Source organism: Pimephales promelas, chromosome 16 (assembly GCF_988280905.1).
Source record: "Pimephales promelas chromosome 16, fPimPro1.hap1.1, whole genome shotgun sequence".
Lineage (NCBI taxonomy): Eukaryota > Metazoa > Chordata > Actinopteri > Cypriniformes > Leuciscidae > Pimephales > Pimephales promelas.
Genome location: NC_142784.1, coordinates 28289746 through 28350693, shown reverse-complemented (window position 1 = coordinate 28350693; position 60948 = coordinate 28289746). Strand labels below are relative to the sequence as shown.

At 37.7% G+C, this 60948-nt stretch overlaps 3 protein-coding genes across 7 annotated transcripts in view; 2 read left to right on the top strand and 1 right to left on the bottom strand.

Annotated features, from left to right (window-relative positions):
• Positions 1-1188: 1188 nt before the first annotated feature.
• Positions 1189-4619, bottom strand: fkrp (fukutin related protein). 3 transcript variants are annotated; one of them, XM_039671297.2, is made up of 3 exons: positions 4305-4619; positions 3738-4011; positions 1189-3615 (listed from the first exon to the last, which is right to left on the bottom strand). In XM_039671297.2, exons 2-3 carry the CDS (start codon positions 3876-3878, stop codon positions 2101-2103), a joined length of 1656 nt encoding a protein of 551 aa, XP_039527231.1. In that variant the 5' UTR covers positions 3879-4011; positions 4305-4619; the 3' UTR covers positions 1189-2100. The 3 variants fall into 3 exon arrangements, with proteins under 3 accessions (XP_039527231.1, XP_039527230.1, XP_039527232.2); XM_039671296.2 differs by having other exon boundaries at positions 4405-4619; XM_039671298.2 differs by having other exon boundaries at positions 1189-4011; positions 4405-4619.
• A 595-nt stretch (positions 4620-5214) lies between these two features.
• Positions 5215-29099, top strand: strn4 (striatin, calmodulin binding protein 4). Its single transcript, XM_039670664.2, has 18 exons — positions 5215-5712; positions 12813-12916; positions 13284-13360; positions 13859-13937; positions 14032-14217; positions 15200-15374; positions 15453-15609; positions 15943-16044; positions 17021-17139; positions 17379-17554; positions 17747-17794; positions 19513-19634; positions 19789-19956; positions 20032-20172; positions 21429-21527; positions 22918-23004; positions 23186-23366; positions 26368-29099. Exons 1-17 carry the CDS (start codon positions 5230-5232, stop codon positions 23353-23355), a joined length of 2493 nt encoding a protein of 830 aa, XP_039526598.2. The 5' UTR covers positions 5215-5229; the 3' UTR covers positions 23356-23366; positions 26368-29099.
• Positions 29100-30647: 1548 nt separating this feature from the next.
• prkd2 (protein kinase D2) overlaps positions 30648-60948 on the top strand; it is a 39959-nt gene continuing 9658 nt past the window's right edge. The window contains exons 1-8 of one of the 3 annotated variants that reach the window (XM_089121402.1): positions 30648-31110; positions 31197-31524; positions 56053-56191; positions 57485-57616; positions 57794-57990; positions 59333-59516; positions 60105-60182; positions 60323-60485. In XM_089121402.1, coding sequence (XP_088977528.1) covers positions 31198-31524; positions 56053-56191; positions 57485-57616; positions 57794-57990; positions 59333-59516; positions 60105-60182; positions 60323-60485 — 1220 coding nt within the window. In that variant the 5' untranslated portion in view covers positions 30648-31110; position 31197. Of the gene's footprint in view, positions 31525-56052; positions 56192-57484; positions 57617-57793; positions 57991-59332; positions 59517-60104; positions 60183-60322; positions 60486-60948 lie in introns of all 3 variants that reach the window. The other 2 variants (XM_089121401.1, XM_039670788.2) reach the window with 2 other exon arrangements.

The window sequence follows — 60948 nt, the reverse complement described above, 5'->3', positions numbered from 1 at the left end:
AGGCCTGTAGTATGTGCAGTACTGTAAAGGCTTCTCATTCCAGGTGGCTGTAGTGTAGCTGCCCTGTTGATGCTGATATGTGTGGGTTTAACAGGTGGTTGTGTGATTGTGATGTCATCAGCGGAGCCAAAGAGTACTGTTAAGAGAACCAGTGAATGTACTCCACACTCGGTGAAGAATAAAGACTTACTTTTTAAAAAAATAATTCCATGTAGTCTTTCTTATGAGTTTCAAGCCAACATTTCATGGTGTGGCTAATGTAGGTATGGTAAGGGTTTGAGATATGGGCCCCAATGTGTTTGGGGGGCTAATTCAGATAGGACCAACCTGGAAAGTTGAACAGGCTATATAATAAAGCTATTCTGACTGGCTCTGAAATCCATGTAGGGCCCAAACTGGGGCTAATTCAGACCGGGCAGACATGAAACGCATAGATAAACCTCTTTGTGACCCAAACTGGGGCTTATTCAGACTGGACTGACATGAAACGCATAGCTAAACCCCCTTGTGGCCCAAACTGGGGCTTATTCAGACCGGGCCGACATAAAACGCATAGATAAACCCCTTTGGGGCCCAAACTGGGGCTAATTCAGCCAAGGTGAAAAACATTGATAAATAATCATGAAAAACAGATATTTGTGGCCCAAATACTCACCATGAAATGTTGTCTGGGAAAATCACTAAAATTAGGTACATGTTGGCTGCCAGATGATTTTGCAACTAAAGGATAACCACGTGTTTGTTTGGTTATCATATCTCTTATTGTCTATATTATGTTTATCATACAGCTATCTGGAATACTAGCTACTGATTTCCATTGTATTGGTGCTTCATATCATTCCAGTCGTTCTTCTCACATAATTTCAACTCGCATTGAAATTTACTGACTCATGTCTGTGCATTTATTTATTTGGCAAGAAGCCGTTTATTTGGAAAGATTATGTACAGTCAGCTGATCATTATTGCAAAATTAACGCCTTTAGGGAATACAAGACTCCTTTGCTTCTGACAATATTTTAGGTTGATTTAGAATTTACCCAAATTAACATTGTAATGCAGAAAGTTCAGCATGTTTGAAGACTTCATGGCCTACTGCGCCACCTTGTGGTTTATTTACTGTTTTGCAGTAACTATATTTCCACGTCCTGCAACATCTGACACCATGAACACCAAATTAAAAACTCAAAAGTAATTCCATGTGATTTATTGAAATTTCCAGACATTTGAAATGCATTTACATGTTAAGACACAGCAAGTGGTAAAGTTATGTTATTGTTTGTTATTACCTAATCATTTACATTTCAATATTTCATTGTCATTATGCAAGTAATGTACTATACAGAACATTTGTGAAACAAAAGGTGCCAAAACAAATCAACATCAAAATACGAACGAATAGAAAACAGTCCAATTCGTTAAAAAAAAAAAAAAATCAGTAAAACAGTCTCACAATCAAAGCTAAAATTTAAATACGTAAATGGAAAAAGAAACAAAACAAATCATACACATGAAAAACAAGACCAATATCAGTCTAAACTACCTAGTGCAAGTATCAATAAAGTGAATAGGTGCATGAAACAGTATAGCTTCTTTTCAGATTTACCAAAAAGTCATGGATTCCAGTCTTTTTCAACATGTATGTCAATGAAAACATCCTACACTCTACATAGTGGTATAATAGTGACCATAACATCTGAAAACCAGTGGTGTTATTATTTCAAGGTTTGAGCTGACTGGGTTATTAAATGGTTTGCTCGTGGACCTACAAAACATAAATCAGTTTTTCAAGAAACATGCAGGCTTTTTAAAACTTTTCACAATCAGTTAAAAAATATTAACTTTTGTTATGTGTTTAATATCATGTATTATGAAAAAAAGAAGCTATGACCTTTATGCCAGTGTAAAAACCTTTATTACCATCGTTACACAGTATATTTAGACTATTTAGACTTTAACACACACATATAATAAATAAAATTGGCAAGAAACACTAACATTCAAGTGTTCAGACAAAGACCAAAACATTTAGTCTGGTAGTTATACGCTACAAAGATTTTCAAATGTCAGAAACGCAGTATTGCGCAAATGCGTTACTGCTTGCTATGACCCTAACGCGCGACTCCTGTCCAGCCTTTTCTTGGCAGGGTTGGGATACTGGGGGTTCTCAATAACCCCTTCCCCAAACTTGAGTTCCAAGAAGGCACGGTGGTTGTTTGGACCATAAGCGGTGATGCCAGCAAATGGCATTGGCACCAGAGGTTGCAGGAAATGTTCTGGGAACTCCACGTCTTGTTTGTGCTCAGTCCAAGTGTCCCTGGTCATAACTCCATTACGGGGGTAGAAGGGCCACAAGTCTACATGCAAATGGTTTGCTTCACTATACTGGACGCGGTAGAAGTCACCCTCGACAGCTCGCTCCCACACATAGCCGTTAGCGTCCACCAGTGAGCCGGAGTCCAGGTTCTTTAGGTAGTCGCAATTCGGCACGTCCTCCATGTAGATGCCCAAGTCCACGTCATAGTCCCATGGGATTACGTCCTTGTGTCGGGCAGCTCCCAACAAAGAACCCCCTTCCAGCCAGTAACGCACACCAGAACTCTCCAAGATATTGACAACATATTTGGTGGTCTCTCGGAGGGCGCGCAAGCAGCAGGGTGGAGTCCAGCGCTCCACGTAAAGGTATTCCGGTGTGTCGTCACGCACTGTGCCGAAACATCGCGGAGTCTCTTTACTGCAGCCAAACCACTGATCTCGTCCATCAGGCAAGATCACGCGCTTCAGGCCAAAGCTGCGCAAGAGGTGGTTGGTTGCATCTTTCAGGCGACTATCCGCCTTCCACTGGTTGTGCGCAGAGGTAAACAGCGGCCGATGACTGGCGGAGAATGAAGGTCCCTCCAGGAGCTTGACCTTCCATCCCCGCAGAGATGTTTGGACAAACAGGGAAGACATCAGGGGACGACCCAAAGGAACAGAGAGATTGAAGAGGTCCTCGGTACGGATGAGAACCACGGCGTCTCCCTGGAGGGCTGTGCAGACGCTACCGCTGCTCCCCGAGGCAGCAGGGGTGTAGGTGGCGGTCCATTCCCGTAAATTCACCCGAAGGTGCAGGCATTGCACTGCCGAGCGGGTCAGCACCGGCGCAGCAACCAGTCGGACCGGCCCGCCACCTTCTCCTTCCAGCTCCCGAATGAGACGCTCAATTTGTCGGCCGTGGTCCAGCTCCACACCGTCTGGAACTAATAAAGCAAATTCCGTCTGCACGTTGAACTCGGGACGGTGAGTTTGTGGAGGCTGGTCAGGGCTCGGCGACAACACCAGGAGCCGGGCTCCTTCGGGAAGAGCCAACGGAGGGTAGGGCGGACTTTCGGCTACAGCGAGGAAGGGCAACTCTGGTCTCTGGCGCAAAAAAGAGCGAGCAACATCACCAACATAGTTCTCAAAGTCTTCAAATTCACGGACAAGGATTGTGATGCGAGGGCCACGCGTGTTGCTCTCAAGGCCTCCCAATTTGACGCCTCCAACTATACTTCCACCGACCAGATTACCCAGTCCTGGCACAGGAAGAGAGGCTTTCTTTAAGCCCTTACCTTGTTCCCGACGTTTCTCCATCATCTGCTGCTGGGCCCGGGAGACATAATATAGGATGAGCAAGTTTAAAATTATTGCTCCAGTTAACAGAGCATGGAAAAAACTGACACGCATAATGGCTCTTATTGTTATGCTTTTATGATACATACAGTAAGTGAAATCTCAGGTAGAGAGAGGACTGACAAACTTGACCAACATAACTCATCCAAATTCCTGAAATCTTGACCATCTGGTTTGGTCAAAAAGCAAGCCAAGTGGAAAGTGTTTGAGGTAAATATTTGATGAAGCATCTTCAGTGACCAGATCAGTTTCGGCTGATTCCTTTGTGTTCAGCTTGTTTCAGCTGAAAAACAAAAAGACTGATGGATAGATTCCATATTCGACTCCATTGCCTTTAGTTCTCCGCAGATCATTAAATAAATGCTATAAGAGGAGAGAAAAAAGAGAACATTTTAATAAACAATTTCACTTTGTACAAAGTTATTGTTTGAGACATCCATATCAAGTTTGTATAACAAAAAGCCCATTAGTCATCATTACAAAGTCTAACCAACAAAGATGACCTAGAAATAGAGATGTTCAAATCTGCTGTCCCAATTAGAGAAGCACTCTAGATAACCTACATTCATGTATTTGAGAAACTCTTATTTGATCACTCGAGACAGGTCTATACAAATATAGAACACGCACGCGAAATTAAACCTAATCAAGCTTACAATCATCGATTCATGTAGATCTATGCAACCTCTGATCTTAAAAGCATACACATATCCCCGTTGGCATGCAAAAGTATAAATCGCGATTGTGAGAACTAACATTTTACGGTTTGATTCAACATTTTCCTCATCAGCAGATTGTCTGCACGGTATTCTTGCTATTCTTCCCCATACTAATTCGGAAATGAGCAAAGGAAGTCTGAGGGAAGACCACAATGTAGCAGGAAGCTCATACTACTGGGTCGCCCCGATCAATCCCGTAGAAAGGAAACGAGCGGGTAGAATGACAAATAACATGGAACTTTAGTTCTCAAATGGGCGGGGCTTAGCGGTGATATAGGTTTTAAAAATAGGCTATGTTTAAGTTTTCAGTGTATTTTGTGTTGATTTGTGTTATCTGCAAACAAGATTTTTTTTTGTTAATTACAATTGTGTTTTTTCTCTTCAAATTTGGCATACGATTTAATAAAACAGATTAAATTAATTCAAATTTAGAAAATTAAAATGATAAGTTATAATATGCAGTTTCGTAATTGAAAATGTACAACATACAATATCTTGAAGAAAAACTAAATATCTTTAGAACAGGTAACATTAAAAATATGGAGTCGACATTACCACGTGATAGCTTTTACTTTTCTCACCGCTCGTCAGGATGGGCCAATCACAGTCTGGTGATGACTGGCCTTTTGTCTTATGGATTGCTGAGGTGATTTTACTTGTTGGGTCAGCTATAAATATTTCTACTCAATAGATTTAAACGAGTATAGCGGCTTATACAAAACTCCTGGAAATTCACAGACTGTGATGACGCGTTTTAACCTTTAACGGTCATCATCAGTATCGTAAATCCTGCAGTTGTGTAAATTTTAATTTATTTTTTGAGCCGTAAAACGCCCCCTTGCGGAAGCCTATTTAATGACCCATGGGGAGGAGCGTTTGCAGCCATTCAGTGGTTGGAGTGGATCACTATTTGGCATTTTTCCGTGTGTATGAGTACTCGCTCGTCTATCTGTATCGGGCAGGAAAACGGGAGAGGGCTTCGGTGGAGACTTCAAACAACGGGGTGGCATTTTCGTCTGTATTTCCACCTCCTGGCTCCGGTGACAGCTCGAACGCTCTGATGGAGGCGGAAAGATCCGGCGGGGTGGCTGGAGGAACGAACCAGAGCCCCGCAGGAAGCGGAGCGGGGCGCAATCCGAACGGGCCGAAGGCTGTGCTCGGTCCGGCTCCCACCGCAGCAGCCGCCGCCGTGTCCGGGCCGATGGCTGGATCTTCCCAACCGCGAGATCCGCAGGACGGGGAAGCGGGCCTCTCGTTGCCCGGGATCTTACATTTCATCCAGTTCGAATGGGGCCGCTTTCAAGCCGAGAAATATCGCTGGGAGGCCGAACGAGACGAGCTGAGGGTAAAACAGCGTTTCATTAATCGCTTGTTTTGGTCTCTTGCAGGCGGATATTCCTTGAGGAAGAGCACACGTTACAGATAAAACGCAGGAGAAGTCACGATCGTCTGCTTATTGTTGATCAGGCGTAGTTTTGGGATTGAAGTATTCCCCTGATGTTATTCATTGAAACAGTGGCAAATTTAACTGTGAAATGTTGTCCTTTTGTTGAATAGCCATACCCACCTAAGGAAAGGAGAGTCGATTCTGGTTCTGATTCATCTAAACGATTCTAGTTCCTTAGTGCTGTTGTTGTGATAAGTTACTTTTTAAAAAATGAGGAAAGAAGTTTTCTTAATGTATACTGCTGCCACAGTCTGTTGTCCAATTGTGAGATTTGACCTATTTTCTTAATATAAAACTATGCAATATAATACTGTGTAATGTAATATCATAAAAAATAGCTCAAATAAATTAACGTTTGTGCATATTTAGTACACTTTGTCCTAGGGTGACCAACCAATTAAGTTACTATGCTCATTTAAATCTTACGTTATGATATAACACAGTAACAGTTTTGACCAACGTGTGGTTTAGTAAGTGAGTTCAAAGATTTCAAGAACTGAAACCATCTTCGTTGGTATGTGTTTTGATTCTTTTAAAAGAACCGGCACAAAAGAGTCATCCGATACTCGAACGAACGCTGAATGGTTTGCTTGAATGTATGCTTTTGATTCAGTAAAAAAAAGGTTGACATTCGTGCGGCAATTGGACTAGATTGGTCGTGCAATTAGTTGAATTTACTAAAAAAAAAAAATAATAAAAAAAAAAGCCTATTTGGTCCATTTCACAGATTTTTTGTGATTTTTTTCTCACAATTCTGACATTTTCTCACAATCCGAATTTATAACTAACTACCAACCAACTACCAATGAGTTTATATCTCATTATTTAGACTTTCGGCCTCAGAATTCTGAGTTAATATCTCATAATTCTGACTTTTTTTCACAATCTCAAGTTTATAACTACAATTCAGATTTTTTTTCTTAAACCTGTGAGCTTAGCCTATATCTCCTAATTCAGACTTTTTTTTTTACTCAGAATTCCTAGTTTATCTTATTTCACAATTCTGGCTTTATTTCACCCAAATCTGAGTTTATAACTTGCAATTCTTCTGACTTATCCCCATATACATTTCAAGGAATAAGTCAATATTGTAAGATAAAAAGTCCCAATTACCTTTTTTATTTTTTATTATTCCATAGTGGGAAAAGCTTTATAGAAATTGGAATATACTCATCATGATATTAGTTTGATTACCTAAAAGAAATGGAGCCAGTTGCACCAGCTACAACTTGCCATAGTTTTGACTTAAAATAGTGCTAAGTTTCAACTAGGCTACTAAATATTTTTGCATCGCAAAAACTTAGTTGAAGCGTAACTCTTCGTATTAACTAAATATTTATGGAAGCCTCCAAGCAGAATTAACGGTTGGAATAAAATAGCATACTGATGCACATTTTATTCTCGATAAAATAGGCTATATATGCTGTACAATAGCTACGATACACTTTAATATCCTGCACTATTAACATTATTTTTATTTTTTTTATTGTCGTACATCTTTCTTCTCTGTGCCATTAAGTGCAAGGTAATAGAATAAAGGCAGTTCTGGAGCTCCGGCTGGCATTTATTTGAAATTTAAATTCCAAATAAATGTTCTATTAATTGACATTGATGTCACATGACCTATTGACTGCTACTTCTTTTGTAAATTGTGTAGCTTCTGTCCAAGACATGACGTAATGCTGCCCGCCTGGAGAATTAAAGCAAGTGCTTTTTTTCAGTCCCAAGAGAGCCGATCTGTGTGTCTAGCACAGAAGATGTCAAAGTAATTTTGTAATTTAATCAATTTTGTAATTTAATGCTGTTACTTACATGATGTATTGCATTACAATATGTGAAAGATGTATGGCTCTAGTTATTTTATATGGAACCGGAAACAAAGCTTGTACTCACATCAAGAACATATTAGAGAGGAGGAAAAAGAACATAGGATTCAACCTAGGATTAGGGATTAGCTTCCAATAAAATTTTTTAGAATCGGACTTCCCTGGCCTAGTTTGCTGCAGATCTTGGCCTGAGAAAAAGCTTAGCGATTAAGTGACCCCATTCAAACAGTGCCTGTAGTAGATTACATAAGGAGTTGCGAGTGTGTGCTATAATAGGACAGGCCCTGTGGCTCTCATGGAAGACTAGTGTGTGTTCTTCCGCCAGGCCTCTTCTGGACATGCCCATGGAAATGTGCACAGGCTTCAGGGACCAACTGCTAGGTTTTCCATCTCCCACACACATTGTTTTTGACTTGGCCTATAAAAAGTGTAAGGGACAGTTGTAGTGTGACAGTAGCTGGTTTGCCCTGCTGTGGGACATCGTGCTCCCTGATGTTTTTAATGTGGGACACCTGTTCTTTTGTGTTTCCTTTGTGACAGGCAGGACATAATCGTTCAGGTATGGTGTCCTATGTAGCAGCCAGGGTTATCATTGTTAACTAAAACTGTAAAATATAAATATTAGATACATTTTAAACCAAATGAAAATGAGAAATGTTAGAAAAATTAGAAATCAGTTACTGAAATGAAATAAAAACAAATACAAAAAATGAATTAAACCTAAGTAGTAATATTAAAGAGGACATATTATGCTTTTTTACATTTTTTTTTGTTTATTGTTGCAGTATGGGCATGAAAAAGGTTTGCAGAATTACTTACAAAGCACAAAGTCACTCAAAAAGGAGGAAATCTCTATATCAGTGCGTACTGTTTCTGAACTCCCTGAAACGCTTCCTTTGTAGTCTTGAGTTTTCTTCCAGGAACAAACACGTCACTCACAATGTTCTTCATTTAAATAATTCCCGCCCTAGGCATATACACAAAATAAAGGGGACGAGGCCTGGTTGAGTTTAGAGCCAGACCGATATATCGGCCGGCCGATATTAGGCATTTTCCATAATATCGGTATCGGCAGTTATAATGGCCGATAAATGAATATTTAAAAAATAAAATAAAAACAGACGAAACACGCTTCTTCAATCATCTCTCCTTGGCCTGTTATATTGAAAATGTATGTTTTACAACTTGCAGTATGATGTTATCTATTGCTAAATTATGGCTCATCATAGACTAGCTAACCACAAAGCAAGCTAATGCCACTATCATCAGTGGAAGACCGTTAACGTTAACATTAATGAGCTTGGAAACCACAATGAACTTTTTTCTGCCTAAATAAAGTAATGATTACTGTATTTATAGCTAGCATATCTCTAGTTACAGTCCTTGCATTGTAAAATGTAAGTTATACTTGCGAGAATTGAACATTTAGACATAGAGAAAAAGTATCAAACGTATCTTGTGCAGAAACGTTAGCTTTTCTTTTACACGTGACGTGTTATGAAATCCAACAATATTTAATAAAAAAAAAATATCGGCCGATATATCGGAATATCGGATTTTAAAACCCAAAAAATATTTGTATCGGTATCGGCCTTCAAAATCCTTTATCGGTCAGGCTCTAGTTGAACTTGAGTTGTTATTATGTTTTGAAACTCATAGTTGTAAGTGTTTTGAAATTTCTGAAACGTCTTCGAAGTAGTTGGCCAATCACAACACACTAGTCTAGTCAACCAATCAGAGCACATTGGAAGGAAGTAAGAGCTTCATAGAGACTGAAAATAAACAGCAATACTGACAGACTGGGAAGAGAGGTGCTGCAACAATGTCAAATGTATCTATACAAAATACTGTAAACACCTGGGGGAAAAGGCCATATCTCTTTATTAAAGGAGAACAATTTTAACATTTTTTTTTTCTCATTTTTTTTTTTTTTGTACATTTGGTCTCTCAAAAGTGTGTCTCTTTCATTGGTGTGGGCTTTGTTGGCTTCTGTGGTCTGTTTTGTGGAAACGTGGCCTTCAGGATGAATGATGATGTTTGCTGTCACTTTGCTGCAGTTGTTCGGACACAATCCTTCTTAGGGTTTGAGTCAATCATCAATGTAAATGTTCTCAATACGATATTGTTTATTGCCCAACCTTAACAGTCTTACTTTTATGATTCACTTTTGGATTTTGTCCTCTATTCATCTTTGTTTTTTTCACTGTAGCCAACACAAAATGATATTAACCCCTTTAATAATGGCAGTCAGCTCAAGTTTTATCCATGTAGCAAGAAAACAAACAAAACAATTGCAATGTCATGCAGGTCTATGGCATGATGGCATGACGGCTATTTTATAATTAGCCTACCGGTAATACTTCAATAAATATTTGTCAAGCAATATGGCTGTCACAATCACAATATTTGTGATGTGATTCTTTACAGCAGGTATCTTCACCTCTGTCAACTCCCTTAATGTCAATATAATATTGCATTGTCAATAGAACCGTTTTTGCATTTACCTGAAGGCCAAAGGTTCGCCCACAGAAGTGGTAAAAACTCTTAATAAAAGAGTTCAAATGGGTTCATATACTCTTAAAAAGACTCGTCCCAGAAAAAGTCTGCTGCTCTATTTGTTGGAGTGAGTCTCAAAGGGATACTAATGTGGAGAGAGAGTGTGTTTGTGCCCTTGACCTGTTCCCACCCACAGGAAGTCACAAGAGGGGCGGTCCGCCACATAAATGTGTCTGTGTGGTAGTACCAGCCCCTTCCTAAACCTTCAGTGACCAAAAACATTGTGTTTTTTTATTTTTTTTATTTTTTTGCAGCACAACACCACAGAACTGCACTTGGCAGCTGGAAGTGTCTCTGACTTTTCCAAGCGATCATCTTATGTATGCTATTTCCTTTGATGAGACTAATTATGTTTTGATAGGTAGACTGCGATGTGTAATTCCCAAAGCAGTCTTGCAGTTCCTTGATTGACTATTGTGTCAGATGCACATCCATTGTGTAACATGTATCCCAGTTTCAAAGGCCGAAAACATGGGCAATTATTTGCCTTTGTGGAAATGTCCAAAGTGCTCCAAAGACCTGCCATAACTGGTTTCCTCACGCTCACCCACACCATGGCAACTGCAGTGAGTCGGTCTCCATGAAGACCTGTGCCAACTTGTCATGCTTCACTTTTCCTGCAAGTCAGCCTTGGAGACAGGGAGTGATTTTGAATTTGAACAAATGTTATATATGGCTTGACATGGCCTACATAAAGATATTTAAAAAAGCTCTTAATAGAGATCAGGCTGGAAAGGAATTGTCCCTGTTTTGGACAAAAATTCACGATTTTAGAAGTATTTTGTATTGCATTTGTGAAGCCACGACACGCACCACCTTGAGGCGGATGGGCTACAACAGCAGAAGACCCCACCGGGTACCACTCATCTCTAATACAAATCGGAAAGAGAGGCTACAATTCGCAAGAGCTCACCAAAACTGGACGGTTGAAGACTGGACTGGACGTCTTCAACTGTTTAGTCAGAATTTGGCGTAAACAGAATGAGAACATGGATCCATCATGGCTTGTTCCCACTGTGCAGGCTGGTGGTGGTGGTGTAATGGTGTGGGGGATGTTTTTTTGGCACACTTTAGACCCCGTAGTGCCAATTGGGCATGGTTTAAATGCGACGGCCTACCTGAGCATTGTTTCTGACCATGTCCATCCCTTTATTGCCACCATGTACTTGGTCACCAGATCTCAACCCTATAGAGCATCTTTGGGATGTGGTGGAACGGGAGCTTCGTGCCCTGGATGTGCGTCCCACAAATCTCCATCAACTGCAAGATGCTATCCTATCAATATGGGCCAACATTTCTAAAGAATGCTTTCAGCACCTTGTTGAATCAATGCCACGTAGAATTAAGGCAGTTCTGAAGGCGAAAGGGGGTCGAACACAGTATTAGTATCCCTTAGGTGAGTGTATACTGTATATTGTAATGTGTAATATTTTTAATCACCAGATACTCAAATGTATAATATGTTGTACATTATCAGTATGATTTTAACAATGATAAATATAGTTATTTATATTTTATTTATAATTAAGTCATAAGTAAACTTGAAAATTCAGTCATTAATTACTCAGCCTCATGTTGTTCTAAACCCATAAGTCGTCAGATCATCTTCAAATCTGAGAGCTTTCTCTCCCTCCATATTTACAGCTGAGAAAGTACCACTTCAAGCCCCAGAAAGGTAATAAAGACAATGCTCATTTGAGATTAAAATTTTGTAAATGAAGTTGTTTTTTAAAAACAAAGCACTCGCTTCATAAAATTGAGGTTATACCACTGGATTCACATGGATTAGTTTAATTTTGTCTTTACTTTCTGTCTGGTGCTTGAAAGTGGTAGTTGAGTAGCTGTCAGTGTTTCTGTTCCGAAGATAAACGAAAGACTTACAGGTTTGGAAGAACTTAAGAGTGAGTAATTAATGACAGACTTTTCATTTTTGGGTGAACTAGGCCTTTAAAGGTAAATATTATTAAATAATTTAGTTCTGTAGTGTGTGTGTGAGGTGCACTGATGGTGTGACTGATTTCTGTGAACACAAGAATATGACTGTGCAAACCTGTGCGCCTCTGACCAACACATCACTATTAGACATTTATTTATTTACCTGAAAGCATAGATTCACTTGGGCCATAACTAGCACGTTTTGTCATTTTTAATAGAGACGCATGCACAACTGGTTAAAGGATGCTCCATTTAAAAAAAACCTAAATTCTCTGGCCTGAACACAGCTGACTTTGTTGGTAACTTGGCATCTCTAATTGATGTGGGTTTTACGGTGGACTCTAGGGGGCGATTGAGGCCTCGTTCTCTCTCTTCTAAACCACAGCTGACTGGGAAATGAATGGTTTTTGGTTTCTCCCCATTTATAGTCGCTTTTCCGTCAACATATTTGTCTTTCATGACTGGTCGGTGCTCGGACAGCAGCCAACTAAAATAAAGCTTGTGGAATTGCAGGCCTTTAGTTAACCGTTGCCCTCAGAATGTCATTGGTGGTGGTACAAACATGGTGCTTTAGCATATAACCTTTCATTTTCTCTCTGATGTATCTGGTTTGAATCTGCACCATATTTATATCTTTGTCTTTCTGTCTGTCTGTCTGTCTGTCTTCCTATGCTGTCTCAGGCTCAGGTGGCGTTTCTGCAGGGTGAGAGGAAAGGTCAGGAGAACATGAAGCAGGATCTGGTGAGGCGAATCAAGATGCTGGAATACGCTTTGAAACAGGAGAGGTACACACACACACACACACACAGACGAGCTTCTTCAGCTCCCGGTATAATGTGAAACCGCTCTTCTTTTGTGTGTTTTTTTTTTTTAAGTTCTCTTTATGTTATGCTCTGTAGTGTTTTTGTTTTGTTCAGTTTTTTGTTCTTGTTGTGTTTTTGTTCTGTTTTTGTTGTTTTGTGTTTTTGTTTAGTTCTTATGTTTTTGGTTCTGTTTTGTTCAAATTTGTTTTGTTTTTATTCTCTTTTTGTGTTATGTTCTGTTGTTTTTGTTTTGTATTTCAATCTGTTTTTGTTTGTTCCATTTTTTTTTCTTCTTTTTTTACATTCTATTGTATTTTGTTCATTTATATTCTCATTATTTTGATCCCAGGTCCAAATTTCAGAAGCTGAAAAGTGGCACTGATCAGAGCCCTGGAGAGAAGAAACCAGAGACCGAAGCTGAACCAAGTAACAACCTAGAAACAAACCTATCAAACACATACACATGCTAGGAAACATGGTCTAATTCATATTTTCCTAAACAATATTAATCATACCCAGAATCATTAGACTACTGTATGCTAGGGATGGGCAACGATTAATAAAATAAAAGTTTGTATTTACATAATACATGTTTGTGTAGTGTGTATAATTAATTTGTATGTATAAATACCCACACATGCATGTATATATTTAGGAAATATGTGCATGTATATATTTTATATATATTTATTCACAATTAATATTATATATAAATATAAATATTTGATATATTAACACATTTTCTTAAATATATACATGCATGTGTGGGTATTTATATATACAAATTAATTATACACACTACACACAAATATATTATGTAAACACAAACTTTTATTTTGGATGCGATTAATCGTTGTCCATCCCTACTGTATGCTGTTGGTTATGTTTTCCGTGTGTTTAGTGACATCATTCTGTTTCTCACAGTACCCAATGGGCCTGCAGATTCCGACTCTGAGCCAACCAATCAGATGCCTTGGAAGGAGGGCCGGCAGTTATTGCGCAAGTCAGTGTGTTTTGTTTGCATTAATTCTCAAAGGTGTTTGTCAAAATGTTGTGCTGACGCTGTGCTTGTGGTGTTTTTGTGTGTTAACGAGCAGGTACCTGGAGGAGGTGGGATACTCCGACACCATCTTGGACATGCGCTCCAAACGGGTTCGTTCCCTGTTGGGTCGCAATAGTCCAGAGGCGAACGGGCCTCCTCCCAACGAACCGCCTGCAGATCCAGAACCTCACGGAGGAGGAGAATCACTACTAGTACGCCAGATAGAAGAGCAGATCAAACGGTTAGAACGGCATGCATTTTCCACATCTCATATTTAAGTCAGTGTAAAAATAAGGTCCAGTTAGTGTTTGCGTACAGGTGAAGTAGTCCTTAAAGGAGTTGTTCACTTTAAAAAAACTTTTGCTGATAATTTACTCACCCCCATGTCATCCAAGATGTCCATCTTTTTTTCTTTCTTCAGTCGAAAAGAATAATGGACTTCTCCATATAATGGACTTCAGTGGGAACCAAACGGTTCAAGGTCCAAATGAGAGTTTCAGTGCAAACTGTTCAAAGGGCTTTAAACGATTCCAAATGATGAATAAGGGTCTTATCAAGCGAAACGATCGCTCTTTAAAAAAATAAACAACAAAGTTTAAGTTTTATAAGCTCAAATGGTCGCCTTGCTCTGTTCTGTGATGCGCGTTCGTGACTCTCCTGTTCGAACTCGTTCATCAAAATGAACAAATCTTTTCCCGAGTCAATTTGTTCATTTTGTTCGTTGAATTATCCAAATGACAGGAAAAAGATTTGTTAATTTTGATGAACGAGTTCGAACAGGAGAGTCACGAACGCGCTTCACAGAACAGACCACAGGAACGTTTTGGTGCCCATTGAAGTGCATTATATGGAGAAAATCCTGGAATGTTTTCATCAAAAACCTTAATTTTGATTAAACCTTAATCAAAAACATGGACATCTTGGATGACATGGGGTGAGTAAATTTTCCGCAAAAGTTTTTTTAAAAGTGAACTACTCCTTTAACTGCACTTTGTCGTGTGTTGCTTGGCAGCCAGTACGTGTCTTGTTACCTGTCCATAATAAATATATCTCCTAACTGAGCATTGTATATTGTTGTTTGCTGGCTTTGTATAAAAGTGATAAGCCACAAGACACTTATAAGGGGTGTTCTAATATGGTATGGTGTTTGTGAAGCCAGTTTTGAAACTAGTTTCTGCAATCGTGTTTGTTGTGGTAATAGTATAGAAATCTCTCTCTTACAGGCGTGCTGGGAAAGAGAGTTCGAAAGAACGGATGGACAGCTCTGTTCTGGATAAAATCCCTTTCCTTCGTGGCTGTGAGGACGACGATGAGGATGACAGTGATGAAGAAGAAGACTTCCAGGGCATGACTACAGACTGCATTGATGGACGCAAAAACAAGAAGTCCAGGAGCAAGGTCAGAGTGTTTACATGAAGATAAGGCCCACACAGATCCTGTTTTGTTGATAATAGCGTTTGGTCTGCATGCCTGTAGATGGGCGGAGAACCCATGACTACAGATTTTGACCCTGAGGACGAGGATGATGAAGATGATTCTGAGGACGCCCTGGGCGAGTTTGATTTCTTGGCCTCAGGAGAGGAAGGGGAAGGTGCGGGAGAAGCTCGCATATCTGGAGACGGTCGTGAGTTAGGTATAGAGTTCTCATATGTTCATTTTTTGGGAAATTGAATTTGAGACATGTACTACTAGACGGCAACTCATTCCTGCATTGTATTTTTGATGGTGGATGTGAGGTTTACCCTTTATCGTCATGCTGTGACCGCTCATTGTTTTCTTTTAATTTGCTTTTGTTTGGAACTTCCTGTTGATAAAATCTGTTGACACGGCCACCATTTTGTCTTCACGTTTCACTTCACTCTACGTTTGTTTGTTTCCCTTGATATTCCCTTCAACATGTTGAATGGTTGATTTTGTTTTTCTGCTGTCATCTGGTTTGTTTACTTCTCTTACTTCCTCTACCCAGGGTCAGAGAACCGGCGAAACAAATTGCAAGGCATTATGTCAGATTTTACTCCCAAACCCACTCCACCTCCTTCTATCCCGGGCCAGGCACGCTCCAGTGAGGGTAAGAACAGCCACCCGGCTCTCTGAATCACAAACCGATCACCTTTGGAAATAATAAAAATGTATCTATATGCTATTCAAAATGAATGAATAAATATATTGATGGATAGAGTAATTTGTTACTCAACCAAATATTCATTGTTTCCAATATTATAATTTTTTTTATGAATTTAAATAATTATATTCTATTATTGAATCATTTTTTACTTTATCAGTACAGCTGTTCTTATAAGTAAATATTTCTTTAAAATGTCAAATGCATATCGCTCAGTTGATTTTTGAATTATTTTATTTTCATTAAATATTTATTATTAAATATTATAAATTTTTATTTTTGTATTTATTTAATCTGCATAATCATTATTCAAACAGACAATCATTGTTGCCAAAAAAGAAAAATATTGAATGCATGAAGTAAAAAAAGGTTAAATTTAGACATTTTTTTCCACATTATATTATATTATATAATATGTAATACATTATAATATATATATATATATATATTATATATACATATATATATATTCATATATATATATATATATATTATAATGTATTATATATTATATTTTTTATATTATATTATTTGATTTACTCATTTTAATTGTATATGTGTGTATAATAGTAATTAGCAAGTATTAATATTTATTTGCATTTAAAAAAAGAAAATGTGTGGTGAGACCTTAATGATGCATATCGCACAAACATTTTTCAATCTAGTCAAAAGAATTGAAACACAAATGTTTGTTAATGATTTGGACTTTCTAACTCTGTCACTATTTTTTCAAATAAAAATATGTTTTAGTGTCTAGAGACAACATTATTATAGTGGCATAGTTCTAATTGGCAAATTAAAAATGCATTTTCATCACAGCCATATTCAGTGTTGCTTAAATTTCAACTTCTGCTATAAACAGCTATATTTTTTATATTCCAATTTCAGCATGTTAACTGTTGTGTATGTGCCTGTGCTCAAGGGGGCGCTCTTGGCTTCTCATCTGATGTCTTCATTCTGGATGCGGTTGGAGGAGGAGATATGAACCTCGGAGAGCTGGCGGACCTTACTGTTGCCAACGACAATGACCTCACCATTGATGTTAGTGTTATAAGTAATGTCTCCTCCCCACACAAGTGTGTTTTTAAGCATTAAAAAAGCTGGGTCAAAAAGCACTCTCAAGTTCAGCAAATTGCATTTAATTGAAACTACAAGACATTTTCTTTTGATAATGATTAGTGTTTTTTTTTAATTGCGATATTTTCTGTAAAATTGGCAGTATTATAGTTTTCTGTTGTGTGTATGAATTACTCTTCATTTATTTTCATGTCTCATTTTAGTTGCAGGAAAGTCGAGAAGAGTTCAAAAAAACATGGAACCCTCGCTTCACACTACGAAGCCACTTCGACGCCATCCGAGCGTTGACCTTTCACCCCAGCCAGGCCGTGCTGCTGTCCGCCTCTGAGGATGGGACACTCAAGCTGTGGAACCTCAACAAGGCAATGCACTCCAAAAAGTAAGAAACACATCTTAAAGACACACAACCCAAAAGATCCTTATTTCACTGCCCTCTAATGTTAAGTATGTCACTATAATTGTGTTAGTGTAGGTGTCTCGAAGTATATTTAGAAATCTTGATCCATAAATGCTGCTTTTAGCGCTGTTGCTGTGTGCTAATATGGTAGTCTTTCATTTTTTGCTTTCACAGAAATGCAGCGCTGGACGTTGAGCCCATTTATACATTCAGAGCACACAGGTAAGTGAGACTGGTTTATAATTAGACTGTAAGAAAGGAGAAAGTCCACCTAAAAATTAAATAGTTTGACCTCTGACTAACATGCTTAATGGGGTTGTTCACCCAAAAATTCTAATTCTGTCATTAATTACTCACCCTCACGTCTTTCCAAACTCGTAAGACTTTCATTCATTTTCAGAACACAAATGAAGATATTTTAAATGAAATCTGAGAGATTTCTGTCCCTCCATTGACCAACTACCACTAGATGCTTCAAAAAGTTTATAAAGAGATTGTAAAAATAATCCATATGTACGTAAATGTCTCAATCGCTTTATATGGTAAATGGATTGAATTTAGGCTTTTGTTCACATTTTAAACATTGATCAGCAGACATAAACAAGCTCAACCATACTTGCTTGGGATAGTTCACTTTGAAATGAATTTTTGATAAGTTTTAGCTTACCTCAAGGGCATCCAAGATGTAGGTGTCTTTGTTTCCACAGTATTTTCAATTTTGATATTTTTAGGTCAAACCATTCTTGTCTGTCAGTCATATAATGGAGGTCTATGGTCACCACCTCAAAGAGCATGCACAGAGAAGTCCAAATTAAACATGATTTAATGACTCGTAAATGTAAGTACACATTGATGGCCTAAGACACGAAACGAGTGGTTTGTGTGAGAAAACGAACAGTATTTATATCGTTTTTACCTCTGGATACCACAGCCACGAAGCGCCTGCGCCCTCAGATCACTTGGCTGTGGTTACAAGAGATAAAAACGAAATAAATACTGTTAGTTTTCTCACACAAACCGCTCGTTTCGTGTCTTAGGCCATCAATGTGTACTTACATTTACGAGTCATTAAATCATGTTTAATTTGGACTTCTCTGTGCATGCTCTTTGAGGTGGTGACCATAGACCTCCATTATATGACTGACAGACAAGAACGGTTTGACCTAAAAATATCAAAATTTAAACTACTGCGTCAAAGTGGTAGTTGTGTAGCTGTCAATGGAGCGAGAGAAAGCTCTAAGCTTTCATTAAAATGGCTTAATTTGTGTTTCGAAGATGAACGAAAGTCTTACTTTGGAACAACCTAAGAGTGAGTAAATGATGACTGAATTTAAATTTTTGGGTGAACTAACCTTTGAAGGCTAAACTATAAGTATAAAGATCTGTTATAAAACCTAGTGGTCTTTGAAGTACGTTAGATAACAATGTAAACTAGAATGTACATTTCCAGAAGAAAATGTGAAGTGGTGCTTGCAGTGGCAAATCTCACCACCCGGTTGCGATTTTTTGTGATTGTTATGGAGTTTCTAGGCGGTTGCTAGGGTGTTCAGGGCGGTGGTTACTATGGTGTTACTAGATTGTTACTAAGGAGTTTGTAGCATTTTCTTGGCATGATTTAACACTTAGCTAATCAATATTAGCATGTAGCTATTCACTGCTAGCATGTGTAGCATGTAGCAAGTCCTGTTCGCTAGCATGAGTAAAAAGAGCCAACCCCCATCTCTATACGATGTTTTGATGCAGAGATATAGGTCTTGTAAAATGGTTGCTAGGGTACTCTGTTTGGTTGCTAGGGAGTGTCTTGGCAGCTACCGGAAATCTATCAGAACCACTCAATATATCAGAGTGCCATGGTTTAACCATCTGATCACTTTATTGTAGTACAGGCACAGAACTTTTTTGTTATAGCTTTTTAATATGTTTCTTGTGTGTGATTTTAGTGGTGCTGTTCTTTCTCTGGCTATGGGTGAGGAGGGAGAGTCATGCTACAGCGGCGGTCTGGACGGCACCGTGCGAGGCTGGAAGATTCCAGACCTTAATGTGGATCCTTACGACAACTATGGCAAGTCTACCTAATACTGCACTTGCGAGTTCCACAGTGTCACTCAAAAACTGTTGCGTTTTTACAAGAGTCCACTAGAGGGCACCGACTACATATTAATTTGTAGACACACTGAACAGAGCTAGACTGAATTGTGGTGTGTAAATGCGTTCAGATCCAGGCGTGGAGAGCAGTGTGTTGTCGGGGCATGAGGACGCAGTGTGGGGTTTGGCTTACTCCTCCAGCCTGAAGCGTTTGGCCTCCTGCTCAGCAGATGGGACTGTGCGGATTTGGGACCCCCATAATTCCTCACCGTGTGTGTCTGTTTTCAACAAAGAGAAAGGTGAGGAGGAGACCTTGTGTGTTTGGATTTTCTTTTCTGTATGTCCCTCTCACTCATGCCCTCTCTGTCTTTCAGAACACGGCACTCCCACCTCGGTTGCCTTTGTGAACACCGACCCGTCCCAGGTTGTTGTGTCTTTCGATGGGGGCGAGACTCTGCTTTATGACCTCAACACAGAGCAAAGCATCATGGTCCTGGAGACCCAGACTAAGGATGGTAAGCTCCGCGTCATACAGGAATTTGACATCTAGCAAAATGTCACTTCTTTTACAATCTATGCTTACCAGCAAGGTTTTTTTTTTTCATAGTCATGCAAAGTATTAGAGTTCCCTAATGTTTGTAATATTCTTATTTATTAATTTAATAGCAATTTTTACAATCTTTTACAATTTTATTAATTATACATAGAATAATTATCGTAAATGGTTATTAAATATTATAAATTATTATATATTGGGTTACACTGTATGAAAAGGTCCCATTATTTTACATTAGTTATGCATTAACTAACAGTGAACAACACACTTGTTTTTTTAAATTGGTTCTTCTTTTTTGTAATCAATTTAGTTAATAAATATTCAGTTTAAAATATGCATTGTTAGTTCATGTAGGCTCGGGTCCATTAAATAATATTAATAGATTTTGAGAATATTAATAACTTCCTTTCAAGCTGTGTTAATTAATATTAATATGTCAGTGTTACCATATATTTTTTTTTATATTAATATTATTATATAACATTTTTGTCTAACATTTTAATTTATAATATTATAATTTACTAGTCTGCCATTTTGGAAAAGGTCATGAAAATGAATACAATCCTTGTATAATTATTATTGCAAGTAATTCTTACTAAATTGTTTGCAATTTATTCATTATTTAGTTTTCATTAAAATTAATTGTGTATGTGTATATATATATATATATTAGGGCTGTGCAAAAATTAATTGCGATTAATCGCATCCAAAATAAAAGTCTGTGTTTACATAATATATTTGTGTGTGCTGTATATAATTATTTTGTATATATAAATACCTATGCATGCATGTATATATTTAAGAATTATTTGCGCTTAAATTCTGTATATGTATATAAATAAATAATCTATATTATATAAATATAAATATTTTAGATACGAATAACACATTTTCTTAAATATATACATGCATATAAAATAATTATATACAGCACACACAAATATATTATGTAAAAACAGACTTTTATTTTGGATGCGATTAATCGTGATGATGATGTGTCTTTGCACAGAGTTGCACCAGAGGTGTATTTCAAGAACGATATATATATATATATGAAAAGGTGTTATTTCTAAGTAATTGATGATAAACTACATTGAAAATCAAAGTTGCATGCATCACATTACAGAAGTAAAATAGGTTATGAATGCAATTTCATGTTGACTCGAAGCCTGTTGTACAGTAATAAAATATTGTTTTTCTTTACCGCCCCTGCAGGCAGCGAGCTGATTAACCGCGTGGTCAGCCATCCGTCCCAACCGGTCTCCATTACAGCCCACGAGAATCGTACCATCCGCTACCTGGACAACAAGACAGGTGTGTGTGTGTGTGTGTGTCGTGAGCTTGTGGCAATGTTGAGGCCCATAATAGCACCCACTGCTTATTTTCCAGCTGTGCACTTTGGGAACTGTAAATACATCAGCAAAGCCACTGACTCTCCTACAGTGCAGTCATAATAGACCTCTCAAAGCAGTTAAAAAATAACCTCCAGTATAAAAATACCTCAATCGAATCGAAGCCAGACACCAACCTTTAATCGCCAGTTTATATAGCAAGAGCAGTTAAGAAAAGTAAATAACATTCTTGGTGTGAAAGATTAGCCCGTGAAGAAACGACAGCTGGAATGTGAACCCAGCAGTGTGACTACCTGTTGCTTTATTTTCTGCCACATTAGGACATTTTTATTGATTTTTGTGGATATGTGTCAGCTAAGGAAATGGTCTTAAAGTAAAATGTGACATTTGTGGATGAGTCAGGATGGTTAATTAAGGTTTACATACATTTCTTGTTTTTGTTTTTTTTAGCTGCTGCTTTTTGCAGGAATAGAGAAGAGTATTTTTTTATTTTTTGCTATAACTGTAAAAAAAATATTTTCAAGATTTGTTAACACAACATATTTTCTTTTGTCAAATCAACTTTATAATAATTTATTTAGTTGAGAACTTATTATTTTGAGTTTCTGATGATTAAATTAATCTCCTTCATTGTATTAACTCACTTTTTCCAGTTCAATCAACTTAAAATTTTAAGGCAACCCAGGTTACTTACTTTTTTAAGTTAAACCAACAATATTTTTTTCAAGTGTAGTAAATCACAACATTTTTTCTTTTGTCAAATCAACTTAAATAATTTATTTAGTTCAGATAACATATAATTTTGAGCTTCTGATGATTAAATTAATCTCCTTTATTGTATTAACTTAAAGATTTTAAGGCAACCAGGTTACTTACTTTTTTAAGTTAAACCAACAATATTTTTTTACAGTGTAGCTAACCCCTTTAAAATATTATTAAACATTTTAATCATTTAACAATGTTACTCTGATGTTGTATAATGCAAGTAAATGTTAAAATGTGTTAAAATGACTTGATTTTACATTTTAATCATTTAATTCATTATTAGCTTTTCATCAACCCCTTGCAGTTCCCTTATGAATCCCATTTTGGGAAACCTTGCTTTAAGGGATAGTGAAAATTCTGTCATTTACTCACCCTCGAGTTGTACCAAACCTGTATGAATTTTCTTTCTTCTGCTGAACACAAAAGAAGATATTTTGAAGAATATGGGTTACCAAACAGTCGATTGGCCCCATTGACTTCCATAGTATTTTTAGTTTTTACTTGAAACATAATCTTATCCCATTGGTTAAGCCTGAGTATCAAGCATGACCTCATTTTTGTCCTCCTTCTTCTTGTTGTGGCTTCAGGGAAAGTGATTCATTCCATGGTGGCTCACTTGGATGCTGTAACCTGTCTTACCACAGACCCTAAAGGCACTTACCTCATCTCCGGCAGTAAGTAAACGTACACGAGCACGCAGTGTGTGACGTCAGAGAACAAAACAACAAGCCAATGGATGTGTTTGAAGCCTTCCAAACACATCCACGTCAACAGATCGTTCTCACGGAAATGTGAAAGTTGCCAACATAGTGTCATCTCTGCAATCTTTATCTTGTGTTTTTATGTTTCCCTCAGGTCATGACTGCTCAGTGCGCTTGTGGATGCTGGACAATCGCACGTGTGTGCAGGAGATCACAGCACACAGGAAAAAACACGATGAGGCCATTCATGACGTGGCCTTCCACCCGTCGCAGCCCTTCATCGCCAGCGCTGGGGCCGACGCGCTCGCCAAGATCTTCGTTTGATTTTCTCATTGGTAAATTTACATTATAAGCTTTAGGAGTTCTGTATGCAATTTGGCCAGTATATGCAAAAATCTATATTATGATATATTTTCAGACATTTTATCTGATATACACAGGGCTTCCCATTAAAGCTACACTGTGTAACTCTTTTAGTTTATTCTTAGCTAAAAACACTTAGTTCTTTCAAAGATATATGTGCTCATTAATGTATATTTACTTCATTCAAGTGTCTTCATTCTAATGTCGGTCGCCATGTTGCCCCTCCATCTTGAAAGTGCATTAGCCAAAGAGGGACATACCCGTTAATTCAAGCTTCGCATTTACGTTTGAGTTAACACTCATGGACGAGGTCGAACTGGAAGCCATGTTAATCTTGGACTACATTGGCCACCGTAGGAGTTAAAACGAAATCGGAATTGAGAGGAACAGAAACTAATATTAACTGGATGGTCATATACCTTTTCACCACTAGATGGGGATAAAAATCACACAGTGTGGCTTTAACTTTTTTTTTTTCGCCAACCACTGTGGCTTGTGGTTTTCTCTCAGCATTTTCTCTGGCTACAATTTTGACATCAATACTATGGGGAAAGACTGCCATATAGATATTTTTAATATTATCTCATAATTTGGCAGCAGGTATATTAGGCTGCTGTGACTTTAAAAGGACACTCCACCCATTTGCATTAAGCTTTCCATTGTTAGAAACCCAGTTATACTATTGAATGGTCGTGTAACACTCTCATTTTCCCCTGAGACGAGAGAAATCCGCTATTTACCTTTTTCACTTCCTCCTACAATGACGCCAAAATCGGCATGGATGGCGACTGTAGAACGCAAAAGCCGAATCCAGGACATTTTGGGCGATCTTGAAACAAATTTTCGGGCAGACTCGTCATGGAGACTCACTAGTACTGTTACCGGTAGGCGTGGCCTCCTAGGGCAGCGAAGCAAGTGCATTCTGGGAGTTGTTGTCTTTCATCCACATAAGACAAAAATAATTTTTTTTGTCTTTTCTCAGTCTAGAAAGCTCCAAATTCAAAAATTAATTTGACATTTCTTCTACATAAATTACCCATTTTAAATACACATTCATCTTTCCAGAGGTGAAGTGACCCTTTAAGACCTGACGCACGGATCCATTAAACCGTTAAGCATGATTTTATTTTCTCAACTGTTGACATTTACCTAAAACATAACTGAGTCTACGGTCACCAAGACTGGCATTTTGTCATTATTTTGTGTGTATTTGACTGTTTAAGTGCAATAAGCAGCGAAAAATAACTCAATTTAGTACTGAGAGGTGGCTTTGTGTGCGTGCACTTTTCAGCACACACTGCAGGAATGAGTTAAATTATGCGTAATACACACAACCCCACTCTGAAATTCAACCCCTGTAACATCAACAATATTACTCCAAATGTTTTTATTGGTTTTAAATGACAATACAAAATAACACATCATAAATGGTAGACAGTAAAATATTATCCCTTACATGATCTCCCTACTCAATCCAATAGCGAAAAATAAATAAATAAATAAATAAATAGAATAAAAATAAATAAGTAAAATAAAAATATAACAAAAATATTATAATAATAAAAAATGTAATTAAAATAATATGAATTGAAAAATATTACATGTGTAATATAAAAATTACATTCTCCCTACAAAGATCCTTCTGATAAGTGAAAATTATGCACCAACGCCAGTTACAGGTGCACAGGGTAAACCCTTAATGTAATTTAAAAAGGGATCCCTTGTCTTAAAAAGCGATCCCAGGTCTTGTAAAAGGATGTAAATGAACCAGAACATCAACAATATTAATCTGGAGCAAATGAAACGAGGGAGTGAGTGAGCCGGGGTTGTGTGTCTACTTGATGTTGGAGAGATGAGAGAGCGTAGCTGGTATTGTGTCTGTTCTGTGGGAAATGAGTATGGGTAGCGTTTCAGATATTTCAGTATGTACAGGGTTCCCACGGGTCCTTGAAATCCTTGAAAGTTTATAAATCTGATTTTTTTTTTTTTTTTTTTTCAAGGCCCTGGAAAGTTTTTGAAAATAAACATACATAGATACAGGTCCTTGAAAGTGCTTGAATTTATTTTGTGCAAGAAATTTTCTGGAAAAAAAATCCATATTATGCCCTCCGCTCCATTAATGTGTTATTTTGCCAACACTTCGTAGCTTATGCATAGTAGCTTGCTTGATTTATGTTTGTTAGTACGTGCATTTATGCTTTACGTTAAGTGTTCTTTTTGTACGTTACCATGACGTTCACTCAAGCAAGACTAACAATGTATCCTACAAGGTAACACAATGTAACCTTACTCTCACTTCAAATGTGTCCCCACTTTAATTCAATGAATTTAAGGGTATTGGAACTGGAAAGTCTTTGAAAGGTCCTTGAATTTGAAGTTAACCAAGGTGTGGGAATCCTGTATGTATCTCAAAATCTATATTTGAAAAGACTACAATTGACAAAAAAAAAAAAAAAAATATATATATATATATATATATATATGAAGAGTTCAGATGCAAAAGCCTCTAAGTGCCATTTGAAATTTTCGTCTAGAATGATCATTTTTATCAAGCTTGTATATTTAAGTTCAGTGATTTCACTTAAATGGCAATGATAATTACCTATTAATTGTTATTTAAGTGAAATTACTGAACTTAAATATACAAGTTTGATAAAAATCATCATTAAAGAAGAAAATTTCAAATGGTATTTAGAGGCTTTTGCATCTGAACTTTTCATATATATATATATATATATATATATATATTATATTATATATTCCCCATAGTATCAATGTTAAAATTGTGGCCAGTGAAAATGCTGAGTGTCTAGTAACTTCGGAAAAGCATTAGCCACAGTGTCTGAGAAAAATAAGTACATTTCCTAATTCCGTTTTTTATGTTTGTCGTTAACTTATCAAAATGGCTAAAATCATTTGTAGCACTTTGTTACTTGTGTTCCATGAGCTCATGTTTGCTTTATCTCTTTTCAGGGGAACCACCCTCACTACTGGGCCAAAAGAGTGAAACGCCGAATATCCGCACACACGCACTCACACACTCACTCAAACCGTGGGGAACAATGTTCTACACATCTCTGCCTGTGTAAAAGGCACACGACCCATCATTCTTTTATGCCTCACACAAACTCTACCGCTTTCAATACTAATGAGTTTGCTGCTCCAGTCCTGATTTTAGTTTGAGATGACACTACTAACAATCTGCACAGTGTGTTGCGAAGAACGTCCAATCTGTTGACGGATGGACCAAACGCACAACTTAACACACAACACACCCTGGATTTTAATATCATGCTCGGTTGAGGTTGAGGATTCGATGGCTCTCGCTAAACAAGACATTACTCAAGCCTGCGCATCTTCTCAATGTAAATCTAGTGCTAATCTGTGAATTAATGTCCTCGCCTAGTAACGTGAGGTGATCGACGCATTTCATTCCAAAGACTGCTTTAGATGAGTTTTTTTTTTTTTTTTTTCGGTTCAGCTGCGAAGTACAACACAGCTTTACCTTTAGCCTCACAGCTAAGAGCCTTAGTATTTCAGCCTTTCACAATCACTTCCTCCACACATTTCATTCCTATGACGAGTACACCTTGAAGTAAAACCAAACACGTGTGTATCTGCGTGTGTGACGGTGTCAGCACAAGCCTTTCGCAATCACCGTCTCCATTCATATCCAATCAGGTGGAATTATGCGTAATAGTCAGGTGACTGTTGAGTAGTGTATTTATTGTAGTGTTCGATATCGGTCGGAAGACTTTTTTGGGGGGGAAGATCTGCAGTTGGATGATTGACTCATTTCTGTACATAAGCAAGATGTGCTGTACATAGCACTCTTGTTTCACAACCTTGGTGCTAAGATCTCTGAATCAGGGATTTGTTCACGACGAGGGTCGTAAAGTATCAAATCTCGCTTGACCCCTGCTATTCCTCTGAGTCATCATGTACAGTTCTTTGGCATTTCAGAAACGCGGCCAGAATACATCCGGTTTGCCGAAGTGGCTTTTAAGGTTTTGTCAGGGTATTTTTAAGACGATGAACTCTATATCCACACTTGAGGATCTTCGGTTGATGATTGTCTCCAATAATACAAAAAAAAAAAAATGTAACAAACTACAAGTTCCACTGTTTAAGTGCAGCTGTATTGTCGTTTCTTGAGTTTCTCGACATCTGTGATCTCAACCCAAGTTCTTTTTTTGAAAAAAGTGAAGCTCGAATGGGCGTTTTAAGTGACAATGTGAAAACGAGTGCCCCCAGTGTACGCTTGATTTACCAAGATGATGAAGTCCAGTGGTGAAACTTTATTAAAAAAGTCGACTTGACGGGTCTTGTACCCCAAGATAAGGGGGTGTTTCTGGGTAAAATAGCTCTCATGGCTCTTTTATTGGAAATAAAAGTGCTTGCTTTTTGTTGGCTAAGCAAGGAACCAAAATGCAAGGTGAGATGAAGAAATCGTTAGGTTCCTTAGTTGGAGGGAGCCTGGTGATCAAAGGTCAGATCATGTTTTAGCCAGTTTCCGCTTTGCAGGGTTTATTTTTATCCTTTACTGGTTTTCCGTGGTCGTAGATGAGGGCCAGAAGGCAAGTTGGAGGGCCATAAAGAGCGCTTTAGCATAATGGAGCCATGTCAGTCCTTAACCAGACCACGTCCATCTAAAACCATGCGATCTTTGGCGAGGAATGTGATGTGGATTTGCAAGTTAGCAAAGAAACCTTTTGGAGTGATTTTATTAATGGACAAGGTTATGTCCTTTGTATAACGATGAGACCACCGTTTCATTTTGGGATGTTCTCCCAGTCAATGAATGTCACATGACCACAGACTTTGTTCAGTGGAATCTCATAATCCTTTGCTGCTTTCCTCTTTTCCTAGAAACTTCGCGCCGCACACTAACGGTTAGCTTTATGCTACACTACACGTGTAGAATAACACAAACAGTTCGGTTCATCTGCGTATTGCTGCATCGTTGAGTCCTCTTCCAGAGACTGCCGGTTGCATGGGTGTTTAGACGAGTCCTGCTGTCTCTTTTGTACATCTTTTTCCGCACCCTTCGTTGCAATACGAGTCTTGAAATTATGATGACAAAACACATTCCTTTCTGAGAGAATGAATTTGTGTAAAAAAAAAAAATGGAAAGAAACAAGTATGCTTGACAAGCTGCCGATGCATAATGTAAGTTTCCCAATTTCTCACATGTATGCTTTTCTTTACTAGACATGTTATCACTATGATTACTAGTAATAAGGTGTAAGACGACAGTAGTACCTTTTTTGCTAGGCTTAAGAATTGCTTGTGATTGTGTAAAAGCCTAAAAACTGAAAATTGTATGAAAAATTTATGAGAAAAAAAAAAGTTTCAGTCCACAGCCAAGGTAAAAAGGACTTTTTTTTGTTATGCGTTTTTATTTTTTAATAGCAATTTATCACTGTGTGATATTTTGTACATCATATTAAGCTGTATTCAAACTATATCCTATAACTACAAGGGATAAAAAAAGACCAGCCTTTTATTTATTTTTGTTTTATTATGCATATTTTTGAACTGCTTTTTAGCTCGTATCAAATTACATCGTTTTCATTTTTTCTGTTGACTTTTCTTTCATTCTTTTTTTCTTTCTTTGTTTTGTTTACTTTGCAGGTCTTGTGTTGTATGTCATTAAAAAAAAAATTCCAAAAACAACTAAATAAAAACATGGTTTTGTACAGAGATTTCATTCTTGTCTGGTCTGAACTCTATTGTCTGAGAAAGTGTCTTTGGGTATGCAAAGTTTAATTAATACTGATAAAAAGATTTTGGATTGATCAGCATATTTGGGCTCTGATGTACAGTATTAGTACAGTACATGTATTTAATAGGTGTGTATTCCTGTGACGCAAAACTGAATTTTTAGCATCACCTCCAGAAATCATTCTAATATGCTGATTTTCTGCTCAGGAAACATTTATTGTCATTATTTTATTATTTCAGGATTCTATGATGAATATAAAGTTCAAAGGAACAGCCTTTATCTGAATTAGAAAGCTTTTATGACATTATACACTACTGTTCAAAAGTTTGAGGTCAGTCGATTTTATTTTGTTTGTTTTTCTGCAGAAATAAATTCATACTTTTATTTATCAAGGATGCATCAAATTGATCAAAGGTAACTAAAGACATTTATAGTGTTTCAAAATCTTTCTATTTGAGAAATGCTTTTCAGATAGATAGATATTAGAGTATAGATATATTGGAGTAGATAGATATTAGAGTAGATAGATATATATTAGAGTAGATGGATTAGATTAGATGGATAGAATTAGAGTAGATAGACATTAGAGTAGATAGATAGATATTAAGATAGATATTAGAGAAGATGGATAGAATTAGAGTAGATGGATAGAATTAGAGTAGATATTAGAGTAGATAGATATTAGAGTACATAGATTTAAGAATAGATAGATATTAGAGTAGATAGATATTAGAGTAAATAGATAGATCGATAGATATTAGAGTACATAGATATATATTACATAGATAGATAGATGTTAGAGTATATAGATATTAGAATAGATAGATAGATCGATATTAGAGTTGATAGATTGAAATCAGAGTAGATAATAGATAGATAGATCAATAGAGTAGATGGATAGAGGTAGATCGATAGATTTAACCAGTAAAAAATAAGAATTTTTCCTTTTTTCTAGGAAGTTAAAATATAATGTTTTCACAATCGTTATTGTTAAAGCTAGCAAACACTTATTTTTTTGTTTAATTTGATTTGAGCTCTCAGTGATTTGTGTTGAATGCAATGTTGTTTCTTAACTGTGAACTGACACACATCCATTCAAGGGGAAAAAAAGCCAAACTCCCACCTTTCGTAGAGTTAGTCCGGCCGCAGGGTTACACGTGGGCGGATTGTTTAGGTGTGTTTGTGCTACACAGATCAGATATTTGGTGTGGGACTGGAGAAAGAGAATGAGTGACTGAGAAAAGAGTGCAATTTAGTGTGAGGCCCCAGACAAAAAGAAGAGGACAAAGTTGTTCCAGGGTGGGGGAGTAAACAAGCCAAAGTGTTACACAAAGAGAGAGACGTAAAAGTTGAGAGGGAGGGAAGAAGGTGTATGTGGGACTGGGAGGAGACAGAAGTTGATATGTATGATCTCATTCACAGCTCTTTCCTGCTGATTGGCCAAAAGATCTGTCAGTCAGCTCACTTCCTCCTGGGCTCTGTGAGTTTCAGACAGTAGGGGAGTGGAGGCAGGGGGAGGAGGGAGTGTCCTCGGTCGTTTTCTCACTGAGGCACAGCAGACGCGACAAGAAACTGAAACACAGCCTGACTTGCAAAGCAAGCCTAACCAGGAGCTCTCTCCAGCTCATTTGCTGTACTTTGAGGCCATCTTGAGCAGACGGACTTACTGCTACAGGCTTTCATTTTGCTTTCTCATTTGTTAGTTTCTTTTATGTTTCCTTGAAGTTTGGACGTGTCCCTCTTCAAAGTCTCTTTGGAGTCTCGAAAGAACAGGAAGCGTGAGGAGAAGGAGGAGGAGGGGATACTTACTTTGAAAGCTAAACTTTATCTGCATTGCTCACCTGCTCCTTCTCTGGAATGAAAGCCGTGTAGAGGAGCTTACCGTGAAAGAGAGGACAAGAAGAAAGAAAAGCTACTTCCTGGAAAGTTATCTGTTGTTTTCAAGCTCTAGGAGACACGGGACACACAGCAGGGACGGCCACTATTGATGAGTGAGTGACTGCTGGTGTGTGTAGGTGAGTTTGCTGCCTCACACTACCCAGTCTTATCTCTCTCTTGACTGTCTTTGACTCCTCAGCATGGCCAATGTCAGTCCCTTCATGTCTCCGGGACCCATGTCCCAGGTCTTTTTCCCTCCGGGTGGGCCATCTCCACCTGGGTCAGTGGTGATGCATCAGGGGACACCGGTCTCTGTCCATACATCCCAAACCCCAGGGTTCCCTACGGTGGACATGGTGGTTGCCCCAGGTCCCGGCGGGGCATCTGGAATGCCGTCTGGGCCTCCGGCGCCAGCTGGTGTCTCCTTCATCATTCAGATTGGGCTGACTAGAGAGTCTGTGCTTCTACCTCAGACTGCAGACCTGGCCTACATCAAACAAATTGCTTGCTCAATTGTGGATCAGAAGGTAAGCACCACCCAGTACTGTATGCACTGTATCGCCTTTGGATTGCTCAAACGGAAGTTAAAAAGTTTTGAAGAAGTTTGTTTGCCCTCCAATTTGTGTATTATGTTCTCCTTTGTTTATGTAAAATTTCTAGAGCAGTTCATATTTGACAGTTCAATGGAAATTTTGTGGTTTACCTTGGGGTCTGCTGAAATGATTTTCAGTAAATCCAGACTTCAAAGATTCCTCGTTGTATTTTGTTTTACATTTAAATACAGAGAGAAGGGTTTCCCTTTACTGTAAACCACTTTTTTCCCCCTCAGTCTATCACACCGTGCATGCCAAAAATATGTCTTACGTAACACACAGTGACCACAGAAAAATGCAATGTATGCAGAACATGCTGTGGTAACGTACGGCAATTCTTATCACAGAAATATCCCACACTGATCCCCAAACATTGCTAATTCACTGATATGTGAACTCATGGAAGGTTGGAAGTATAAACAAAGATGTTGCATTATGTCAAAACGTTGTCCATTACTTGGGTTGGGCTCAATAAAGATAAAGACGCACTTAATGTCCCAGTCCAGTAGTCCAGTACAGAACCCATTTCTGCACCAATGGGACAAGATCAGGCCATCCAATTCATGACTGCCCTTACCTCAGATCTGCATTAGGACCTAACAACAGATTTGATCAGCCAATCAGACTGTGAGATGATTCAATTATTTGATTTCCATGCTCTGGGCAGTGGCCAGGGTCAGCTTAAAAGGTTCATTGGGAAAAGATTTTTCCAGGAAGCATTTGTCTATTCTACACTACACCAGTAATTGTGCTTTGCTAAAAGCCCCAGAGAGCTTTGCAATTACTAGTTTGAATCTCAGGCTTGAATTTTGTCATCCATGTGAAGGTAAACGCCTTGAACAATTCCAAGGGAGATGTTTACTCATGTTTTAACCCTCCAATTTTTATAATGCGATTCGGACTTTAATGGGAAACACTGACCATGACTTTGCTTTTCCCGTTAACTCACAAAATAGAGGATTACAACAAGTCCTCCATTGTGTCCTTTGGATTGGGAGATTTGTGAGCTTGGATTTTGGCTCCTTCCCTCATCTCCCCTTGGCTTCAGGCAGAGTGACTCACAGTGTTCCCTCTCTGTTTATTCAAATGGCTCCCTCTGTTCCATAGGCACTTTTTTTCCATTCACTTGGAGGGTATGTGGCAGCATCACTCAATTCCTCCCCCTAGGCTCGACTTATCTTCTTCTAGGACAAGTTTTACTTTCCCTCAACTTCAAAATTGTCCTGCCATCCATGTAATACATAATTAAAGCATCTGTCCCAGGCAAGGACAGTCTCCATTGATTGAGTTGTCCCTTTTGTTTTCTTGCCCAGCCTATTTTCCCTGCTGGTCCAACACGTAAGCAGTCCATTGTCCATGGGATAAAGAGGAGGAAATGAAGCCTGTTTCCTCCCAAAGTAGGAGGCCACAGTGTGTCCTCCGCCTCTGAACCACTCCCTTGGGTTTCCTCCAGGAGTTTGTTTTCTCACTGCAGGTTCCCAGACAATGCAGTTAGATCCCTCTCCGCACATCTCCGTGTGACATACCTTCTCTATAGCTGGGTTTGACTTTCTTTTGAGTTTGAGCAACAAAAAGAGAAAATGAGGTGTGGGAGGAGTTTTGTATTTGTTTGTGGCAACAAAATAGGCGTCTTAAGATTGAAAGTCAGGTAATCATGCTGTACACAGGCTGAACATCAAACAAATAGTTGGGTTTAGGTCACATGTGTCGTCTTTGCCTAGAGAGGAATGTGTGTGGCTTTATCTGGATCCCTGAAGGAGTGCATTCTTTTGAATACCCGGATCACACCATCAATCTCCTATTCACCCACTATTGGCCTCATAGGCCTGGGGTGTTAATAGCAGAAAAAGAGCAGATTCGTGGCTTTATTTTCAGTGGTTTGAACAACAAATTACTTGGCAAGTAAAACCCTGTCCTCTTCAATATAGTGTAATGTAAACTTATAACCACAAAGTTTGCAGCACTCTAAAAATTGCTGGGTTGTTTTAACCCAACTTTGGGTCAAATATGGACAAACCCTGCCATTGGGTTACATTTTTTTAATTACATTTTTAAACCAACGTTTGGGTTTGTCCATATTTGACCCAAAGTTGGGTTAAAACAACCCAGCATTTTTAGAGTGTACTAAAAGAAAGTTAAACAGTACAAAATATCTTGTGTATTGAGATACTCATGCACAGGTAATGGCCAGCTTAATCCCACCACACTGTACATCCATTCTAGACCAACAGGTTAAGTTGGATATCAGAGGGTGTTTCCCCATTCCTGAGGGAAGAGGACTTGGATGTATCAGCAGCTGGTTAAAAATCACTACTCGTTTGTTTTCTTACAAATGCGGCCACTGTAAAGCACACAGTGTCTGGTATCAGGGGAGTCACAGGTAATTCTGCACCGTGCAACTCCCATATTGTCCTCTTACTCCGTACTCATTTGCATGGCTGCGAAGAGCCTTTGCATGGAAGGACCGTATTTCCTGGTTAAAATACCGCTTTGCACTAGCCACCATTTGACTATACAAAATACACATTCGGTCGTGTGCTTATCGACAGGAAGTAAATGACAAAAGTGGAAAGACAAGAGAGAGAATCTTTGGCTTTTTGTTTTGTCAGGGATATTTTCTTATGAGCTGACCGTAAAGCTGTTTTGCATTTAATGTAAATGTCGAAGATTTAGATAAGAGTTGCTGGTCCCTAGATAAGAAATCTGCTCAACTTCTTTGATTAAACGTTGAGTGAACTTCATGTTTGATTATACAGACTGATTTTAATAGAAATACAATTTTATGTTGTTTGTGTTTTATTTTAATAATAGATAAGTCCATATATAATAGATAGTGGAAGCAATATCTATGTAAACAGAGCAATTCCAATAGCGGTCCTATTTATAATACAAATAAAATATATCTATTGTGTGGCAAATGTGATGGCGATTCACTGGGCCCAATTACAAGGTTAGTTCATGTGAAATAGATCTTTCTTGCCTGGGATACTTCACTGTCTGTACAAAACAAAAACACATTTCCAGATGTACAATATAATAGTTTTCTCAGTGGCAAAGTACAGGTTTTTCTGTCATGCACATTTACACTTCCTTCGGAGTTGTGTCCATCACATATGCTATTATGCAATCCAATATCCTTATCCCTGGTTTGTGCTTTGATTAATAAGCTGTCTTAACTATGGACTGTGGAATAGGATTATGATGCATACTGCAAACTTTGAAAAACAAAACAGACTATTCTTTTAGGCCACATCAAAATCCAACAATGTAAATAGGAAACCATTGTGTGTACCAATGAATATGTTAATCATTCAGTACAATGGTGTATGTCAAAGAACCATTAAATTAGCATATGATACAGTCATTGTTCCATGGTACTACAGACATAGTTCATTTTTAAAAGAATAATGACAATAGTTTCATAATGCGTACATGCGACATTAGCTTTCATTGGTCAGTTCAAAAAGAGAAAATCAAACAAGTGAGGAACAAAAGCAAACTTCTGTTTTTGTCTAGCTGGGATTTGGAGGTGTGTCCAGATTACTCTTTCAGTGTGTTGGGTGCTCAATTATGAGGTCACAGATGGTTTCTGTTACCCAGGGCAGTATGGCTCACCCGTCGGACCAGTTTCCACCAAAATACACACTCTAAAAATGCTGGGTTGTTTTAACCCAGCTTTGGGTCAAATATGGACAAACCCAAATGTTGGGTTAAAAATGTAGCCTAATTAAAATGATTAACCCAATGGCTGGGTTTGTCCATATTTTACCCAAAGTTGTATTATTTTTAGAGTGCACAGTTAACAGTGATTGTTACTACAATAAGTGTTCTAACTTGGTCTTCTTAAAGGTACAATATGGAGGATTTTTGCAGCAAAATATCCAAAAGCCACTAGGCCAATGTTATATATTTTGTTTAGTTGATTACTTACAATATCCCAAATGTTTCCAAGTATTTGTAAATCGTGAAAAAATTGCGATTTTTAACCATAGAAACGGGACGTGTCCGCTGGGGTGAGGAGTCGCCAGTCAATGACGTCATATCCGCGTTACCCCAGGTTTCCGCCAGGTTTCACCTCGTACTGCACCTCGTGGACAACTGGGTCGGTTATGCCCGTTATGCGTGCTCAACAGCGTGAGCGTTCCTAGAAGGGTTTTGTTCAAACATTACGGACCATGGCAAGTAGACTTTGAGACAAAAAGAGGACTAAAACGAAGATAAACATCTTTCGAGATGCCGAGAGCTCCACGTCCGCGACTAACTTCGACATGACAGAGACGCGAGTGTTGCATGTTATTTGAGCAAACAGGTGAGCAAACCAATGTATTTAAAACTAATCAATGTTATATAGTTCAACATGATGAAAAGTTAGAGTATGATCTGTACGTTATTCTCTAATGTTAATCTAGCTTAGTCTCACACAGCCAACAAACAACCTAAGTTAACAAACAACATTCATTCAACACACTCAAATGCTGTTTAGTGAGATAGTGAAACTGTTAGAGCAAGTGAAACAGCGCTGCGTTACCTCAAGTTTAATTCCTCTAATAAACTGACCTGTGTGAGTAATTCAGCGTGTAGTTTGGTAGAATTAAATGTCCTTATTCCTTTTTATCCGCGGGACACGCGTTGCTTGTGGCGCTGGTATAATCACGCCCTGCTTCATACTACAGTCATGTTAAAAACATCAATGTATTCACTCATCCATAAAAGATCCATCAGCTTGAAGACAAGATCCATAATTCCGCTTAATGCGGAATATACGTCATCAATATACGCCTTTGTTATTGTAAGAGGTTAGCGACCCCTGGTGGCGAAACAATCTTGCATATTGTACCTTTAAAGCTTCTTAGAATGTTTGACGAAGATCATGTTGTAAGAAGACGAAGAACATGTGCAAAATTAGCCATTACGATACTAGGGTGTTGTGGCTGGTTGCCAGAGTGTTTCTAGATTGTTACTAGACTGTTCTTTATTTCTGATTTTACTATAGATATCTGTATCATGTTTAATATTTAAAAGCCATTTGAGCTTCCAACAAACTAAATTATTATTATTATTTTATTATTAAATATTATTATATTTTTTTTTTTGCACATCACTTTTTGTTTTAAATAACATTATATTTAGCTAGAAGGATGTTCACTCCGTCACTGACACACAAATACTTCTGTATAAGCCTTTAATTTCACAGTTGGCACACCTTTTGGCTTTGAAATGTGTTGTTGAATGCCATGCTGTTAGTAAATCAGCATATAATTAATCCCATTAGGATTAGGTTATATTCTTTTCAGACCAACCATGGTTTGGTTGGTTTCTTTGGAAGAATGGAGATTTTGTATTATAATACAAAACAAAGCAGCTTAACTTCGCCATGAAAAAAGCATAAACGAGTGGAACGAGGTGTCAGTCTCACATGTGCTTGAATGACTGTAATGTAGGACAGTGTGAATGTTAGGTGTGGGTGGGGTGTGCAATTTTGCGATTTTGGAGAAGGTGGAGCAGTGTGTTTATGTTTGCATGCAAGAATGTGCATGAGTGTAAGAACAGGGGTTTTGTGTTTAGTGTTTCCAAGCCATATTGCTGCAGAAAGTTAAATGGGTGGGTTACCACAGTGGGTAAACATATGATCTCAGGGTAAAGAGAGAAGTCAGGTTCCAGTCTCACCGGCAGACGAGCATTTATGTGTTGTGTTTTCAAATGCTGAGCTCCCTGTTACTGTCTTGAACAAAAAAGCACAGTAGTATTACCATGTTTTTATGGTCATGTGCCATGCTGCAATATGGTAATCATTTAATAGTACCATTGTAAAAAATAGGTCTTGTGAAAAATTTGTAGGGATTTTTTTTTTTTTTTACTTTGAAATATGGTTAAAATGTACAAAGTTAGTTATAGTAAAATAAAATATACTTTAATATCATTTTATTGAAACTCATAGGCTGTCATGTATTTAATTATATTTGTAATTAGAAATTTGTAATGATGAAGTTGCAATTTAGTAGGCCTAGGCTATATATTAGTGTATACAATAACCTCACATATATATTAATGAATAACACATTAAAGTTACAATTTTAATCAAGAACTGTACATGGGCTTTTGTATGTTAGTTAACTCAACATAATAGGCACTGCTTTTCAAAACCCCATTTTTGTTACTTGCTGTTTGAAACTCCCTTCACATCCTGATAGCAATTAATAGGCTTATAGAAGTGTCTATATACATTTACATATATACATTATACATATTACATAAATAACATTTACATATACATTTACATATATCTTTTGGTCATGTTAGTCATACATTTTTTGTAGGACAACATTTTTTTTTGTCCTACCTGCCTGTCAACGTATTTGCATACCTCCGCGAAGCGTGCCGTGCCCTGCTCGCGCACGCGCAGACGTAATCACACCACGTCATCAGCGCGACGCTGCAGCAAAGAGTTGAAGAAGACTGAAAAAAAAAACTAAAAAAAAAAGACTGACAGCCACCGAGCACCAAAAACAAAAAGCAGCCACCTATTACCATAGATATCTATTCCTATTTCAGTTCCTCCTGAACCAAAACAACGAGCTTGTGCTTGTGCTGCGTTCACGCATGTCAACTGTTCACGCCCTCAGACTAGGATTTGTGCGTTTCTGTCAACACTATCAACGCCGAAATTGTCCTGCAGCAGTCAGACGGTACAAGTAAGAGCTCTGTAAGTTGTTCACCTTCATTATTATAGTAATGTTATGAGCTTTGAGGTAAATTTGTGACGCATTGCAGTCTGGCTGTGCGCGTTCATGTGTTTTGAAGGAGGCTGGATTTTGAGAAGCTCTGAAGGGAGGCTGGGACCTTATGCTTTTTCAAAGCTAGCTTTCTATTGCTAGCCTTTCCAAAATTGCCTTCTCTAACTTTAAGTTAACTTAAGTTTTTTAAAACATGGCAAAATATTATTATGTACTGTAGTGTAAAATCGTGTAACGTTACTTGAGTACGTTAAAAACAGTCATGAAAGCGTGCGATAAACTTATATATTAATGAATGACACATTAAAGTTACAATTTTAATCAAGAACTGTACATGGGCTTTTGTGTGTTAGTCAACACATCAATATAATTGGCAATGCTTTTCAAAACCCCTTTTTTTGTTGCATGCTGTTAGAAACTCTTTTCACATCCTGATAGCAATAAAAGGCTTACAGAAGTGTCTGTATACTCTTTACGTAGCCATACACTAGATAGTTCACTTTGAAATTAATTTCTGGTATGTTTTAGCTTACCTCAAGGGCATCCAAGATGTAGGTGTCTTTGTTTCCACAGTATTTTCAATTTTGATATTTTTGGTCAAACCGTTCTTCTCTGTCAGTCATATAATGGAGGTTTATGGGGTCCACCTCAAAGAGCATGCACAGAGAACAAGTCCAAATTAAACATGATTTAATGACTCGTTAATGTAAGTACACATTGATGGCCTAAGACACGAAACGAGAGGTTTGTGTGAGAAAACAAACAGTATTTATATCGTTTTTACCTCTTGTAACCACAGCCACGTCCTAGTGATCTGAAGGCACGGGCGCTTCGGTCTGCGCAAGCGCCGGAAAGTGTCGGAAGTGATCTCTTGCATGGTTGCGAAAAAAATAAATGTTGTCTGTCTGGTGATATATCGAATTCGTATTCCATTGCAATTTCCTGTATATCTAAATATGTTTAGATCTTCATGGTGAAGGATAACACTTCTAGAGGTTACGTACACGCGCGAGAGATCACTTCCGGGGCTTTCCGGCACTTGCTGCTGGCGCTTGTGCAGACCGAAGCGCCCTCGCCCTCACAGTACTTGGACGTGACTGTGATTACAAGAGGTAAAAACGATTTAAATACTGTTCGTTTTCTCACATAAAACGCTCGTTTCGTGTCTTGGGCCACTTACTTACATTTACGAGTCATTAAATCATGTTTAATTTGGACTTCTCTGTGCATGCTCTTTGTGGTGGACCCCATAAACCTGCATTATATGACTGACGGACAAGAACGGTTTGACCTAAAAATATCAAAATTGAAAATACTGTGGAAACAAAGACACCTACATCTTGGGTGCCCTAAAACTAAAACATATCAAAAATGTATTTCAAAGTGAACTATCCCTTTAGTTGCCTTTAATTTCATCAATCTATTATTATCAAGTTCAAGTGTTTTAAAAAAACATATAGGGCTAACTTTTAAGATTTTATATACACTACAAGTGCACATTCAATACAAGTGCAAATTCAATTAAGTACATTTTTCACAAGAGATATTAAAGTGCCTTGATATAGTATTAGCATCATATACCATCACTGTATTGTATAAGGGTCTTAAATGTGTTAGGGTTGGGAATCAAAAACTACAGTAGTTCTGATTTCGTTCTACCTATGTACTTATTCTTTTTAATTAATTGGTCAAAAAGACTCAAGAATCAGTATCCTTCAAAAGTACTGAAAGAATCTCATGAAAAAAAAAAAACTGTTCCATTCACATCCTAACTTCCATCTCCAATCATTTCTATTTTTCTGTTCAAAGTAATAAAGTCCTGACTATGGCTCTCTGGGGATCAATGTGGCATTCCTATTGGCTTACCTGCCTCATCACCCTGACGCCTGGGCCACAAAAGATCACTTCAGCACGGTGGAGCACATACTCATTTAGTCCCCTCGCCAAGTCCCCTCCGCCCCTTCTCCCCTCCGCTTGCCAGCCATGCCTCTCGTGTTACCGTTCGCTTGAATAAAAAAGGGCTGCTTTGTTTTCCGAGCCCTTGCTTCAGCCCCAGGCAGCACACTGAAAGTGAGTTTGTGGGCTTAATGAAATCACTGTGTGTGTGTGTCTGCAGCGTGTGTGATTTTTTTTTTTTTTTTTTTTTTTGCATCTAAACCAACATGTTGAGTTCAGAAGGTAGACTGCTCCGGCCCCATTTTCAGACACTGTTGTTTTTGTTGTCACTGTGCATTTGAAGATTTTTGAAAGTGCTCCAAAATCACTTTGACAGTGTTAAATAGAGCAAAATTGACAACACAACCCAAATTAATATTCAAACTCTGTTGATAGTATTATTTGCTAAGCTGTCAATTATGACAGTTTTTTTTCTCATCGCTCGGTTACAAAACTTGTTTACAGTAATACACTGAAAGTTGGAAGTTGTCTTTGAAGGCAGAATTGTGCATCTTACATTTTTTGTTTAAAAGCTTTTATTAATTAATCCATATTATGTAACCATAATGTGGTATATTTAACTGTAGGCCTAGTTGTCTGAATGGTCTTATCTTATCTAGATAGCACTTCTGATTGTGCATTCCCAGCATAGTTTCTTTTGTGAGTGGAATATGTTCCATGGAAAAGTGCTGCACAGATTGGTCATGTAGGCTAGTTACATATGTTTACTGATTTTGTTGAGTGATTAATAGTGATGAGACAAGTTTTGACATAACTGCTGATAAGCGACTCTATCACACTATATTTAACTGTTGTATTAAATGTATTTAACAGTTTTTTCAGTATATAATTGCCCCTTATGTGTCAACACTTTGTTTTTTACAAACCGAGACTAGTCAAAGGGTTGTCTGTGGGGATTGACAGCATGCCACAAATGCTATCAATAAAGTTTCACAAGTATGTATATATATATATATATATATATAGATATATATAGATATATACATATCTATATCTATCTATCTATATATATATATATATATATCTCTATCTCTCTCTCTCTCTCTCTCTCTCTCTCTCTCTCTCTCTCTCTATATATATATATATATATATATATCAGATGCAAAAGCCTTTTAATGGCCTTTTGAAATTTTCTTAATCGCCATTTAAGTGAAATTACTGAACTTAAATATACAAGCTTGATAAAAATGATCATTCTAGAAGAAAGTTTCAAATGGTACTTAGAGGCTTTTGCATCTGAACTCTTCATATATATATATATATATATATATATATCTTCATATGTATCAAATGGCACTTAGAGGCTTTTGCATCTGAACTCTTCATATGTTTGACTGCACTGTTAGTAAGAAAGCATCATTGGTATTTGCACCAGTCCTGCAGGCTGTCATGCTCTACGTAATGGCCCTAGCCATGTCTGGAATGTAAATTTGGCCTTTACACCTTTTTCCATGACACAGACGTTTACCTGTGTTATTATGTCTGTGCTATCTACTCATGATTCAAAGGAAAGTCCTCTTAAACCACATACACTGTGATTGCATGGGACTGACGCAAGTACGTTAAACAAAGAAACAGTGCACGTGCTACCTCCAAAAACTTTCCTTCCTTGCCCTCTTGGACTTGTGCGAACACAAACAGGAAGTCAGGCTCTTAACCCCGATATTCTACATAAACATCACAGGAGTTTTACCATGTCTGACAGGCATACTAATAATAAACGGCCTGCTGTTGGTTTAGTTAATAAGAATATTACACCAATATCCAATGAAATGGTTTGACTAACATAATTTTGTTTCCTGTGACGTATTGGTTGCACTTTATTTTATGTATGTGCACTTGTACTTGCACTACAGTGTGTACCTACCTACTAAGTAAGTACTTGCAATAAAGTAACTACTACCTACCTACTAGTAAGTACTTGCAATAAAGTAACTACTACATGGGTTAAGGTTAGGTTTAGAGACAGGTTCAGGATTAGTAGTTATTTCCCAGTTATTGCAATTTCTGTAATATGCAAATAGTACACATGGGAAACAAGACTGTAAAATAAAGTGCTACTTCCGACGTAGGCTATTTCCTGTTAAAACAGGAAGTTGGGGCGGAAATTATCAAAGGTCTAATAGCCATTTTAAATGGCTAATGCTATTGCTGGTTCATTGCAGATGACGTTTGAAGGAATAACTTTTTTTTTAGAATAACTTGTGTTTTATTTGTGATATTTATATACGGTAGGCCTATGCAGTATATGCACATACATATGTCACATAATATTTTTAGATATTAGTGAGAGAGATGAAAGGGTAAAATAAGTGTTTTACTGCTAAAAGTTTATTTTGTCATCTTTTTTGAGTGCACCAGCATTAGCTTGCACTGTAAAAAAAATATTGTTGGTTCAACTTAAAAAAAAAAAAAGTAACCTGGTTGCCTTAAATTTAAGTTCATTGAAATGGAAAAATTGAGTTAATACAATGAAGGAGATTGATTTAATCATCAGAAACTCAAAATATTATGTTATCTGTACTACATGAATGATCTAAGTTGATTTGACAAAAGAAAAAATCTTGTGATTACAAATCATGAAAATTTTTACAGTGGCTAATAAAGCTAAATTATGGAAGCTTGTTTCTGCCACTGAATAAAAAAATAAAAAAATAATTGCGACTTTATCTCACAGTTGCGAGATGTGAAGTCAGAATTGTGAGAAATAAAGGCGCAATTGCGAGATATGAAGTCACAATTCTGAGAAAAAAAAACAGAAGTACGACTTTTTATCTCACAATTCTGACTTTTTTTTCTCACAATTGCGAGTTTACATCTCGCAATTCTAACTTATAACACAAATTGCGAGTTTATATGTCGAAATTCTGACAATTTTTTCTTAGAATTGTGATATAAACTCGCAATTGCGAGTTATCAGGCTAATTCTAAGGGGAAAACTTTTTCTCCCTCAGAATAGTTTAAATCTCACAATTCTGACTTTATAACACGCAATCGCGACTTTATATCTCGCAATTCTGACTATACAGTATATCTCGCAATTCTGACTATATATATCTCGCAATTCTGACTTTAGGGCCTATATCTCGCAATTCTGACTACATCTCGCAATTCTGAGAAATAAAGTCAGAATTGCGAGATGTAAACTCGCAATTGTGAGAAAAAAATTCAGAATTGTGAGATAAAAAGTCACAATTACCTTTTTTACTTTTCATTCTGTAGCGGAAACAAGCTTCCATACTAAATGGCTTCAGCCTAACTAAAATCCACAAAACACATTAATTGGGTGTTTGATTGCTTTTACTCCCTTATAAAACAATGTATCTCCCCTTCTGAGAAGAACACGGATACTTGCAAAAAAGAGTACTGATAATGTAAATGAGGGAACTTTTGAAAAATGTACTTAAGAATCATAGTACACTTAAATGGCCTTTGATTTGATTAGTAGTCATATTATACGATCTTCAAGTACAGATTTTATAGTACACCACAAGATTACACTCAATACAATTAAGTGCACTACTTTTCCACAAGGATAGTCTCTTTAACTGGTCAGCCATTTAGCTAGCTGTTCAGATTTGCATTGCAAAGAACTCCTTCATTTGTGCCTGCAGGGGACTACTATTGCACAAGTGAACTAGGGTGGAGGAACAGAAGAAAAGAGTAAAACTCAGTAGAACAGATTTTATGCTATTGTGCTCCAACTGACCTCAGTGTTATTAGTTGTGAATCAGCTACTGACTTCACCCGTTTATTACGTCATCTCTTACGACGGGGAATTCTCATTCATTCCTGTGTCTCAGGTTGTTGAACCGTGCTTCGAGCAACAACAACAGACACACACCAAAACCATTTCTGATACGTTTGAGGTACTATGACATCACGCAACCCAAAAATAACCTGACTCGTCAAAAGTATTTGTTCAATCACGCACAAACACAAAGGTCGGTGAAATTCCCGCACTGAGGCAGTTGTTGGCCTCTAGTGAGTGTAGTCCGTTGACGTCTTTACACAGCAATTCCCCTGGCACCGTTTCATTTAATCTAAATATCTGCCAAAATCCTTGGGGAGTTTTTGTTTTAGCCATTTAGCTAGGCTATTTGGAAGGTGATGACGGTGGACTGCTTGAAGTTGCAGCCATGGGTGTTGTCTCAAACATTCATTGTATTACGCTATTCGTATTGTGTTATTTTAAAGATGAGCCTTTTGTGTGTGTCTCTTCAGAGTGGTGTTTGCTACATTTTAAAAGAATTTGCATACTTGCTGTCCAATTCCTACAAACATTGAGCATTCACAGAGTCAGTCCAGTTTCTATCGTTCATTCAAATTGAAATGCTCACAATGGAACAGATTATGAGACTTTTGTCTTGCATGACTTTGTTTGAAAGGGTTATCTTTGTGAAAAGTGTACAAGCTGTACTGATTGGCAACAAAACAAAACAGGCATGTTGCAAACAATCAGCCATTGTTCCTAATATTCATTCAGTCTAGTCTGCCATTTACACAGTAATCTCTTTTTGCTTCATTGTGAAAATAATTGCATTTTAGCATACTTTTAAAATAATACGAAAATAATATATGACCTATTCAGATGCCAATATAATTGTTAAAGCCACTATTTGCACAGTAATTACTATAGTCCATCAATATAAAGCAAATAAACAAGAAATGCACAACGTCACATTTACCGATCCAGATTTTGTGACATCCTATGTTAACCTTTCCGTAATATATTGCTTTACAAGCTTAAAATTTTAAAGCTGATGTCATGGGGTGATGATATCATCGTTTCACAAAATATACGGATTGGCCGTACATGAAAACGCAAGGGTGTTGTTTTCAGATTTATCCACCCTGGGACCCGGTTTAAAAAAAATAGCGGTTTCAGTGTCCCAAAACGCCGGATTCGCCTGGCTGGACGAAACGGCAATGCAACAAAAAAAAATTTACGTATAGCTAAACGCGTCCACACGGACGGGGCCTAAGTCAATGGAGGACGTGTGTTCGGATTGTCGCAAAAGCTTTTTCCTGTAAATTATCCAAAATAGTTCATAGTTTTGAGTTTAACGAAGGGTAAATATGTTTTTAAAACTACTTCTGTGTTGTGTTTCCAACTAATATGCATGACGTGGTTATAACGAGTGCCCGACTCAGACATATACGTTTTAGGTTCACTTGAAGGCAGAATCTTAAATGTCACCTACTGTAGATCAACCTACTGTAGATTTAACATAGATGTCACAAAATCTGGGTCGGTAAATGTGATGTCATGTGCATTTCTTGTTTATTTTGCTTTATATTGGTTGACTATAGTAATTACTGTGCAAATAGTGGCTTTAACAATTATATTGGCATCTGAATAGGTCATATGAGCACTTACAGCTTCTGGCATGATGCACTGATTGAGTCTATGTTATGACTGTATAATCAATGAACGTCTGTGTGACAACATAAATCATTTAGGCCTTATGTTTGCGAAGGTTTGTTTTTGTTCATTGATGGACTGAAAGATAGTATTGAAATTAACATTATGTTTGATGGATTTGTCAAATCTAGTTTAATCTGCTTGTGGTAAATGCAGTTATATGTCTAAATCTATTCAAACCCAGCTATCAAAATATGAAGAGTTCAGATGCAAAAGCCTCTAAATGCCATTTGAAATTTTCTTCTTTAATGATGATTTTTATCAAACTTGTATATTTAAGTTCAGTAATTTCACTTAAATAACAATTAATAGGTAATTATCATTGCCATTTAAGTTAAATTACTCAACTTAAATATACAAGTTTGATAAAAATCATCATTAAAGAAGAAAATTTCAAATGGCATTTAGAGGCTTTTGCATCTGAACTCTTCATATTCACTTTATTGACCCGTAAAGCATCAGAGAGCTTGATACACAAAAAGATGCATGTTTCACCGTTGTCTTCAGTGCTTGGGACTGTGTGAAGTCATTTTCAGAGAAAAAAGCAGAGCTGGGAATAAAAAGCCACATAAACTGCGTGTGTGTGCTGTAAACACTGAGGAAATGGCGGTGATAATGAAAAGCGGAACTCTAGTCTATTAGTTAGTTTCGCACTTCTCTGTTGCTATTTTTGACCCAGATTCTCATGCTGTCACTCAGTCTTCTCTTGGTTTAGCGACCCTGTCATTTCTCTTTTCTTTTGTTTTACCTGCCTTTTAATGTAGAGGTTTTTAACCTCAGGCTCACAACCACAGAGATGTACAGTGGATGATGTGACGGGAGATTCCTATAAATAATAACTTCTGTAAAATAATTTTTCAATTATAGTATTATTCATTATACATTTTTAGAGATGTAAAACCTGTATCGCTTCTCTTGAGCTTAAAATATTGCAAAATGTAGTCAACACACGATGTCAATTTGAGAACCGAAAATGTCTTGGTTGGAAATAGAATAGAAAAATAATATAAACCTTGAAGTATACTGGGAAGGGGTCTTAGAGATAATTGGCACAGTTGTCGGAACTAATATACTCAGGGACCCCAGACTTATCTTGTTGGGGGACACTTCATTACTGGACGAGCGAAGGGGGATTAATTTGAGGTTTGTTAGATTAGCTCTTTTAGCAGCAATAAAATGCATAACTTTGAAGTGGAAGGACTCTAAACCACCCACTACTTCTATGTGGACTACAGAAGTATCATCAAATGTACCTCTTGAAAAAATTGCATTCTGTTTGAAGAAACGTCAAGATCTGTTTTGTAAAACACTGGGGCAGTTTCCTCTCTTATATGGCTATAACAATAGCAGGACAAAAAAAAAACTACTTTGTTTAATATGACTTTAAATGCATTTTTCTTGTTTACTCTGTTTATGGTATTAGTGGCACTGTGGGAGGGAGGTTTGGGGTGTGATATAGGGATGTGATATGGAAGAATTTTTCAATTTGTATTTTGGATTGTTTATCCTTTTTTTTGAAGAAAAAAAACAATAAATACAATGTTCAAAAAAAGAAAAGAAAAATAATATAAACAATTCTCAACATAAACGTACCAAAAAAAGCATAAAATGCCAAAATAGTCTTCCTATGTTGCCTGGTGCTCTTGAGTGTGGGTCCTGAATTGGATCAATTGGCATTTCCATTACAATTAGTTGATGTTTAGATAGTACACAAAGCGCAATCTAAGGAAAAAGTGACTTCTCGTTCCATTATTAAGGAGTTTGTTTGTAAGAACCTGGCTTTGATGTGTGGGAATATTAACAGACTGAAGTGGGTCATGGTGTTGCAAACATTCATTCTAAAACTGCTGTGGCCGAACTGTGTTCGCATTGTCAAACCATGGTCTTGGTCATGTGACCACGATCTATCACAGAATGAAGCCACAAAGTGGTTAAGGGGGTTCACAGATGAATGAAATATATGGATCGGAGCAGAGACTATTTTTATAGAGACATGCCACTACCTCAATCCTTAATACAACTATATAGGGAAAACCATAAACAGTAAAAGAAATGGACTGAGCGACCCCATTCATTTCAACGAAAAAGCCTGATTTTTTGCACTTCCTGTCTGATGTCTGAGCAACTGCGCAGGCTCAAACTGAGCTTGACGACAGTCTGGCAGTTGTAAATCTTCTAGTAGCTGTGCCAAGCCAAAACGTTGAAATATTTCGTCCCCTTGCTTTTATGGACTCTCTATCTATGGGCTTCTCCCATAGACAGTAAAAGGCTTCTCCCTCGACTTTATGCCTCCATGTCCCCCCGATTGCCTCATAGACAGTAAAAGATTGCCTGCGAGCTTCTCCTCCTGTCTATACGGTAATGTCTCTATTGTGTGACAGAAAGTTGCGTAGTGATGACGCAATCATTAGCCTATTTTTCACAAAAATGGCATCTACGGGGCCATAACGTAAGATACAAAGCAATGGAGCGTTTTATACATTGTCGTGTTTCTTTAGAAATAAACAATGGAAAAATTAAGTCTTTGGACGCCTCGGATGTAAAGTTATTCGCTGTCAAAGTGAAAATGTACACTTTGTGTAAATGTACCCTTAATAACTCACTCGTTTCGACAATGATTTGCTGCCACCTACTGGAGGATTGATTAAGTGAGTTATAATGATGAAAAATATTTTTTTATTTATTTTCTCCACAAGAAACATGTTAACAGTCAAATGATATGTATATTTGTTATATGTATTTATGTATTTGTTTTAATATATTTATTATAATAAGTAATAGTGTATATATATATATATATATATATATATATATATATATTCTATTATTATGAGCCAAAAGGTGTCTATGTAAACGTAGCTAATGGTAAATATAAAATATATATATTTACCAATAGCAGTCAAAACATTTTGTCTTTTTTTCTCACTGGGGGGCCTCAATTTCTCTTTAAAACGGCCCTCTATATTGCAAAGACTACCTCTGCTGCATATATTACATTCATAATAATATAATATATATCCCTTGCAGTTCAGATGTCTGCTTCACAATCTGAGCTACTTTAAAAAAGCTAGTCGTCACATTGGGAGATCAACGGTGCAGTTTATTTGATACTAGATTTTTATTAGAAGCTGTTGCCAGATCAGCTCAAATCCCTGGAGCGCACTGGGGATCACCCTTTATTGATACTTGATAGGTAATATGAGGAAGGAGAAAACAGTTCACACTTGGGAGTGCAAATAAATGTCACTCACCTTTATTACTTTGTCAATCCAGAGATTTGCAATATTACATGTAAGCAGAGAGCATTGGCTATTTATAGCGTGTGGTTTTATGTCAACGTGCTCATGTCTGGTGGTTAGACAACACCGGGTCAAAGTCCTGATGGATGTTGTGAAAGGTGTTTGTGTAGACTAAAAGAAGAGAAGAGAAGAGAAGAGAAGAGAAGAGAAGAGAAGAGAAGAGAAGAGAAGAGAAGAGAGGTTTCCATAATTCATCAGAGTCATAATGGGCGCAGCCGCCCGAGACCATGTGGGAAACACAATCCTAGTCAACACAAAGCACCCATAGAAACACTGTGCTGTCTCCAAGCAAAGCCCAGGGAATGGCAGATATGATTGCACCAGCATCTATTGTCTGTGCCACTGTGCAAACATGCATAAGAACAATTGAGGATACATGTGTTGCCAAACGATTTGTGCCCAATAGTTTGGCCTAAGGTCCATACTGTAAAATCCCATAGTGGTCTGGAAAAAGATCTTATTTTCCACCAGTTTAATTGGCTAATAAAAGGAGCACTAGGTTAGTACATAGTAGCAAACCGAAAGTGCTTGTTGTAGTTTAAGTATGCAGGCAATTGAATAATGCACATCTTTAAATTGACTATATATAAAGAGATAGTGATTATTGCACATGAAAAACGAAACCCTAAAATTAAGATGTTTACATGCAACCTAGACTCATTGGAAAAAGTGCCTCTACAGTACCAACATATAGCTATACTTTCAAGTCAATGCAGTAACAACTTTTGCTCCTTTACATACAAATTATGAGTAAATAAAAATCAATTAATAAAGATTTATTTTCAAGTGGTTTATAACCTCATAACCAGAGTGCATAGTGCATGTAAACTAATGAACGTTTAGCACCACTAACTGGGAATTTAATTTCCAAACCATATGCCACACACACTTTGCCAGAGACACGTTCATCTGTTTCAGATAAAACTGGCTGAATGTGATTTTAGTGCCATTCATTGGACATTTCACTTTGAAAGTGTTCTGAAACTTGACAGAAGCAATGTAATATCATTTTGCAGAAATGTTTCACCAATAAACATGGGTTGTTTGTTTACATAGCCGAGAAACCTCTTGCCAATTGCCATGCTGTTTTCCATTTCTAAGATTATTTGTAAAGAAATTAAATTTTGCCACTATTTATTTGAATTTTCAAATGCAATAGTTCTGTTTGTTACTGCTCTTTTTATATACCAATTGTAAGCTACTCAACACATTGTTAATGCACTTAAAGCCCATTTTCTATTCCGGTGCTTCCAACTACCAGTGACTAATGCATGACATATACTGTACGTGTAAATATTATAATCAAACTGTATTTCTATTCCACAAATGTAACCCTGAAGAAAATGTATTCAGTTCAGCACATGGATGTTTTCCTTTATTTCTTGCCAAGTGCCTCAAACAACTCTTGCTAGTATCTTTTCTATATTACTGTAGATTCCACTTACCTTACCAAATATAGTAATTGTTTCTTTCTCAAAAGTGTTAATTGTATCAGCCCACAGCATCAGCAAATCAGATTAAGAGCTTGTAATTCTTTGTGTTAAATGTACAAAAGCCAGTCAGTGAACAAGCCGAAGCTGTTCTGAGAATGTAACAGTTTTATTCTATAGTTATACAATGGGACACAAATAATCGTTTGACTCATCAACCACTAAAGCAGAAATAATATGTGAAGCAGCTTCATTAATTGCAGACAACCTTTGCCCATTTCAGCGAGAGCCTCAAGCCACTGTGGGACGGTTTTGCTTAAGGCCGCCTGCTGCTGTCAAGCATGTTGGTTAGAAGTTGCGGTAGCATGCCGGGTGTGGACTATAATCTTTGGCAGCAGTTCAAGACTCTGGAAATAGACAATATGGAGGGTTGTTGACTTCTTGTGGAAGCTTCAGGCAGAGGGAGGGAGTATTTTGGGCGGAAGGCAGGGACCTTGGTCCGTCTCTTCCTCTAAATGAGGTGGAGGTTAACCACATGTGCTCTGAAAGGAACACATGGGAATCCTTAGCCGGTTCTGGCAGTCAAGAAAACAGGAACTGGGCGGAAAGGTGTTGTTTGGGGTTTGGAGTGTAGTGATTCTCTAAATTCTTTCTCTTTCTTTTTGTCTCTGATCGTCTCTTCCTGTCTTCCGCAACTGCGGGGAGTTTTGAAGCTCTCTGATGTCGTGTCTGGGTTTTGTTTTCTCACATCCCTCGCTCTTGTTCTGTAAATGATTTTTCCATGCTTGTATCACAGCATCAACATGATCTCCTGCCGGATTGTACGTCTTTCATTAGCATGTCAGTGATTGGAAAAAAAGTCCCACTAAAATTCCACTTGGGATGCAAGACAAGCGCAGCAATTCTGGTTGAACCTTAAACCAGGTTTTACTTATTTACAGGATTCTTTGCGCATGAATGCATTTTTGTGTGTTTTTTAAGCTGCAATCACACTAGACTAGTATACAAAATGTCTGCGGACACTGCAAAGTCAAGTCGTAATGTGATTTAGGCCTCGTCCACACTAATACTTTTTCTCATCTGTTCCATCCACACTGAGAGAGTGTGGAAGCTTTTTGAAAACGCTCTCCAGGCCGTTTTCGCGTTGTAGTGTGGACTGTCAAAACGGAGAAGTTTAGTCGTGTGACGCAGCATATTGTACCAATATATATTCATCTTTATACCGGAATTGTGCCTGTTATGTGTGCTATTCACTTGGATGAGAAACTGCACTGTTGCTACTTACATGTTATCACTGTGAAGCTGCTTTGATACAATCTGTATTGTGAAAAGCGCTATATAAATAAATGTGACTTGACTTGACTTGACTAAAATATGTGACTTGCACACTCTTCATATCACAGTCCTGCAAAGATGACAGAAAATTACAGTTGCTGTTCTGCGGCAATACATGAGAGCAGTTGTGTTTTAGACCAAATATAGGCTATGGTGACTGAGTGCGATCTGGATGCATCAAGTGAATGGTGAGCTATTTTGCTAAAAACAAAAATTATCCAGTCAGAAGAATTGCGCGATAACTTTATTATTTATTTTTCCGTCTGTATCATCTCAGTAAGCTTCATGCGCAGTAAGGTGAATTTAACGTTTTCCAAAGGTTTCTCATCTACAGTACACTGAAACATCAGCCATGTAGCCTTATTATGACGTATGTGCAGTGTCTATATAAAACATAATTCAACACATAATACATGCAAATATATTATTCTGCTTCACTTTACTGCAATATTGCAATTCTGCAATTCCTGCAGATTTAAATTTACTTTCTTTTAGTTCTGTCAGGACCACTATTGTCAAATACGATATAGCAAACAGTTAGGATTGGCGGTATGGTTCTGTCCTGGGCAAGAACTCCCTGCGCATCCATACAGCCTAGCATGGATAAGTTTAGGGAGCGCAGCAATAACCCCCCTTTGGGTAAACAGAACAGAACCAACATGAATGTATTGCAGATATCCATAATTCAAGATTTTAGAAACAACAAAATTCGAGAATTTATTGGGGAATCAGAATGCCATACTTACTGGACGAGAGGAGGAGCTGGGGATGGGGGAAGGTGTTAGCTCCTGAGAAACGCCATATCTGCTGATTATACTGAAGGAGCTTATATACGTGATAGGTGTCGAATTCCTATAGGTAGACGTGGAGTTAGCTGATGCGAGCTTGACTAACGTCACGTGACCTGCCAGAACTGATGCTACGCTTAATTTCAGCTAAAGGCAGCAAAATACAGTAGTCAACATTTGAAGTGGATCAAAAAAGTTCAAAGTTGTCCTAAGACAAGAACGGGTATTTTGCAAAATTCAAGTATAACTTTGATGAAGGTTTTGATCCACAAATGTTAACTACTGTACTTAATCAAAGAACGAACCTCTGTGACGTTTTCAATTAAGGTCAAAAACGACATTCGTTTGGAGTTCTTTCTGTGAGATCGAAACGTTCCTGAGAAGTTGTTTGACCTGGTCTATTGGGCGGTGGTGATTTTTGTAATAGTTAGGTGTGGTTCTCCGCCTTCTTTGACGTGGAAATCTTCTGCGGTTCATTTCTTCTGTTCAGTCTGTCGAGGTTTAGATGCGAGTAAAAACATGAACACGCTGGAGAGCTGCTTTTATAATTCAATAGAAATTGAAATTCTTATTGAAAGAGACACGGACACTGTTTTATCATGTTTGATAGTGTAAAGCTGCTATTATAAAGCAATCTATTTTATAAAGTTCTAAATATTCACATCACTATGGTCAGACGCTTTCTTTACTGATATTTTCTCACCGCTGTAATTTTTGTTGTCTGTGAATCGAGTTTACCACTTAAACTTTGAGTTTGAAATGCCGCAGATCTGCATGAGCTTGTATTTTCTGTCTCCCACATTCGCATGCGTATGAATAGAAGTCAAGGGAAAGATATCATCCATGATTCCATGTTCTCCAGTGGAAAATCCCATTGACTTTCTCCAGTGCTGCTCGCCTCGCACATCCACAAAGACACAAGAAGGGGGCCCTTCAGTTAGGCTGCTGTTGTGATGACTTCCAGCTCACTGAGTTGTATGACATGAATTCAATGGGGGATTATAAAGTATTCAGGAGATTTGCTCCAACGATAAGGCCCTATGCATTTGACTGACATTATCAACCCCACGTCCCACACTCCTTTGACCAGCGATATGGGGCGGCTATATCTTTTTTCATTCTTGTTGTTCCTTCATCCTTTATATGTAACACTGCACCTATGTCATGCTATTGACTCTGCCCAGCTTTCTCATTTCGAAGTCGGTCCAAGTTGGCTTGTTCAGGTAGCTAATCTTTTCTTGCCAGGTAGTTGCTCGCTGCCAATTGGGATTTGACTCTACAATGATTGGCAGGCGACGGCTGTAATGCAGAAGTGCTCGGGTATCACACCCGACTGGCTCTCAGGCTTATAACTCACCACGGTCGCAGCTGTCAGCCCAAAATGAAAGGCAACCAACTGAATCCACGATGCCAGATCACATGCTAATTAGCCCAAATGGTTTCTGCGTAGGAATCCCCCTGCAAGATCTTCATCAAATAGCTGTTCTTCTGCTGCTCTACATACCTGGTGATCAAAAGGCTTTGGATGTATATTATTTTTGTTGGTTCAATGTCGGCATATGGTTTTGAAAATGCTCCAAGCTGCAATTGAAAGTCCTTAAAGTGTTCTAGTCATACGTTTTTGATCTTTTTTTTCTTCAGTTTTTGATTTGATTGTAAAAAAAACTGCATACAAGATGCCATCACAGTGACATCATACATTTATCAGAACTGTCGAGGATAACACAAGAAAGTTACAAACTTATTTCCATTGTGGGCCCATTAATTATGTTAGTCAAGGTTTTCATGCCCTAAAATCATTGGTAATGTAATATTACCGTTTTCACCTAGCCTGGCATGCCAGACCTAAGTCTGGGAACTCACCATTGACAGGGCTCAATATGAGGAACGGGATAAACGGTTGTCTTTCAAAGTCCCTCTGCACGCAATAGGATAGCGCTACAACCAACCAGAGCAACAAAGAAGGTGACGTAGTCAAAGTGATCTCACACATCTTCCTTTTTTAAAAAATGACTCAAGTTCTTTGATCAGGTTTCAAAGAAAAGCTTAACTTTAAATCATCCAGAGTCGCGGCCAAAGCCGAATGGAAAGACGGGCTGTTCGCCAGCAGCAGCAGCCATTCTAAGTAGCAGTGAACCATCGCATCTCTGTCGTCGTTATGTTAAGCCCGCGTGCACGATGTGATTGGCCTGACTAGGGTTTGGTTTTTCCAGCTCGAAGGTCAACAAAGAGTTGCTACACTACACTAGGGCGAGGCTAGTTTTCACCCTCTCGCTGACCAAAGTAAACTTTGTATTTGCATGTATAATGAGGTACAAAGTTTTCTGGACTATTGGTTTTCTGTCAGATTCAGTAAGGTTTGTAGAAAACCGTTCTTCAATAACAGCCTCTTTTCAAAGGTTTGATTGTGACACATTGTGATACAAAACAAAACACAATTTGATGCACTCTTAATGCCATAATTTTGTCATCATTTACTTGTCCCTCTACACCCCCATTTTTAATTGGCCATTGGCTAGTTTTGCTCCGCAGACCTGGCAACCCTGATTGGACCCCATTGACTTTCATTGTATGGACTGCACAGTTATTCTTTAAAATGTCTTCTTTCATGTTCCACAAAATGATTGGAAGAACATATGGTGAGTAAATGATGACAGAATTGATATGTTTGGACAAATTCGATGACTAGAATGTTTAATGGAAAAAGGCAAGAAACCGCACAATGTTTGGCAAATAAATATATTAATTAGTTAAATGCTGAGTTAAAAGTTATTCTACTTCTTGTGCTTATAAATAACATTAGGCTGTATATCGTGTTGCCTCCTTGTTACAGTACTTCACTATGAATAACTGACCCACATGTATGAACATACATTTTTCACATACGTTTTTGACCGTCAAAAATTCAAGGAAAATGACATTTTATGTTTAATAAATAAACTTTTTATTTTATGTTTATTTATTAAACTCCTAAAACAACACAGACAACATGAAACCTCTAAATCCGTTCAGGAAAATTACGGCAGCTCTCGACTCAGCAGAGCTACACGAATTAAAAGCTCTTTTCTGCAACAACAGGAAATCTTCAAAAATGCAGCTGGCAGAAGCAAAAAAACACCCCCCCCCCCCCCCCCAACACACACACACACCTCTTGACGTGAAACACTTGCACAAATAAGAGAGGAGTTCCCTGATGGGTACACCTGCTAAAGTGCCACCCATTTTAAACCATCAGGAACCTTTACAGATGGCTCTTCAATAATATGATGACCACCATTCCCAGTAACTGAGTCCAAAATGCTGGATTCACCATGTTTGACCATGAGCCAAAAATCTATGAAGGATGTTGTGGTTGTGTTGAGCTGCTGTAGTGCAGTGACGGTTACTGACAACAGGAAAAGAGAAATATTACAAGAGTGGAGTGCAGTGAGTATATATATATATGCACCATAAATGAGGCTAATCAATTTATCTCGCTTTCTTTGTTTTGTCCAGTTTCCTGAATGTGGCTTTTATGGGATTTATGACAAGATCCTCCTCTTCAAGCACGACACCAGCAGCAATAACATCCTGCAGCTGGTCAAGGCAGTGTCGGATATCCAGGAGGGGGACCTGGTGGAGGTTGTTCTGTCCGGTGGGTCATAGAGTAAACCAAAAGGACTTCAAATTTGCTGCAACAAAGCTAGTAGAATTAATTTATTATCAAGATTTGATGATTTCTGGGACATGAGTGACTGTTGGCCTTTTTTTTAATTTCCCCCTAATGTAATTTGACTGGATCTGAATCCCATTATCATACTTATTTTAATTGAATGATTTTTTTTCCCCAATGATTGACCAATTATGATGATAATAATAATGTGGCTACAGTAATAAAAATATAAAGAGGATATAAAATAGTGCTAAAATTACTAAAACAAAATAAAATAAAAATATGAAAACTGAAATATACAAACCAAGGCTAATTAAGAATATCAATAAATGAAGAGTTCAGATGCAAAAGCCTCTAAATGCCATTTGAAATTTTCTTCTTTAATGATGATTTTTTTTCAAACTTGTACATTTAAGTTCAGTAATTTCACTTAAATAACAATTAATAGGTAATTATCATTGCCATTTAAGTGAAATCCTTGAACTTAAATATACAAGCTTGATAAAAATTTTCATTCTAGAAGAAAATTTCAAATGGCATTTAGAGGCTTTTGCATCTGAACTCTTCAAATGCTATTATACGACATAATACAAAGACCTACTATATTAATGAGAATTAATAACTCCTTTTCTTTATGACGAATTCTGCATGTTTTATAATTTGACCACAGTCACACAAAATGTGTTTTTTTATTGTAAGATTTACTCATACAGAGCAACACATGGGGATGTTATTATGCTGTGAACAAATAGAAACTGATTTTCAAAGGAAGCACTAAAACATGAATCCACAGGCTCTGTATTCTGGTTTAGATTGTGTTTGTGAGTCATTTTAATATCAAAGCACCTTTCAAAGAAACAATAGCGAACAGATATAAATGACAAATTTGCCACATTTTTCTATAAAGGTAAAATCAGAACGATAGCTTTTCACTCTATTGAAGGAATAGATCTGACCTGACTAGATCATATCAAAGTACCATTCGGACAATTTTGATTGTTTATCTGGTAGAGAAACTCACGAGCTCCAGTTATTTGTGAGCCTGATGTCCGAGAGCCAAAGTGGATGATCAATTGTAATCAGCATTGAAGTGTTTTGAGAGGATGTTGAAATAATAGATTTGATAGAGCTGTATCTCTGACTTCAACTCGCATGGATTCAGACCAAGGCTGGATTTACCTCATATCGTGACAGTGGCATTTTGAATGACATTTGAGCTGTTTTCATTGATGTCTCCTGATCAAAATTGTTTTTATTTTGTTGCTTATTCCGCAGCTGCTGCCACATTTGAGGACTTCCAGATTCGGCCGCACGCATTAAACGTGCACTCGTATCGTGCACCGGCATTCTGCGATCACTGCGGCGAGATGCTTTTCGGCCTGGTGCGCCAAGGACTCAAATGCGATGGTGGGGACTGGTCATACTTGTGTTCATTCAAACAAAGCAAAATTTGTGAGCTGTCATGTGATTTTTATCTAGCTTATTTCCCATGACCTAACTCGCTCACTTTTAAATCCATCAAATATTGACATGAGCATGACATAGGTGTCCTTATTTTTGCCCTTTCACTGTCTCCCCCTGCAGGCTGTGGATTGAATTACCACAAACGCTGTGCCTTTAGCATTCCCAATAACTGCAGCGGGGCGAGGAAGCGGCGGCTGTCCACCACGTCCCTCACCAGCAGTCAGTCCCTGCGTCTGTCCACCTCAGAGTCCCTCAGCAGCATCAACAGCAGCGTGACGTCTGAGGATGTCGGCCTCATACGATCCCACACCCAGATGGTACAGGACACACAAACACTTGGTTTCATGTTTCCACGAAATTTAAATCAAGAAACATACTCTCTGTTTTCAATAAAAACAGCAGTTGTTGAGGAGGGCACAAATTAAAAGAAAAAAAACCCCACTTTAGATGAAGCATCTGCTAAATGAATACATTTAAAAAGTGCACATCTTGATTTCAAGTGTATTTTTTTTAATAAAAATGTAGCACTGTAGTTCAGAATTGTACATTTTTCAGATTTATATATATATGAAGAGTTCAGATGCGAAAGCCTCTAAGTGCCATTTGAAATTTTCTTCTAGAATGATCATTTTTATGAAGCTTGTATATTTAAGTTCAGTGATTTCACTTAAATTGCAATGATAATTACCTATTAATTGTTATTTAAGTGAAATTACTGAACTTAAATATACAAGTTTGATAAAAATCATCATTAAAGAAGAACATTTCAAATGGCATTTAGAGGCTTTTGCATCTGAACTCTTCATATATACATATATATATATATATATATATATATATATACTGTATATATATACACACACACACACAGTACAGTGATGTGAATAAAGGAGGAATAAAAAATCATCTTTTGGAAATTGATGTAATCCCTTAGAAAAATTAGGTAAAATCCAACCTTTAAGGACACCAATTTTCTTTGTGAATGAATTATGTATCATAAATAAATAAATAAATAAATGTTCTTCCTTAAAATACAGGGTGCATAAGTCAGGACATCACTATGTTAAATTCCAATAGTCAGGCAAATTTTTATTTTTAAAGGCCAGTTATTTCTTGGATCCAGGATAATATGCATACTGATAAAGTTCACTTGGCCTTTGAAATTAAAATAGCCCCTCACAATCACATACCATCACATACCCACATGCCTAGAGATTGGCATGGGGTACTTTCCATAAGATCATCTTTCAATGCAAATCAAACCAGTTATTAGGCTTACTGAAATAAAACCAAGCCAATCTCTAGGCATGGTGAAGGGTTTGTGATGATGTGGGGATATTTTATTAACAGAAGAGTTAAAATGCTAATGTAGTTCTAGTCATTTGTCCTGCATTGGTTATTGATTAGTTTTGCATGAATTATGAAACTTTTTCAGTAGTTCTCTGGAAAGCATTAAAAAAATAGTAGTTACTGATTTGTTAATAGTGAACTACCACTTTCATCTGTTCGCTGTTACAGTTCATTAATAAGAGTTTCTTGTCAGTTAATAATAGTTACTAGATTGTTAATATTGTGTTGTTCGTTGGTTCTTGTGTAGTTATTCATTAACGAGGGAACCATAATCTAAAGTGTTAATATATAATGTTGGTCTCTCTGCAGCCACGCACCCCCAGTGAGGCCAGGCGCTTTTACACCGGGCGGCCCGTCCAGCTGGACAAGATCCTCATGACTAAAGTGAAGGTCCCGCACACATTCGCCGTTCACTCATACACGCGCCCCACTGTGTGTCAGTACTGCAAGAAACTGCTGAGAGGACTCTTCCGCCAGGGACTCCAGTGCAAAGGTTTGACAGTCACGCTCAATACATCACCCAAAAAACAAACAAAAAACATTGCCCTGACTTTACAAATTGGTTATACAGAACAGTTAGGAATGCCATCTGTTTATGATCTATTATTGAATTCCTATATTGACCCAATCTGATATTGTAGCAACGAGGAAATGAGATTGATTTTGCTATAATGATCGGCTGACTGTACATTATACTGCTTATTAAGTTACAGTAATTAATTACTTGGTAGTCCCTAACACTGCAAATAGACAATTTTAAATTGTAATACTATTTCACAATATTACTGTTTTTTTTTACTGTTTTTTTTTTAATCAAATAAATGCAGTTTAGGCAGAAGTTTGACTTCTTTCAAATTATTATTTTTTTTAATTTCTAGTGTAGTTTGTAATATAGAAACTCAGTCTACAGAGACGAACATTGCACAGAAATATTTACTGCCCACAAAGAGTAAATCCAAAGAAATTAATTTAAAAGTAGCACATTATGTCGGAAGTTAATTGAAAAAATGCATTGCTAATATTTTTATTTGATACAATTTGTATTTGATTTTGCCAATAACACTTGTTTTATTTCTTTTAGACTGCAAGTTCAACTGCCACAAGCGATGCGCATACAAGGTCCCAAATGACTGTTTGGGAGAGACTCTTGGTAATGAGTGTGAGAGAAACTTTGTTGACATGATGGACATTTACACATTTGGATTATTTGCACTGTGCTTCTGCAAACATGTTATTATTGTTTGTCACTTCATTATACTTGTATGTGACTGATCTCTTTCCTCTCTGTCTTTCTCTCAGACATATTAAGTCCAAGCACAGACGCGGAGGTGCCGATGGACTACAGTAATGAGTTTTCTGAAACTGATAAGTCTTCTATGATGGACGACTCAGACGAGGCCTGTAGTATCCCGGGATCTTTCTCCCCAGACAGCGGCCAGGATGGAGCCAGTGGAGACCAGAGGTAGTTAGACCGGTTTTAGACACACAGATAAAAATACAACTTTAAGGTCTGTTCATAATATATACACCTTGTTGGCAGAGGCTATTTACACTGGCTCAACCCGACATTGGTGGGTAGAGTTAGACAAAATTAAAACAGAAACCAATCTGATAACAGGAGCAGTAGCATGGAGAGAAAGTGGCCTTTCAGGTCGCGTCTAAAAACACATGGTAAATCTCTTTCTCTCCAAAGCGCTCGGGAGCTTGTGCTCCCCATGACGATGCTACTAAATTTCAGAAGAGAAATAAAACAGCTGTTCCTCCATCTTGGAGCAAATCTACCGTACATTTAAAGTAACTAACTTTAAAGACGAGGCATGTGAACGGACCTTAGGCGGCTGACATTAGCTTGACCTACCCAAGTTCAAATGTCTTTTTCCTAACACATTCTTCTCCCTTTTTCCATTGCCCATCAGCTCGTCGGA

Excerpts from the sequence above, each read along its gene's own strand:
- strn4 (XM_039670664.2), top strand. The coding sequence starts at position 5,230 with ATGGGGAGGAGCGTTTGCAGCCATTCAGTGGTTGGAGTGGATCACTAT. Across the intron at positions 16,045-17,020 it reads CCAGGCACGCTCCAGTGAGG|GGGGCGCTCTTGGCTTCTCA; the intron begins GTAAGAACAGCC and ends CCTGTGCTCAAG. Across the intron at positions 23,005-23,185 it reads CACTTACCTCATCTCCGGCA|GTCATGACTGCTCAGTGCGC; the intron begins GTAAGTAAACGT and ends TGTTTCCCTCAG.
- fkrp (XM_039671297.2), bottom strand. The coding sequence starts at position 3,878 with ATGCTTCATCAAATATTTACCTCAAACACTTTCCACTTGGCTTGCTTT. Across the intron at positions 3,616-3,737 it reads TACCTGAGATTTCACTTACT|CAGATGATGGAGAAACGTCG; the intron begins GTATGTATCATA and ends CGGGCCCAGCAG.